This window comes from Phocoena sinus, chromosome 12 (genome assembly GCF_008692025.1).
Source record: "Phocoena sinus isolate mPhoSin1 chromosome 12, mPhoSin1.pri, whole genome shotgun sequence".
In the NCBI taxonomy this organism is placed as follows: Eukaryota; Metazoa; Chordata; class Mammalia; order Artiodactyla; family Phocoenidae; genus Phocoena; species Phocoena sinus.
This window is the reverse complement of record NC_045774.1, coordinates 48169529-48241253: the sequence shown is the minus strand read 5'-3', so window position 1 is coordinate 48241253 and position 71725 is coordinate 48169529. Positions and strand designations below refer to the sequence as shown.

General features: G+C 44.1%; 1 protein-coding gene across 7 annotated transcripts; it reads right to left on the bottom strand.

Annotated features, from left to right (window-relative positions):
• Positions 1–27786: 27786 nt before the first annotated feature.
• Positions 27787–69136, bottom strand: TRAF3IP2 (TRAF3 interacting protein 2). 7 transcript variants are annotated; one of them, XR_004352454.1, is made up of 13 exons: positions 68623–68826; positions 55919–56752; positions 45155–45347; positions 41702–41880; positions 39569–39657; positions 35792–35860; positions 34597–34713; positions 31177–31343; positions 30814–31070; positions 30008–30113; positions 28827–28883; positions 28252–28383; positions 27792–28030 (listed from the first exon to the last, which is right to left on the bottom strand). XR_004352454.1 is itself a non-coding variant. In XM_032650686.1 (10 exons), exons 2-9 carry the CDS (start codon positions 56742–56744, stop codon positions 28857–28859), a joined length of 1575 nt encoding a protein of 524 aa, XP_032506577.1. In that variant the 5' UTR covers positions 56745–56752; positions 68623–68856; the 3' UTR covers positions 28331–28383; positions 28827–28856. The 7 variants fall into 7 exon arrangements, 5 of the variants coding, with proteins under 5 accessions (XP_032506575.1, XP_032506579.1, XP_032506576.1 ...); XR_004352455.1 differs by lacking the exons at positions 27792–28030; positions 28827–28883; positions 30008–30113 and having other exon boundaries at positions 28320–28383; positions 30814–30888; positions 68623–69087; XM_032650686.1 differs by lacking the exons at positions 27792–28030; positions 30008–30113; positions 31177–31343 and having other exon boundaries at positions 28331–28383; positions 30814–30888; positions 68623–68856.
• Positions 69137–71725: the final 2589 nt, after the last annotated feature.

Sequence of the window (71725 nt, the reverse complement as noted above, 5' to 3'; positions counted from 1 at the left end):
TTACTGCTGCTCAGGATTTTAGAGGCCACTGCTGACTGGAGTTAAAGGCAAGCTGACTGGAGTTAAAGGCACACTCACTGGAGAAAACTTGGGTGTTGAGATGGGCCTTGAAAAATGGTGTAGGATTTGCTTGGGTGAGGGGAAGTGAAGGCATGTTAGAGGATTCAGTAGCAGCTGGGGCACAAAGGCAGGAGTGAGGGAGCCATGTGGGAACAACAAAGAGACCTCGTCTCTGGAACGGACAGATTTAGGGGAGTCATGTGAGGTACTTTAGGATTAGACAGAGTGGGGTCAGATGATGAATATGGCTCAAGCTGGAGGTCAGAATAATTCTGTTAGTTGAATTGCTCATTGCAATCATCTCAGTTCTCTAAACATGTTGGTAAGAACATGTCTCAATAGAACTAAGTGCTTTGCCACTACTATATATAAAAGGATAACTAGTAAGAACCTACTGTACAGCACAGGGAACTCTAGTCAGTACTGTATAATGACCTATATGGAAAAGGATCTAAAAAGGAGTGGACATATGTATATGTATAATTGATTCACTTTGCTGTACCACAGAAACTAACAACATTGTAAATCAACTATACTCCAATAAAAAAAAAAAAAACTAAGTGCTTTGCATTCAGTGGCATGTTTGTTATCCTTAAGGCTGCTCAGACTACAACATACACTGTGGACCGCTGGCCCATCAGATTTGTGTCGTGCCTAATTGAGCTGGGGGATCATGCACCTGTTAGCCGTAGGCCTCCATAGACTCAGGCCTGGCGGGAGGCCTTGGAGCAAACTCACGTGGTTTCTAAGTGCCCTGCTGGAGTTGGGAGGAGGGTGCCACTGCCCCGCAAAGGCATATAGCCTCAGAAATGACTTCAACTTTTTTGAATCAATGAAATACACATTCTCTCTCTGCATTTTATAACCCTTCAGAAGGGAGAGCTCTAGGGATCTCTGGGACGCGCCACCCGCTCACCGCCGCGCCATGCTGTCTTGTGGTAGAAAGTTTTAGAGTCTCACAGACCTTTGACTTCTGACCCTCCTGTGTGATGTTACACAAGTTTACTAAAGTTTTTGAGCCTGTTATATTTTTTAAATCTGTAAAACAGACCAGTAACTATGCAGTTACGGTTCACTCTCTTCCTCCTCTTTTGTGACTTCTCTCAGTTGCTGACATTTTTGAAGAACACCTTTTTCTAATCATAAATGCCCTCTGCTACCAAGGAGGCGAAAACCTTACCATTTAGGAGGCCTATGGCTCCTGAAGGAAATATGGGGGTGGGTAGAGTTGGCCTGCCCCTCCCCCCCTCCCCAATCATGTATTTATCTCCTCAGGCTGGGATTTCAAGTCTACCAGAGCCACTCCTCAGGATAGCACAGAGCTCAATAGGGTCCAGAGTTCTTGGAAATCATGTCAGAGTAGAGGGATCAACTACCCTTATTCATATTGCGTTTAAAAGAAGAATGGCTTAAAGCCAGTATGTGGCCTAAAGCATATAAAAATTAAGGTTACATGCGACAAAGCATTTTACGAGTTCAGAAACAGTTGGGCAAGGCCATAAACTATCATATTACTAAATTGCTACCATTTCTAATGTTCAAGGCTCCAACTACAAGTTTGTCCTTAGAAATTGCAATGTGTTCTCAGTAACTTGGCGCAACCCAGTTGTGCTTCCAGCTAAGAAGCACATAGGGTTTGCTGGTTCGTATTTTGCCTATATTTGAATCCTAAAAATAACCACCTCATGAGAACAAGATGAGCTTTGTGAAGACTGTATTCCAGTTGGTTAGAAATGGAAGATACATTTTTCCCATGGCCTCTTGCCTTTGATTTCTAAACACATTTGTCTCTACTCTGAAGCAGAGGAGACTATTAGAGCAGCTGCAGTGAGCAGCTGTAGAATCTTCTGTCATCTGCTCTCTGGCTTTGCAGACTTTGTCCCATCCTCTGCTCCCAGTTGTCCTTTTCTTTCTCTTTAAAATCACCTGCCCTCCTCAGGTCCTGGCTCTATCCTTGCAGTGATTTTAGGGGATTTTGCCTGGTGTCTGCCCCCCCCTACTTTTACCATTCTTTACAGTAAACAAACAAACAAAAAATCAATAGGGAAAACATTTTTATCTTATGAGCAACAGCTGGAAGGGGGAAAAAGTCTATCAGCCAATATAGAGCTGCTTGCTGCTGCCCCTGCAAGTTCTGTTTGTCATTTTTGGTGGTGCTCTTTTCCATGTGCTGCCATTTCAGTACAACAGAATGCTCTCCTTTTACATTTGCATGCAGAGGCCAGATGATTACGACTCTTTAAGGGGAGGCCCGCCACAGATTACCTTGAGAGAAATGATTTATTCATCCTGTGCACAGTCAACAGCTCTCCCAGAAGCCGTAACACACAACTTCGCACCGAGTGCTTAGGGACTGTCTGAGCCACTCCCAGCATCCCTCTCAGTGCACAATAAGCTGTTACGAACCAGCAGCTGTGGAACGCTTTTTTTTCCTAATGTGTAGTTGAGCATAAACCTCTCTCTAAGGCAGCTTATGGGAGCTAGTGCAGGACAAGTTCCTTTGTAGAGTATGTTAAAGTAATTTATGTTCCATGGCTTTTAGGGAACAGCCAGCTCATTTTGACAGGTCCTTTTAATGTTGTTTGATTTTGAACACTTAGAAAATAAGCTTGCATTCTTTTTCTCCTTTTGAAAAGCTATTATGTGGTTTTGAAACATACATATTTTAGATCCCACATAATATATTATCCAAATACTAATTTAAAACAAAGTATTATTTAATATATCTGATTTATAACACATTACACGCACCAAGCATAGAAATCAGGTAAAAACATATTATAAGTCTTATTCTACTATGTTGGCAACAGAGAATTCTGCCTTAAAAAAACAATATAAATCATCTTTTGCCACTGCTCTCTGAAAATAATTTGTGGTTAACAAAATCAAAATTGCACCTGCAAGAACTGCCAGTAATAGCTTCAATTTTCACTGACTGCACTCTCCCTTCTCTCCCGCCGCATCTTTAGACTCAGAGAACAGCAGCACAGTGTCCACAATAAAAAACAAAAGTGACAGAAAGGAAAGGAAGAGTTTGTAAAATTTCTTTGGGTGTGAAAGAGGATGGATCCTAGCATGAACAGCATATAAGTACACAGACAAAGCATACCTAAAATAAGGCAGTACACACACACCAGACTACATATGTGGATATGTGTGCACGTGTGCGTGTGCCACTGCCCATTTTCTCACAGAAGTATAGCAGCTCCACTACCTAGAGGTAAATACCGATATATCAATGCTATATGTGAAAAAGAAAACCCAACACTAAATTGCCTTTTTAAATATTACAAAAAAACAGTGAGTATCTTTGCTTAAAAATGTAAAAATAATGTGCTTGCAAATGCTAATTAGAACTGAGAGTAAATACTTTGTGAAGAGTAGATAAGAAACTAGAACAGTTAGACCTCAGTTGGCCTGGGCCAAGTGTGAAAATGTAGAATCACAGAAGCTTGGAGCCAGAAGGATTTGATTAGGCTTCTATAAATCACATCTTAGAGGCATGAGTCCCCTTGGTAACATGCCAGTCAAGTGGTCATTCTGCCCTGGTTTTAAATAGTTCTTCTGTAAAGATACTCATTACTTCCAATGCAACCAGCCTCAAGTTCTTATTTAGGGAAAATAAACTTATCTGTACCTATGTACATCCATTTGGTTCTTCTTCCCCTTCAACCCACAAAGACTAGATCTAACCCCTCCTTCAACCCTTCAAATATTTGAAATCAACCATGATGCCTTATAACTGTCCTGTAACTGAGCTGTCACTAACCTGGATTTTCTCCTAAACCAGTCAGCCAGGCTCTTTATCCATCCACACCACTCAGCAGCTGAAAGATCTTCATTCCTGGAGTAGACTGGTGGTGGTGCTTCTCAGGTGATGGGCCTGTGATGTGACTGTACTGTGTTGATGAGTTACTGCTGAAGACACTGGAGCCAGAGAGGGGAGATCCTAAACCGAGAGAGCCCAGGGAAGAGCTTGCGTCTTAAGGTGATGGCAACAAAGGCAGGCACTGTGATGTTTCACCTGTGCCGAAAAAACAAAAACAAAAACTATTACTTCATGTCACTGACATTCAACCAAGCCTGTAACTTTGGAGTTAGCACCTTGAGCTCTAGTTGTACCACCAGTTCTGTCATTGGCCAGTTGCATGCCCTGGGGAAATATTCCCCACCTTTCCAGAGTTGCCTCTGTGATATTCAAAGGTATATGCTGCTTTTCTGCCTAGAAATGTGGCCCCTCTCCCGGTTGGTCTCAGTTTAGATGTCATCTCCAGGAACCCTTTCCTGACTCCCACCCCTACCTCACCTTGAGACTGGCCTCTGTCTTCCATTGCACCCTATGTTCACCTCTATTGTAGCCTCGCTCCATTGTGTTTTAATCACCTGTTCACTTGTCTGTGTCCACTGTACTAGAAGTTCTTTAAGGCTAAGAACTCAGTTTTGGTCTCCAGCCCTTAGCTCAGTGCCTGATGTATACCAGAACTCAGAAAATATTTGTTGAAAAAAGAAGAAAGGAAAGAAAAGACTAAGAGGGAGAAGATAAGATGAGGAAGTTGGGGCATATTATGTATCTAGCTTCTTACAGCTAAAACTCTGCAATTCCTTGTTCTTAAGTTCCATCTTTAATGTCAACCACAGACTTTTAGAAATCCAGATTTTTCTCCAGTAAGAAGATAAGTTTCAAGTGGTTACACCAATTAGAAAAGCTATAAATATTTATACATGTAATACAATTTTAGGACTGAGATTTAGATTTCATTTAGCATGCTCAAAGTTTTATTTTATATATAAGGAAGCTGAGGCAAAAAGAGATTTATTTGCCCAAACCCACCTGGTTAGCGGGAAAACCAGGTTTCAGACACTGATCTCTTTGTCCCTGTTGGGCTGTACCCTCCAGCCCGTCAAGCTCTGCAGTTGCCCAGCCTCTTCAGAGACTGAAGAGTCCGGAGATAGCAACAGAACCATCAATGGTTTATTGGATAGGGGGAGCTTACACAAAGGATCCTGGAGGGAAACCCCACCATGTGTGGCAGACAACGGGCAAGACGTGACAGCAGTCTTCACTACTGGGGCGGCGGAGAAGGAGGCTACCATTTACAGGGGGAAGCCAGGTCAGGTGGGCTCATCAGTTACCAGGGACTAATTAAGCCCTATAATTAAGAGGATTGGATAGTCACGTGAGTGAAGCAGGCACTGGTCAAGCAGGGGATGTATAGAGAGCAAGGAAACAGCCATCTTGAATGGCCTAACCATACAGCCCCCAAACCAGGATAGCTGGTCTCTAGTCCTCCTTTTTGAAAGAGCTGCTACAAACACGGCTACAAATGAAAGTGACAGATGTTTCTCCTTTTATGTGATGGTTATATCAATCCACAAGTTTCTGGCTGTAAATTAAACTTTGATAAACACCCTTCTCTGCTCCTAGAGAAACTAATGAAAATTCTCTTTTCTCCCAGAAACGTGGGAGGGTGGTACCATGCTTCACCAGGTGGCTTCCATAAGTTGTTTGCTAAACAGAGTTGCAGTCATATGAATTGCTTTCAGCCAGGTTCGCTATCAAGGCTCAGTGTTCTGGTATTAAGCCATAGGGTGGTGCTGCCATGAGACCAACTTCTTGGCGAGTAGCCCTGAGGTGCAGCTGTAAGGTGACCCTGTGCAGGCTTGAGGCCAGAGCCCAGTGCTCAGTGCCAGAAACCTGAGCCAAACACTGGAACTCAGTCCCAGGGCACTGAATTGGTCTAAAGTAAAATTTTAGATGAAAAGATTTTTTTGTTTACTCTGAAGAACGACTTCATTTTTTTAAGCTCATAGGAAAGTTCGATGTTTTGCCATTATACTTGAAATATTTTCCAGAGGCCAAACCTTTAAAAAAGAAGACAAGGAAGAAGAAGAGGAGGAGAATAAGAGGCTTTAGATTATTCAAGAAGTCATGAAAATATTTCCTGAAAGCAACATCTTTCATAAGATATGCTAACTGGAGAACCTTTATTTCTCTGTCTTGGAATATGCTGTGAAAGTTGTAAGGTGGTATTGGGGTGGAAGTGGTAGAGTACTGGTCAAGGTGATGGTAATGACTGAACCAAACTGTGAACCCACACAGATTTGAATTCAGCACACAGCCCCACCACTTCCTAGCAGCTGACCTTGGGTAGTATGCTTAAGCATGGAGACTATGTTATATATAGGGGTTTTCAACCTGGCTGTGGTAGAATCACCTGGATGCTTTCAAAAAGCATCCTTGCCTGGGCCCCAGCCCAGACCAATTAAGTCAGACTCTCCGGGGTGAGACCCAGACAAGGATAGTTTTAGAATGCTTTCTGGTGATTCTCATGTTGCAGACCAATGGCATAGTGATCATAACTTTGGTGCTTGGAGTCAAATTGCTTGGGCTCACATGACAGATATGCCCTTTCATGATATTTGACCTTGGCCAATTAACCTCTGTGACCTTCAATGTTCTCACCTGTAAAAATGGGTTAATAGGAGTTTAGAGTTGTTAGAGGATTAAGCTAAGTAAGTCATGTAAAATCACAGTGTTGTGCTTGTGTAAAAGCATGTGTTGTAAGCACAGTGCTTACAACATAGTAAGTATTCGATCATAGCTGCTATTGTAATATTTATTAGCCATAATTTCTTTAATTCACATTGGGTGTAAAGCCCAGTTGGATCCTGTTCACAGTCCTGCAGAGAACACTGAAAAAAGAAAGATAGCTTACTAATGAACATGAAAATAAGTGGAAAATTTTTATAGGGATAAATATTTGTGTGCAACCTTCTTGTTAGATTTTGAGTGAAAGGATAAAGTTAAGTGAAAGGAGTCTGCACTGACTCAAGCACCCATGGGAACTTCATTTTATCATTTCTCTACCTCATGGTCTCATTTTTAAAACCATGAAAATATGTAAACACAGAGGGAATCAAGGGGATACTTTTTGGAAGGAGGGAAATAGAGGCTGGAGGCCTCTAGGTAGGAAGATATTTCTTAGTTCAACAGTGCATCTCAGTAGTTCTCAAACTTTAATAAACATCAGAGAATCATCTGGGTGCTTGTGAAAACACAGATTGTTGGGCTGTGCCCCTCTCCAGGGAGTCGGTCTGGAATGGGACCTAAGAATTTGCATTTCTGACAAGTTCCTAGGTGATGCTGATACTGCTACTTTAGGAACCACACTTTGAGAACCACTAGTGGCTAGACATGGAGCACTTGGTAATCTGAATGTTCTTAGACCCTGTTGGCTGTTCAGGTTGCTTTCCCATCTGTGCCCATACAGAGTTGGTAGGCACCCCCAAAATCTCTCTCTCTTCTGATGACTTAGGTACTGCCATCGAACAGTGTTGGTTTTCTATTCATTGGTCTTTTCTCAGCCTGGAGTCTCAAACTGCACTTGAAGTTTCCTTATTGTACAGTCTTAAGTTCCAACAGTAGAGTCTCATAGTTCATTCCAGAGAATGGTTGGGTATTCATTTTTGCCCACTGACCAAGCATACACCACCTTATTCCCAATTCCGCCAGGGTTGTTGTATAACAAGACAGAGCCCAGAACCAGCAGTGTCCTTCCACAGAGGCCTCATACTCCTACCTAGCATAGTTCAAACTCAAGAACCTGGGATTTTTGGTACAGTCTCAACTTCTTTGTTTAAAGGACATCAGGGCACATAGGCAAATCCAGACTACCGTTCCCCAAATCCAAGACCAAACTCTGTAACAATCCTGGGCCACACATGTTATTAGAAACTAGGGATGATAAAGGACTATAACTCAATACACCCATACTGAATCTTACTTGAAGATCATCTTATCCTTCCAACTTCACAGTTTCTGTTAACATCACTTTTCTCATAGCTACCCAGACTCAAAACTTAGGCATAATGATCCCTACTATTAATACTCACAACAGTATGAATGGATGTTATTCTTTCCATTTTATGCATGAGGATACTGAGACTTAGCAAGGTTAAGACATAGCTGGAACCCAGAATCTTTGTCAATTTTATTCTCTGATATAGCCCAATTGCCTAGAGCAATGTCTGGCCCATACTGGTGTTCAATATATATTCATTGAATGAAGGGAAGATACATACAACAAACACATGGAAACTGGGATTTGAAACCAGACCTGTGTTAACCACTATGCCACACTTGCTCTTGCTTCAGCTTTGGCTCTCTTTTTGTAATCCCATAAACTCATTCCCCCACATCAGTTGTGAGTCCTAGCAAGTATATTATCATGATATTTCTTGAATTTGGCCCTTCCCCTCCCCATTTCTGCTGCCACCAACCTCGTTAAAGTGCTTGCTATTTAGTTCCTGAACTATTGCTAATTTTTTTTCCCCAACATGCAGTCTTTGCAGACCCCTGTGTTACCTGCACGACTTTTACCAGATGGTTTTTCACAAAGCACATTCAATACGCATCATAACTCTCCTCAAAGACAAGGGCAGTCACGTGGTATAATGAAATATTAAGGAAACAAGGATAAGAAAACCAGGGTTCTGGTCTCAATTCTGTGACCTTGGACAAGTTGTGTGTCCTTCTTAGGCTTCAGTGGCCCATTAATAACATTAGGAAGTAGGACTGGGTGATCTCTTCCCACCCCAGCATTGTCTGGTGGTTAGATGTACCCTGCCTGTAGAATCCTACCTGGAATCCTACCTTGTGACTCCAAGGGGTTTAGAGTGAGACGAATACATACATTTTTATCAAACAAGGCAGAGCAGTGTAAGTGCCCTCAAAGAAGTAAAGTGAGGAGCTATGGCTGTTGGGGAAGGGAGAGATCTCATCTGGTTACTAACGGGGAGTATGGATGGGGCACAGATGCTGCTCTTCCTCTCATGTCAGCCCATCCCTAGCGTGCAGGTCCTTACCTCACTGATGAGAAGAGAAGCTGCTGAGATCCCAATAGTTTTAAGCCACCAGCTTTAAGCTGTGGCAGAAATCCATCATGAGCACTAACTCTCTAATTCAGAAGTTGTTGGCTCAAGACACACAAATTGGTCTAATGCTTAGGAAAGTGCTTATAGGGGCAAAGAGGAAAGAGAAAACAAAAGTGGTTGACATGTTCCTGATAACTGCTCCGTGTCTTGCTCTGCCACTTAATAGTCAGGCGGCCTTGGACAGGCCACTTATCCTCTCCGAGCCTTGGTCTCACCTCAGTTCCCCATCTAGAGATTGGGGATGATAATATCAACCATGCAGGATGGTTGTGAGGAGATGTAGTATGTGAAGCCACGCTGGGAACACAGTAGATGTTCAGGGACTTTTATCCTCCATGTTACCTCCTACCCCCTGTAACGTGTCCGTGTTTAGAAACGCCCTTTAAATAACCCCTGGGGGCAGAGAGAGAGAGAGAGAGAGAGAGAGAGAGAGAGAGAGAGAGGTCCTCCCACATTGGTAACTCAGTAGTATTCTATATACTCTGTCCTTGCATACATTCAGGTATTGGAAATCATGTGCCATATTTACTTAAGAAGCTTCCCTACCCCTTTGTAGGTATTAAAAGAACAGGGTAGCAAGGGAAAATCAGAAGTTGTCCCTGATTTATCTGTGGCTGAAGAAGGAACTAGGGAGGTGAAGCAAGCAGCATTATTTCTTCCTCCAGGTGAACTAATGAAGGCTTAGAAGAAACAGCTGCATCACGGCCAGGGCGGCCTAACCTTGTACTTTCACTTTCATGATATGCTTATCTGGCCTTCATGGAGCTGTTGTTGCTGTATCAATGGTTGACAGTCATCACTGCAACCAAGGAAAATGTATGTGACAAAAATCTACATTTCATTAAACTTTGGATTGAGGAGGTATATGTATAGGATATAATTATTATTTTTTAGAAATTAAGGAAAATCATCCACTCATTCAGCCTTCAAATATTTATTGACAGCTACTGTTGTAACAAACACCATTCTGGGCACTGAGGATACAACAGCAACTAAAACAAAAATCCCTGCCTTTTGCAATTTCTATTCTAGTGGAAGATGTAGACAGTAAAAAAGATAAATTAGTAAGATATATAGTATGTTAGGAAGTAGTTAGTGCTAAGGGGAAAAATAAGGTAGAAAAGGGGACTGTAAAATATCAAGAGGTATATTAGATGGTGATCCAGGGAAAGTCTCATTGATAAGGTGCTTTTGAAGTAAAGACCTGATGGAAGTGACAAGCCAGCCTTGAGGATGTCTGAGGGACAGCTTTCAAGACAAGGGGTCCTGAGATGAGAGGGTGCCTGGTGTGTCTGAGGAGCAGCCTGGAGGTCAGCGTGTGAGCTGAGCATGGAGGGAAAGCAGTCTGAGATCTGGTCAGAAAGAAAACAGGCCAGTTGTATGGAGCCTTAGAGGACATGATAAGGATGTCGGCTTTCACTGGTAGTAAGAGGAAAAGCTCCAGGGAGTTTGGGCAGAGGAAAGATATTATACAACCATTTTTATTGAGTGCTTGCTCTGTTAGATTCTATTTTTTTTTTTTTTTTTTTTTTTTTTGCGGTACACGGGCCTCTCACTGTTGTGGCCTCTCCCATTGCAGAGCACATGCTCCGGACGCGCAGTCTTAGCGGCCACGGCTCACGGGCCCAGCCGCTCTGTGGCATGTGGGATCTTCCCGGACCAGGGCACGAACCCGTGTCCCCTGCATCAGCAGGCGGACTCTCAACCACTGCGCCACCAGGGAAGCCCTGTTAGATTCTATTTTAAATGCTTTATTTGTAATCCTCACAATTACCTTATGAGGTAGGACCCACTATCTTCTCCATTTTACAGCCGAGGAAACAAAGGCCCAGAGAGGTTAAGTAATAACTTGCATGAGGTCACACAGCTGACAGGGACATGGTGAAAATTTAGACCCTGGCCAACACTTAACCACCTTGTTGTCCTGACCCCAAATGCTTAAGAGATTGAGACTGAGGGTTTTTTTTTCTTTCTTGATATCTGTATTTCCAGAGCACACTTACAATGAAATCATTTCATACTCATTCATAAATACAGAACTTCTTTGCTTAAACTGATAAATATTCCAAGTATTCTGCTTTATGATTTCAAGTTTTTTTTTTTTTAAAAAAAAGCCCTCAGGGACTTCCCTGGTGGTACAGTGGTTAAGAATCCACCTGTCAATGCAAGGGACATGGGTTCGATCCCTGTTCCAGGAGGATCTCACATGCCGCGGAGCAACTAAGCCTGTGCGCCACAGCTACTGAGCCCATGTGCTGCAACTACTGAAGCCCATGTGCCTAGAGCCGTTGCTCTGCAACAAGAGAAGCCACTGCAGTGAGAAGCCCACGCACTGCAACGAAGAGTAGCCCCTGCTCGCCACAACTAAAGAAAAGCCCTCGAGCAGCTGTGAAGATGCAGGCAGCCAAAAAAAAAAAAAAGCCCTCAGATTAGCATATTAACAAGCATCTTGACATGTCTCGCTTTAATTATGCAGACAGCAATTTCTTTTTTGCTTCTAATGTAGAGGTTGATTGGGAAATTTTTTATTTTATTGCTTACAATCTTACCCTAGCTACCTAAATCACTACTTTAAGATTTGACATCTATAATTTATCATTTTCCTCTGCTATTAGATAAAATGCCCTTTAAAACATTCCACAGCAAGGTGAACACAAGTCAAGCTTGCAAAGTTCTAGAAAAAAGAATTGCAAAGAATCATTAAAGAATAATGAACGTTGACTTATGTAGCATATGATATCAGGGCTGCCCAGTTTAACAAATATAATTATTCCAACTCATTTTCAGAAGGCCTCTAAATTTCAGCACCTAATTTTCATCATCTTTCAAGGAATAACAACAAAAATACCTTACTTTTATAAAGACTCTAAAAGCGAACTCTTTAATTCATTTCTCTGGATTTCACTAAAGCGAAGCATGAAACAATAGACAACTTAAAATACAGGAAACCCAGATTCCTTTTACTATTGTGTGGCTTTAACATTTTACTGCTATAGCCAAGAGTCCTTGGTTTCTGCGGCCAACAGCCTTTTGCATGCTGATTTTGCAGAGAGAATCTCTCAGGAGTTATTACTTTTGAGTACTATCTACGATGACTCCAGTCTCTGCAGGAAGTGGGAGGTAGCAGAGTTTGGGAATGAAAACACTGAGGGAAAAATCTTTCCAGATAGAATTGTCAACTCAATCTAATTTTAGGTTTCGGGCAGAACACATAGCTGTACCTTCAGCTACCTGCAAACATTTGCCTCTCAGGTGCCCATAATTGAAGGACTACAACCAGGACAAACAAAAATAATGAAGTTTTCTATCATAATATTTTTTAGTAAAATAGGTGATGTGTCAGAGTATGTGTGTGTATGCACGCACACGGGCAAACCATATGTGTGTACCCCTACGTTCAAGGTTTCATAGCGTTCAGAGTAAAGGAGATGGTCCAAAAGGGTTTCTTTCTATTTTTCATAAACTCTATTTAATTTTTCCTTCCAGTCCCTCACAACCAAAAGGACTAATAGTCCCAGGCGCAAGACCTCAGAAACATATTACTGAGTTATGTGAAACAGGAATAGGAGACATTTTTAGTAATACTTTTTATGTGGTAGTTATTTTGGTATTGAAACAACTAAATCAAATCTAACAAAGGTCTTTTGAGAGGAAATGGTTAAAAGGGCATGTCTTTCCTTTTCTAAAAGGAAAACCACAGCAAAGTATTCCGATCAGGAATAAATTAAAGAGCACTGCACTTTTCTGCAAGGGTCAGGAAGTCAAGCTCTTGGCCTTGGGCTGCTTCTCAGCCCCACCCCAGCTGACCCTGGGAACAAGGCACTCCCCATCTCTGTGTGAACTCAACAGTTGCTGTCAAGTCCTGCCATTCCTCTGTAGAAAAGAGCCAGGGATTTTCTGGCTCTTGCCAGAAATCAGAGTCGGAAGGAGGTAGCTAAGGTGCCGGGGGCTTTCTATAGTGTCCCAGTGCCAGCTTTCTGTCGCCAAAGGAAAATTCCCTAAACTCACTAAAGCCAAATCTCACATTTTGAAAAGTCTCCAAAAGAAGTTTCATAAGCTGTTTTGCTGCTAGAAGATTAAGCTCTCATTTCCCAGATTACATTTTTTAAATGTAATTTCCTTAAATTCAGCAGCAATTTTAATCCATGACACTCGCTGGTAGACAAGAAAAACAATTCTGCTGTCTTCACAATCGATTTAAAGCTTACAGATGTGACATCTCAGTACTTCATGTTGTGGTTAATTGCCTTATACTAACATCTGATGAAAAAAATATATATATATATTTAATGTTCTTATATAACCTGTGCAGCTGACATGTGATTAGTTGGGAAATAGGGGCTGTGAGGTGTCCCAAACAGCTGAACTTGATCAAGATGTCATGCACTCCCGACCTCTTTAATAGACTATTTTGCTCTTTTGACAGCATTCAAAAATCTACTTGTCCTTCAAGGTCTAGCTCAGTTCCTGCCTCCAGCCCAAATCTGTGCCTGGCCATTTAAGTTCTCACTGAGATCTTCCCCCTGGCACCACCTTAAGGCCCTATTGCCTGTGCTATTGTGGCATTTGGATATGTCAGCGTACACCATATTTTATTCACTAACTTTCAAGGGCCGTGTGCTTTCTCTTTGGCTCCCCATAGTGCCTAGTCTGGTGCTGAGCACATGTGGATGCTCCATGGTAGAAGTGAATCAAATTGACTTACCTCCTTTTTCATCATTTTCCCTATGATCATATCTAGGGCTAAAATTTGCATTATTGCTTTTTATTTCTCCAGTCATTGTTCCTTAGTGACCCAGGAGCATTTAGAATGAGATGCAAGTTAGATCACTCCTGGAATAGGTTGGTCACCTGTGGTTTTTGGCTTGGATGTCACTGTCTGTACCACCCATGGAACTGGGAGACAAGTTACATCCCTTATGACTGTAGTCATTAGGGAATTACCAATGAATATAAAGAGAAAAAATAAGCTAATGGAACAGAGAAAGAAAATAAAGAAAAGGATGAGGGGAAAAGAGAATGAAAGAGGCAAAAAAAAAAAAAAAGCTCCCACAATCCTACTTTCTGATGTACATACGTTTCCTTTTTAAATGACAAAACATAAAGACTCCTCGCAGGTATATTTAATGGATGGTTACTTGCACATCTTAATAGTGTTTGCTCTCTGGGGAATCATATACAGAAACAACTGCCTTTCCAGTTTGAATTAGGAATAAAGTGGAAAGGCAGTTACTTTGGGAGGAAGTAAAAGCAAAGCCTAGTAACACTGGTGCATTGTATGAGGCAGTGAGAAATGACAGTTCACAATGAGGCAGACTTCTCTCTTCAGTGATCAGCCTGCTCGGCCCTCAATGAGTCCGTGAGATTCCGCATTTTATAGGTTGAGCTTCCCACTGGCAGCAACTGAAGCAGTTTATTATGCACATCTGTCACGTGATCCACTTCATCAACCAAATGGAACTGGGAGAATAAGCCACCCTAACAAGATCCTCAGTACACTCTTAAGAACTACTTACAGATGTACTCTTCCTCCGAGGGGATACAATGCGTTTCCTTGTACAGTGCCACATGATACAGGAAGTGCATTATCCCCATCCAAATTCAGGCATACTAGGAGGAAGCCCATGAAAAGAAAGCAGCTCAGAAAAGCACACATGGCTTTTGCAAAAGTCCTGAGAGGGGCTCCTACACCAATTTGTGATAACGGCAGATAAAATCCCAGGCCTCTGAAGCTCAGTTCATTACAAATGCTAATGTCCACACAGGGAAGGAAACCACATCAGCAGTCAGCATCGACACAGATGTCGCCAATGCTTTTTATTTACGGTTGTCACTGAGTCCCCTCAGCAGTATGCCACATCTCCATTTGTGTTGTAACTTTAACTATGTTATGTGCTTTCACAGTTCGCTAGGTTATGTACCCATAGGTGATTTGTGCTTTCAGCCTGTGTCTGGTGAGATGAGCGGGCGCACTTCTAATCTTGAATCTGGAACCATTTTGTTCCCATTCAGATAAGATCGAAGGAATGCTTTTGTAGATGCATCCAGGAACAGTAACACCTGCCATTGTTAAATCTTCCTGTTTCAGCTGGGGTGATCAATTTATCATTCAGTCAGTCAGTCAACAGCTGTTTATTGAATACCTGCCACGTGCCAGGCACTGTTCCAGGCATTGGAGATATAACAGTGAATAGAGTCCTACCATCAAAAAGATTACATTCTAGACCAGGGGGAGGGGGAGACAGCAAACAAGTATGGAATATGGCAGAGTGTGTCCATCAGGATAGGCTAGTTACTTTGTGGTAATAACAACCCAATCTCAGTGGATTAAAACAACCAAGTTTATCTCTGACTTACAACTGGGTGTTCATTGCAGGTCAGCTGGGGGCTCAGCTCTGTGCAGCTTCACTCTGGGACCCAGGCTGCCCGGAGAATCCCCATCTGGAGCATGGCCAGTCTCTGTGGGAGAGGGAGAAGATAGAGTGGTGAACTGCACACTGGCTTATGGCCGAGAGTGACACACGACCCTTCTCCTCACGTGGCACTGGACAAAGTAAGTCAGGTGGCTGCACCCAACTTCAAAAGGTAGGAAGTGCAATCATATCATATGTTAGGAAAATCAGACATACTTGGTGGGCAGAACCTGTCACAATGATGATGATTGCTATGAAGAAAAAAAAGCAAGGTAAAGGAGATGGTGTCTGGGGAGCTGGTTTCCACTTACAGAGATGGTCAGGAAAGGTCTCTCTGATATGGTGACGTTTGAGGAGAGATCCCAAGGGAGAGAGAGAGGGCCGTTTGGATGGGGTGGGGACAGCATCCTGCAGAGGATACAGCAAGGGCATAGTTTTGTCTGGCATGTTTGAGGAACAGCAAGGAAGCCAAGAATGGCTAGAGGGGAGCGAGCAAGGGGAGAGCTGTAGAAAAGTAGGTCAGAGACATAAGAGAGAGTTGTGGGACCCAAGTGGGGCACCTTATTATAAGGGCTATGGCCATTGCAGATGTTTGGGTGAAGACATGATCTGAGTTAGGTTTTAAAAGAATCCTGTAGCTGCTGTGAGGAAAATATACCAGGGGGCCAAGGGCTGAAGCAAGGAATAGTTGAGAGGCTCTTGCAATAATCCAAGTAAGATAAGAGAGTGGGTAGTAGTCAGACTCTGGAGAGAGTCTGAAGGTAGAACAAACAGAATTTGCCCATGTATTGCTATAAGAGAAAGAAAGGATTCAAGGATGACCAGAAAGGTTTGTTTCTTCTAGTAATCCCTGGATACACATAAGGACTACTTAATGTGACTTTTGAGAATCTTCAAATTTGGCAAAATCACATAGCACATAACCTCCCTCCAAAGTGAGTTGAGTTGAAGAGCCAAGTGGAGAGATGGATGCTGGGTGGTCAGCTTGATTCATGGACCATCTAAGGGACATCTCTCCCACACTGGCCTAATATCCAGTCTCTCTTAGGGTTTTGATCCATGTTACTTTATAAAACCAGAAAAATGAGCTTCATAATTACAAGCAAAACGGGAGCTTCTGACTGAGTCATCCCAACCTCATCCCACTCCTCTGTGAACCTCAGGTATCACTACCAAGAAACTTAGCTATACAACACAAGACCTGTCCTCAGTATATGCTGGTATAGTGGTGTGTCACCAATTCTCCTAAAAGTAGGTTGAATAGAAATCTTAATAAATACAATAAAATAACATTATGGTGTTCTTCTGAATAGTTTCCCCTCTTTCTGCTCACCCTGTCTTCCCATCACATGGTTCTCCCCATTCACCACGACCCATTAAATGGCCACTAGAGCGCCCTACTACACCTGGGCCTTCTCTTATGTCTTCTCCAGCTTAGGAAAGCACAGGTTGAATGCACAGTTTGCCAACTACCGTAATGGAATGAATAAATAAAGGTCATTGCTGTTTTTGTTTTGTTTTGTTTTTTTCCTTGGCCGCACTGTACAGCTTGCGGGATCTCAGTTCCCCGATCAGGGATTGGACCGGGCCCACTGCACATGAAAGCCCAGAATCCTAACCACCAGGCCACTGGGGAACTCCTTATTGCTGTTTTTAAAAAACTGTATATTTTTGGTTATTTGTAATCAAAGCATTCCGTTCATTCAAAAACATCTTCTTGAACTCCTACCATGTGCCACTTCCTCTTCTAGAGCACCGGAGACACAGCCATGAATAGAATGTGGAAGTAATACATATTGTTGAAAACTGGGAGAGCATAGAAAAAGTATTAAGAAAAGATAAACTTTCCACTAACTCACCACTGAAACATAACTGCTAGTAACATCTTGGTGCCCTGTCTTTTTCCAAGCATACATATGTTCCTCCTTGCTCTTTTGAATAAAATTACAACTCTGGACTTATACAGTACATTTTTTTCTTTAAAAATTATTTCTTCTTATAAAAATAAATCATAGCAGATGCTCAGTAAGTATTTGTTGAATGAATAAATTAATTATAGAAAACAGTAAATTACAGAGAAGCAAAAAATTAAAAATGAAAGTCATCAATAATATCACTAAGAGATAGTATCACTAGTAATAGTTTGGGTTGTTCAGTGTGTTTTGAATATCAACATATTTTACAACTTCGCTCCACAATGATTATTTTGTAAATGACAACTTTCTCTTTTTTTCTAATTACAAAGCAACATGCCATTGTAGATACTTTGGAAAATATTGAAAACTACAAAAGGAACAAACCAAAAGTTATTTGTAGTCCCACTGCCCTGAGACTACTGCTATTAATATTCTCCAATTGGGCTTCCCTGGTGGCGCAGTGGTTGAGAGTCCGCCAGCCAATGCAGGGGACACGGGTTCGTGCCCCTCCCGATCCGGAGGATCCTACATGCCGCGGGAGCGGCTGGGCCCGTGAGCCATGGTCGCTGAGCCTGCGCGTCCTGAGCCTGTGCTCCGCAACGGGAGAGGCCCGCGTACCGCAAGAAAAAAAAAAAAAAATCTCCAATCTTTTTGGAAATTTTTTTCCAATCGTTTTTTCTTGAGCAGTACTAGTAGGTTCGTTAAGAGCCCGGGCAAGTTACTCAGCCTCTCTGAGCCTCAGATTTTTCATCTGTAAAATGATACTAGTAGTACCCACTTTGTAAGATTGGTGTGAAATTTAAATAAGATAAGATACACAAACTGTTTTAGTTTAACATCTGACTGACCCATTATAAGTGCTTAATATGGGAACTCTTAACCACTTTGCAAGACATTTCTACATAGTTGGTCAGACTTTATACATGAATTTTTTGTCCTCTTTTTTTAAAGAAAGAAACAACATTCCTCAATCTCATTAAATTTAAAATTCTGAGACGATCTCAAATTTTCAGAAAAATTACAAGCAAAGTACAAAGATCTTTTCTCCCTTGAAATATCTGAAAGGAAGTTGTCAATCCAATTCCTCCATTACCCCTGAATATCATAGCTCACATTCTACAACTCAAACAGAGTCATAGCTCAAACAGAGACATTCCCCTACAACTCCAGTGCAAACAGCAAAATTGAGAAATTAACATTGGTACACTGGGGTCTAATCCTCAGACTCCAGTCAAATTTCTCCATACATACCTTATAACAAAAGGATTCCAGTTCCAAACCACACCATGTAATTATTCCCCATGTCTCTCCAGTCTCCTTCAATCTGGAATAGTTCCTCCGTCTTTCCTAGACTTTAATATCCTTGACACTTTGAAAGAATATGGGCCATTTTGTAGAATGTCCCTCATATGATGTTTTCTCATGATTAAGTTATGCATATGTCTTTGTCAGGAATACCACAGAAGTGATGCTGTGTTCTTATTGTATCTTATTAGGTAACATACCTGTTTTGGCTATAACAACCTGTGCTGGACCACCTTCCTACACAGATACGCCTCTCACCCCACCTGGGCTCTGAAATATCCTCTTCACCCTGCCTCGACGCCAACATCTCGCACTAGGCTATGCCTTTGCAGGAACACTCCCCTCACCCCACGTGGGCTCTGAAACCTCCTGCCGGGCTGCCCCTCCCACCCTCAATCCTCAGCCCACCTGGGCCACCCTGCACTGAGCCATCCTCTCAGCCTGCTTTGGCTCTGACACTGAGCTAAGCTGACCCTCTGCAGGGGTGGCTCTCTTGAGCTGCTTGGGCACTGGTACCAGGTATCCCACTCATGGGATGCCCTCCTCACTCCACTTTTGCGGTGTTCTAATTCTTTAAAGATTTCTATTATCTATGTATATAGTATCAGTTTTTCCTGAAACTAGAGGTCTGTGTATGTATTATTGATGATCCATCAGTAATAATGTGTTTTCATGTCAATGATGATCTAAAAAAACCTTACATTATAAAATATAAGCATATCTGGGGTGTTCGTTTTATAACCACATATTTTTAGTGTTGGGTGCTTTGTGTTTAAAATTGGGTTGGTACCACGTGATTGTTAATGTGTCAATATTAACTTTTAAATTGGTGGGTAGTTTTAGATTGGCATTCCTGGCATCAAATACAAAAACCATCTGATTTCTGTTCAGTAAAAATTATGTTGCGTTTTCTTACCAACTATAAATCTAAAACTGCTCAGTGATGAGATTTATGTCTTTATTAATAAATTAATTTTGACTTTCCATCATAAAAATAACCATGCTACTTTGTCACAGGCTGATGAAAAAAGAACTGAGCTGGCTGGACTTGATACAGAAATGATGCACTCATGCAAAGTGGAGGCCAAATGAATCATGGCACTGGTATAAGTGAAGCTTTACAATAGTTCAAATAGAGGAAAGTAGAGAGAAAACTGAGTCATTACAGGTCTCTTGGTATCATAGGTTGAACTCAAAAGAAGCTAGGTAAAGCAGTCACTTTTTTCAGATTATTGACAGATGTGTTTGTGTGTGTGTGTTTATATGGCATACCAGCTTGCAAATATTCTCCATGAAGGACTTTTGTTAGGAGCTTTTTAAAAAAATAATTATCAATATTATATTTTGGAGAAAACCATTTTTAGATGAGTTGGACCAATTAAAATAATCAACTGATGGTTTCAAATGAGTAACCTGATGGAAGGAAAAATTATGGTTATGATAATGATTGCGAATCAGAGGACTGTCCATCATGCTCATAATCAAATATTTAGGTCAACAATTGAGACATAAAATGCATAAAAGCATCTTATTACGCTTTTATAATTACATGTATAAATTGTAATTAGGGGCTTCCCTGGTGGCGCAGTGGTTGAGAGTCTGCCTGCCGATGCAGGGGACACGGGTTCATGCCCCGGCCCGGGAAGATCCCACATGCCGCGCAGCGGCTGGGCCCGTGAGCCATGGCCTCTGAGCCTGCGCGTCCGGAGCCTGTTGCTCCGCAACGGGAGAGGCCACAACAGTGAGAAGCCCGCGTACCGTTAAAAAAAAAAAAAAAAAATTGTAATTAAATCCAACATTGGCTACTTAGTTTCAGCAGAACTTTACCACTTTTACACTAAATTATGTTTCTTATTTGAATTTATCTGGTGATCTTGTTTTTATCTAGCTTGTTAAATTTGATTTCTTCTTATGGTTTATTTTAATTGTGGTAAAGCAAACACATAACCTAAAACTTACTGTGTTAACCATTTTAAGTGTACAGCTTGGTAGTATTGAGTATATTCACCACTGTGTGCAACAGATGTCTAGAACTTTTTCCATTTTGTGTACTTATAGTTTTTAATGAGCTATAAGTATAAAGCATTTATACCTAATTATACATTGGCACGTATTTAAGGAACAAGATGATGAAAATTATTTAAGTCAACATAAAAGGTGGTCTCAAGAGAACTTTTTCCTTTTGGGGAAAAAAGGAAGAGGTTTAAGAAACACTAATCAATATGGTAATTAACTTCCAATCTAAATGTTTGCTTAGGCCCACCCCCACTTTTCTCCCTGGCTGGACGGTTCACAGTGGACTGGGAGGAAAAGGCAGTGATACCTCATTTCTTGGAAAAGCAGAGCCAGGGGAGAGCATAGCAGTTTTCCCAACCTGAATTCAAAACTTCCTTTTAAGTAATAGGTATAATATGAAACACAATACTGCCTTTCAAATTACTTTTCAAAATAGTTTCAAATCCGGTATCCTAATTTTGAGGCCCCGTTGTGAATCTCTAAAGTTAGTTTCCTTTAAAGTCAAACCTCATTGCCAAGTTTGATATGTTATAACCTCTAATCATCCAAGCCAGTGCTGCTGGAGTTTTGCTAGAGGGAAGAAGGCTGTCTCCAGATGCTGTGATTGTTCCGAGTCTGCTACGGCTCTTGTAGGCCTTATTAAGAAAACAAACTGTGCTGATAGTTTCTCTGAAAAACTAGACGGAAGTTTTCAGCTTAAAAGCTCATAGGCTGACCTCTCTTAAGGCTTCATTTTTAAAACGAAAGTTTGTTTGTTGTTGTTAGGATTTGCTATTTGACTTTTTAGAAATAAGAAATATCCAAAGTTCCCATAAATAACCATTAATTATGAGGTGGAAAGCAAGAAGGAAAGGGCAAGAAAGGAAGGGAAAATTTATTATTTACTATGTGCCAGGCACTATTCTAGAAGCTTTATATCACCCGTCTTACCTGTCCTGACAACCTCCCTAGGAGTTGGTTCTGTTGTCCCCATTTCAATGGCTGAGACTCTGAGAGGTAAAGTAACTTGCCAAAGATCACGCAGCTTGTAAGCGAACAGGTTGATTCAAACTCGGGTTGTCTGATTACCACTCACTCAAGTACGAAACACGTCAAGACACATCACAGATCAGCTTGGTCAGTTTTCTGCCACAGATTTTGTCTGGGGAAACTGGACCATGCCGACACTCATTCATGGAGAAAGTCTCTCTGCCCTTCCAGCACATTACCATTCTCTGCTCTCTCGCTCAGTTACTTGTATATTTAGCTGACAGACTCAACTTCGAACACTCCCCAGACCCTACCCAACAGAGTGCAGAAATCCCTTTGCCTCTCTCGCAGCTGATCCCAGCACCGGCTACGTTTCTGCTCCCCCAGATGTGGAGGCTGCAGTGTAAAAAGCACTTCTCACCTTGCAACTACAGGATTGTCTGGTGCTTCTTGAGGCACAGGTCTAAGCTGCTGTCTAGAGAGGCCTGATGTATGCCCTGTGGGCTGCACTGTCATTTACTGGTTTAATATGCACACTCTGTGATGCATTTTTATACTTTCCCATTTCTTAAATTCTGTCTCCTAACTCAGATCTCATTTACATGGTGATTTATAGGGCCTGAATATTATAATCTAAAAGGTGTATGTGGAGAGGAGGAGTGAGCACATCTTCTATTTATTAGGAAAAGTCTCCAATCATCTGCTTCTTTGAAAATCTGACCTTGAAACTGCATAATGAGAGCTCAGTCCCCAATCATAGTGAGGAATAGGGAAAAGGGACCAGCTGGTCTGTTTGCTTAGCGTCTGCTGTACGCTGCCTTGGGTAATCTCTTTCACATGGACGGCCTCTCTCCCCAGTTAGATTTTAAATAATTGGACGGCAAGAGCATGTATCACTGACCTTTGTGCCAAGCATAAGCCCCTTGCACATAGTAGGCATTTAGTAAATAACTGGATGTCGGTTGCTGATCTGTGACTGACTGCTGCTTAAACCTCCCCATTCCCCACCATACCCCCGACCTTTCTGGTTTAGCTTTTACGTGACAGTTTCATTAGAAATGGTAGCAGGATGGAACCAGAACTTTCACGCACACACTGGGATATCAGAGACTTCTGCTTCATGTGTCTTTTCAAAGAATGAGTATAGGCTAGTATCCAAAGACCTAGTTTAGAATCTTGAATTTTAAAAACGTGACTGTGGGAAAGCCCTGCCCACTCACTTAGGAATGCCCCCGCCGCCTCTTAAGCATACTACACAGCATGGTTTAGTGCCTGGACTTGGTGATACCACTTTGCCTGGGAGGGCCAGTGCATGAAACCCTTTCCACACTGACACCACAGCTTAAATTCATTTTTCAGGCAGCCATTGTTTTTTCTTATTAGGGTCAAAGATAAGGTGATGTGTGGAGGGGCAGCCGGGGCATCGTCTGGGGGGACAGGACTCTACCAGAGGAGCAGGAGCTGATGCTGGGCATCTCGTTGGAGGAAAGAAGGAGCCCATACAGAAGCAGGGGATGGGGTTTAGGTGCTGTGGAGCATTAACTGCTGGCCCTGACTGCACACTTCTCCTCAGGCTGGCTGTTTTGCCCAAACCTAGTTTAGAATTGTCCATGTTCTAGGAGCCTCTTATGAATGAGCATCTTGCTTTGAAAATCAATTTGAAGCCAGAGTGGAAGTTTTCTTTTAGTCACAAAGTGAGAGCAATGAAAATAGGACTACCCTGCTGTATTATTTTTGGCCTTGTAACAGTGCAAAGTCAACCTTTCTTTCTGACTCAGGAGCGTTTTATAAAATCTCCACATTTTGTGTGCATTTCAGACCCGATAATCTGCCACCCCAGACCCCATTTGAGAGGGACGATTTAAAGTTCAGGGGAACAGCAGCTCTCTGCAAGGTTCTGAGTAACTGAACTTTGTTATAACAACAGATTGGAAGATAGATTCTGTTAATCTCTAAACTCAGGGAACCCTTGACCCCTATCCCGGATAACACAGGATGCTGAAAATTGGTCGGGTCCCTGACTCACCTTCTCACATTTCTCCTCTCCCTGGAAGAATGCAGCTTTTGACCACCGTGCCAGCTTGAGAGCAGGGCCTCCCTGTCACGCCTCAGTGAATGTGTGACCAGGTGGATTTCTGTGCCGGGCGTCGCCTGGAAGGTGGCAAAAGCCAGACAGGTACCTGTGGCCCAGCTGCTGCTCAGCTACGAGGCTAGCAGCCAAGCCGAGCGGCAGCTTTTCAAAAGCAGCCCTTTTGATAACACCGATTACATTTCCCTCACTAGAGCCTTGGGCTGATTGAGCAACAGCCAGCTTCTCTGGGTAACAAAGAGGAGGGGAAAGTAATCCAAACACAGGTTTTATTATAAAAACCTGGGACTGAGAGAAGTATATTTATTCTGTAAGATAACACACCTGCTCAGTGCCCAGGAGGCTCATTTCCATCAGTTGCCATGGCAAACTCGTTATACTTCAAGGCCATGTGGCTTTGTTTCCTTTTGAGATCTGGTCCTTGTCCTACCTTTCCTAACAACTGCAACACAATGACATGGAGGCCTGCGACAGCATAATTGATTTCTCCTTCCCTCTATCAACGGTTCACATTTGTTCGGCACAGGACTGAGCCTGCCTCTTCCTTTGAACTCCTGGCTAACCATGAAGGCATGCTTCAGAGAGCCGTCCTCATTAACATTCCAGGTCTCCCTTCCCCGTCAGCGATAAACAAGCCCCGCATCAACGGCCTCCTTCCTTCCAGCTTTACAAATGAGTGGCTCAGTTCCATCTTTCGCTGCCGATCCAGGTGCCCAGGCGCACAATGCGGGGCTAAGAAGCACGCTGGAGAGACTAAAAATAGAACAGCAGTTTTGGACGCATACCAGAGCAGCTACTTCATCTCAACTTGCTTTGCACACTAAGCCTAATGGGATCCATCAGGCATGAGTTCTCTCCCTCTCGCCCTCCCTCTCCCTCACCCTCCCCGCCGCGCCGCCTCCCCTCCCCCCCATCTACCGTCAGCACCTTCCTGGTGAAGGGAGCAAAGGAGGTCAGGCCAGGGACAAGAAGTGTGTGCCCTCCTGGTCTTAGTTTACCGAGTGAGTCCTGGGAGATCTGGGGGCTGCAATTACTCCTTCCGTACAAGCGTTTCTAGAAAAGAGCAGGTAGGTCCAGAACATGGTCACCTTTGCCCAGGTACACTTCGCTCCTCCAAGACTTTCATTGTTCAGCAAAGGCTCAACTATCACTTCCTACACACCCCAGTAAGCGTGACCTAACCCCAGACTCAGAAGCTTCTTGGGCAGTTAAATAGAGAACTACACTATAGTGTTCCTCTTACAGGTCCCACCTGCTTGGCTTCAGGCTAAAGATTTGGGAGCAAATGCACCATCACAGATGGAGGGGCTGTAGCTCACGTGGGTGGGTGCGCAGCACGTGACTGCCCAGGGTCTGCGAAAGCCTCCCACCAGTGATTCTATCTGAAAGCCTTTTGCAATAGAAAATGGAACAAATCAGTATGAAGTTAGGAACATGCTGTCCTGCCTGGGCACCAGGCCTCCCCAGTGCCAGCTGTATTGAATGAGCGAGGCTCCTCTGTGTTGTTGATGTGTCTCCCTTCTTGCAGCTTCCCTCCACCCAAAGGAGAGTTAGCCAGACCCACACATTTCTCATGAAGGGTAATGCAGGTGTTCCAAACAGCTAAGTATTACTCCAACGAGTACCACTCGTGTAGAATTAGGAGAGGGAGGGAGAAAAAACAGAAAAGGAGAGGGAAAGATGACTATCACAGTATTGAAAAATAAAAGCCTTTTCATTGTTGTTGTTTTGGAGATTGGCCAGATACAACGAAAAGAAATCGATCTACTGGTGGGTTTTGTCTGTAAGCTTCTGGAAGGTGTCAAGATCTTTTCAATTGTGCCTTGGTTTCATAGAATAGCAGGATAAAATAAACATGCCAAAACTACTTCAAGAAAAGTCACCCTCCGTACAGCAATAATTAACCCCCCAAAGAATTTCCCACAGAACAAGTTGCAACATGATCGTTTAATCCTCCAGCCACCAGAGGACAGAGGTGCATCTTCCCTCAGCCTTCTCCTATGTTCATGAGGCTCAGTTTACCTCCAGGAGATACTGGGTCATTTGTTGAATAAATCTACCATCAAAACCCAGAAAGTTTTCTAGGTTCACCGAATAAATGTCTGTAGACTGGAAGCCAGGGTGTTCTAGCCCAAGGGTGAGCTTAGCAGAGCCACGGGTGCTCTGCATCTCACTTTTCTCATGCCTGAAACAAAACTGCAGAGGTGCGTGATTTCTAGGGTCCTTTCCAGACTGAAGATTCCCTGGCAGAAATAAATGATATGGGAATTAAATTTTCGTTGGTGAGTTCATTCATCCTTTCTCATTTTGGTGGTGGTTTATTTGGTTTGTGGGCCCTTACAGAACGATATACCTTGAAAAATATTGCATAATTCTTCAGGGTGAGAGGCATTTCTTCTTTGTGGCATTTTCCCACAGTCTAACTTTCCTTCTCTTTCATTTGCCACTAGGAGGTGGGTCTCATTGATTCTTCTTGGTTCATTAAGAAGAAACAGAAAGATCGCGTGTTTTGAGAGACTCTTTCTGGATCATTTCCCAGTGGTCACAGGACTTTGCAATTCATTTGGCAAAGGTGATGGTGACAATGGGGCATTTGGCAAAGTGGCTGAGGTGGCTGATGAAGTGACTGAGGTTGAGAAGGCTCCTGGCAAAACATCATGAAACAGGGTCTGGAATGTTCGAAACGGAGGGCCTGCCTCCCTCGCAGACACGGCTCCGAGAAGAGCTCAGTCTTTAAACAGGTGATTTGTTTAACAGGAAGCAAAGAAAAACGGTATCAACAACAATTCTGGGGGGCACTGAGCTGAGAAAGAGCTAGTCTAATACTTCGATTGTAGCCATGAACTGAGATACCTTTGAATAATACAGAAATTGAACTAACCAGGCAGATATTCTGAAACCAGTCACTGAAATTAAAAATCACGTTGTAAGTTTTCAGTTAGTCACTAAATATCAGACAAGACTCTAGCCTTGCACTCTGCACACGTCACCCCTAACATCAGTTTAGGTCTGAATAAAGCTTTGAGGCTAAGAGGTTATTTTTACTGAGTCAGCCCTAGGCCACTTCCATCCCCTGCAAACCCGCAGATGAATGCATGAGGACCAGGGTAACTTCCCTCATCATTCACCTCGGGGAGGAATAGTGGCTGAGGGCTCAGGACAGGCCTCCGAAGTGAGGAAGGGGTAATAACATCACATTATTAAACCTCCACAAACTAGAAACATTTCAGAGTAATCATTGCTGATGCCACTTTTGTACAACTCTGTGTAGAATCTTTAATGATGGTATCACCTCCGAAAAAGACAATAAAAAGAGAGGAGGAAGCCTTGATGTTTGTGTCTGGGCTGTGTTCCAGGCACTTGGAGTTAACTAAACAAGCACGTCAGTTTTACCAGGTCCCAAATGCTATGACACTAAAGGTACTCGTCATAAAGTCCTACAAATGAGGACTTCGGGTATACTAGCTTTTCTTTTCTCTTCCTAGTTTTAAAAACAAAGACATTGGGCTTCCCTGGTGGCGCAGTGGTTGAGGGTCTGCCTGCCGATGCAGGGGACGCGGGTTCGTGCCCCTGTCCGGGAAGATCCCACATGCCGCGGAGCGGCTGGGCCCGTGAGCCATGGCCACTGAGCCTGTGCGTCTGGAGCCTGTGCTCCGCAACGGGAGAGGCCACAACAGGGAGAGGCCCGCGTATCGCAAAAAAACAAAAATAAACAAAGACATTCACTGTACCCAGTAGACATCTAGGTTATAATGTAAAGAAAACTAGTGTTCTTTGCAATTCATCAGCAAGGATTCTTATTTATAGTTGATAAGTACTCATCTTCCTAAGAACTATGATTTTATTTAGAATCATGGTTGTGTATGGTACAAAGTTGTTTTGTTCAAAAAATTCACTGCAGGAATAAAGCTTTCAAGATTAAGTTAAAAGGGATTGTTTAACTCTCTGGCCTTAATCCTTTAATACAAAGTAGTCTGTTACATTTGTCTAATATTCTATTTAAGCAGCTTTATTGATGTCCCTGGAAGCACCTGCCTAGATAAATTAATGTATATCTATGTCCTCTGAGATAAGTGAAACACAATTTTACAAAAGAGTAAATATTTTATTATTTGTACATGAATCAGTGTGGTCTAAAGACACACAGCATCTGGCTAACTCGGAAAAGTAGCCCAGAGTGATGGGAGAGTGTGGTCGCTGACATTTATCGCAATGTCACTTGTACTGTCTACTTGCTAAGTGCTGAGAGCCCATTCTGGACACGTCACACGCTTGGGAGGAGCCTGCAGTGGGCTTAAGATGAAGGGAATGCAGAGCATCCATGGCCTCTGTTTCAAAGACAAGGTCCTTTGAGGTCTGGGGTGGCCGGGAGGAAGAGGACCCTGCAGAACAGGTTTTCTGGGGTGGGAGGGCCCCTCAGGGAGGGACTGAAAACAACAGCCCTGAATGCTGCCACGCAGCCTCAGCCAGAAGAGCGCTCGTCAGAACAGGGGCCCAAACGTGGCATGGCCCCCAGATCTGGGGATGGAGGGAGTCACAGGGGAACCACCTGAAGTGTGGGCAGAGGCCCTCGGGGGGGGGCCACATACTCCTCCTCTCTGAGCAGCCGCAGGAGGATGTTTTTTTTATTCTTCGGCCAGCTGTAGACGTGAGTGTTCTGAAGCCAGGTGGGTACATGTTCCTAGGGGAGAGAGAGTGGCAGAAGCAAAAGCCGTTAGAGAAAAACCTGGACTCTAGATCCCAGATTCAGTTCCCAATTTTTCCCTCATGGGCGTCTCCTACTAAATTCTTCTGGGAGTTGTACTGTTTTGCTTTCGGAAGGGGTTCGAGTGTGAAATGGCTCTGGGTGCAAGCTGTGTAGCTTGTTATGGAAAGCACACGTGTCCAGCATCTTCCTTCAGTCTCCCAGGCTACCTGCCCTTTGCATCTCAGTGTGCTTTTCACCACGATCCCATAAAAGGGGTAGGACGGAAGTCATGCAGAGTGATGTGAACTCCTCTGTGGCTTCCGCAGAAGGGTGCCAAGGCTTTGGGCTTAATCTAATTCATTATCCTTTCACTCCAGCGACAGGGCTGGCTCACAGAAGCAGCCCACCAGATCCCAGTTATCAGGCAAAAGCAGAACCTGTAAGCCAGGGATCGTGAGGGTGCAGTTTCAGAGTGCCCTCGGGGAGTGGACATTCTGTTGGGGAAAGAAAGACAATGAATAAGTAAAATATATAGTGGGTTCAACGGTAATGCAGGCTGTGGAGAAAAATAAAACAGAGAAAAGGGGTAGCGAGTGCTGGGCAGGGATGAAAGATTTGCAGTTTTAAATAGGGTGTGAGGGAGAGGTGTTACTGAGAAAACAAGCAAAGACGTGACAGAGCAGTGAGCAAGCTTTGTGGATGTCTGGGTCCAGGCAACTAGGAGAGCCAGTGCAAAGGCCCTGTGGTGGAAGCATGTTTGCCAGTGCGGCCAGAGAAGCATGAATGAAAGAGAGTAGGGGAGGGGTTTTGGAAGTAGAGGGGGCTGTATCAGATAGGGCCTCAGAGATTTTTCACTGAGTAGATAGGACTCCTTTGGGGATTACAGGATGAGCTTAGACGGAGCACCTGCTGTAGGTCAGGCACCATGCTGGGTATTGATGATGCCCAAATGAAAAAGACACAATTACTGCCTTGAGGAGTTCATAGTCTTATGATGGAGTCAAAATGTAACTATTTTCTAGGCCATAACATGCCAAGTGGCCGGGGCAGCGGAGGGGGCGGGGGTGTAGTCTGCCCTGAGAGCGGGTAAACAAGGGGACTATTTGAAGAAGTTTAAAAAACATTAACAAAACCAACTAAAAGCTGGTCTGCTTTTTTCTATCACCATAACGCTCCAGTAATTCTAAACAATTACTCCCAACAGCCCCAGCCACGCACCACTGACTCAAGGTACAATAATTAGGAGCTCTCAAGAGAGGGACTATTCAGTACATCGGCACAGGGGAGGAGAGGCTAGAGGGATTGGGTGCTACGGGGATAAGCAAGAGTTCGCCGGACACACAACCAAGGAAGGGCACGGCAGAGCAGTGGGAGCACAAGTACAAAGGCACAGAAACATGAAAGAGTGGGGCGTGTGTGAGGGCAAGCTGAAACAGGCCACCGTGCCCAGGACGTAGTGTCATCTGTGCGCACGGTGGCGAGAGGGAAGGCCAGGCAGGCGGCACAGCCCTCTTCTGAAGGGCCAAGCTCGCCACACTAAGGAAGACCGATGTGATCTTGTAGTCAGTAGGAAACCACCACAGAATTTCTAAGCTGGACAGAGACAGATCAGATCTACATTTCGGATGTTCTTCTTTGATGGCAGCACAGGGGATGGCTTGTACAGGGTCAAAGCGGACACAGGGAGACCAGGAAGGACAGGTTGCAGTGAGAGCAGTCAGAGCCTGGGCGAGGGATGGAAAGCACACTGTTGGCAGGCTGTGAACTGCGCAACCCCAGGGGTCCCGTTCCCATAAATGGAACCCTCCCTCGCCCAGGGCAGAAGTCTCAGTGCAGTCCTGACATCTAGGGATCCTCCAGGGTGGGGCTGGGCCTGAGCTCAGGGTGCCGTGGTGTGGCTCCCAAGATGTTTACTACACTGTTGCCTTCGCTTCTCCAAGCCTGGCGTGGGACCTCAGATGTTTTTGCCCCCGTTCTCCAAATCTGCTGGCCTGCCCTTCCAGTGAAAAAAACCCTCATATGACCCAACAGCAAAGTTCCCTTCAGTAACTGTGTAGGTTTAATTCCCATATTCTACAGCTTTGAGAGCTGAACTATGTGCAACCAAACATTTCCGTGGAACAGCCTGCAAAAAGTGCACACATCTCGACTTTCATGTGCAAGAGATACGAAGTATCAGATGAACAGTCTCTTTTCGTCTCATGAGTTACAACACAAACTACTTCTTTGTGTGTGGTGGCTGCTTGAACAATTAGGATGGTCTATCAGGTAAAGCTCTGAAACCTTCCCGATTCATGCTACTCAACTGAGTGCTACAACCTGTTGATCTTTCTGGCAACACTGCTATCTCGAAGGATGGATAAAGGGCTGACAAGCTTTTCCACTTAAAATCCCAGATGACAAACAAACCATTTGTTTGTTTACCTTCTTAGCATTTGGGAAGAGCACAGGGATGAATCTGAAATTCATACTTCCTTGTTTTATGAACTCAATCTGCATCTGGAAGAGAACACACTTGAAGGATTAATTTCAGGAATGAGGATGAGTCAATGGTACTCACGATCATGCAAGCCCGCACGGGATTCTTATTCTGATTTCCTTCAGTGCCACACACTCATAACTTCAAACTCTCCATCACACATGTATGCCATTTGCTCATTCATCGGTCATGTATCGAAGGCCTATTGAAAGTCATGCTCTGTGGTCAGGGGGCCCGGCCGGCACCACCACCTTCTCCCCCATGCTGTGAAGGCAGGCCCCGCACCCCAGTGCCCGGGTCATGCTCACACTGGACTCTCCATCTTGTGCATATCTTTAACAATAGCTTCTGTCTCTCCCCAGTCTTCTAAAGACACTCACTTTATCTTCTCATGCCATGGGTCCCTTTGACAGTCTGGTAAGGACCCCTTCTTAAAATACGTAAGAAAATAAAACACCTAAGAGAACGAGAAAATCTAGGAAAATAAAGGAACTATTGTTACTGTTATTGAAAACCACTTGTCAAATATTTTTAAAATATGTAAAAAATAAAAGACCTATTTGAGATTAAAAAAAAAAAAAAGTCATGCTCTGTGCTGGACTTGGGGTTTCAAGGACTAGGATACTTTACAGGGTTTGCTGAGTTGCCTCATAGCAGTTCACAGAAGCCACTCGTGTGCATCTCTTCCCAATTCTGTGTTCAGTGACTTCACATTGGTAGGTTGAAATCGGCCATGTGAGAGTATTTGAGAACCAGTTTACCAGACACCATGGATATAATTCCTATCCTCACAAAGCCAGCAGTTTAATGAGCAGGCAGGAAGGAAAACTACCGACCACAGTGCAGTGTGAAAGGTATGAACAAATCACTGTGGAAGCCCAGTGGGGGCCAACCTTTTCTACACCAGTGGTTTGAAGGAGTTACAAGGGAGTTGTCATTTGGATACTAAAAGAAAATAGGAATTTGGTCAGACAGGGAAAATGGGGGGGAGGGGAAGAACATTCTCAGCAGAGGAAACAGCATGAGCAAATGTCTGGAGGTGTGAAGAAATGTTTGTGGGGTTGGGGCCAGCTAGTCATGCGTTGAGGCCAGAGCACAGGAGGGCAAGGGAGGCCGAGGGAGGCCGAGGGAGGTGAGGCTAGGAGGTCAGTGAGGAAAGCTCCGTCTGCCAAGCTTTAGGTTTCCCACACCACTTCCAATTTGCTCTGACACTGTGGTGGCCCTGCAAGATTTAGCTGCCAAGAACTCTATCAAAACCAGAATTTTCAACGTGAGAGGAGTTAGAGCCTTTCAAATCCTGTAACCAGCACAAAGCTTTCAGTCATCTGATGACAAAGGAGATGAGGAATTATGTGTTCCCAACTATGTCATCTTCCAACTGATTTTTGTAACTGAGAAGTCTTCACCATGCATGGGAATAAAAACAGAACAGAGAAGAAAGTGACAGTGGTGATGACTGAAATCACCATAGAAACAGCCTCATAAACACTCACTCTTACACTCACACACACACACACACACACACACACACACACACACCCAGTCACAACACACACAAATCTTCCATGAGGTGTTTTCTCAGTGCCATCTCACATTAAAAATCAGAAGACGACACCAAAGGCATATTTTAAAATGACCCGAGTGAGGTGCAACTAAAAGCACCAACCACACGAGCACAAACAAGTGAGAGGAAGGGTGTAGGGCCTGTAAGTTAAAAGTGAAGAACTGAATTTAGTCCCTGACTTCCAGGACACTGCATACTGTACAATTTTGCTTGTCCACTAGGCTACCCCGGCGGTGGTGCGTTTTTATCATCTCTTATGTTTCCAGAGATGGGCCTTCTGGGAGCCGTTGGCTCTATGATGCAGTTACTCATGGGTACCTCCTCGCTCCCTCTGTCCTGGAGTTTCCTGCTGCTTGGAGGGGACCAGCAAGCCAGCCAGGTGGGCAGGAAGGCACTTCTGCAGCTGGCCTCTTCGACCCCTCCAGTGATGAGGAAGGGCCCGAGACATCGTTGCCCCAAGAAACCAAGTTTTGGGGACAATCCGGTTCATGGTTGGGCACCGTCAGAAAAGCCCTGAGGTCCAGCTGCCCATTACTGCCTGGCGTCACCACACACCAGCAGAGCTTGACAGGACCTGGAGCCCTTCACACACAAGAGCTGTCGGCTCCAGGACTGGCAGTTCCTAGACACAAGTGCTTCGAGACCATGCAGACAGCCGAGGGGTAGCAGCACCCAGAGCCAGCCATGACCTTTTAGGGCAGAAAGGGTGGCTTTCCTGGGCCCCACCAGGGTCTGCCAGGCTGGGTAACAATGGAATAGGAGGGATACTTATCTCCTGACTCCTTGGCCTCACTCTCTGACCTCCCTACCTTGCCTCGGCTTTTGCTTTACGTTGGTTCTGAGCTCAAGTAAGTGGTCGGCACTTGGTAGAAGAGGAGCCAGAGACTCTGAAGACCCAGATGGGGAACACCCACCCAGCCAGCCTGCCTTTTTCCGGTACTCCCGACCCACAGGACAGACCTGGATTTCAGTCAGCCTCCCCTGAGGTGAAGCTGCATGTCCCTGACCGCCTGACTGCCTCCTGCCTGGTGCTGCTTACTTATTCCATCTGGGCCATGTCTGCTTCCTGCCCCATCTTCCTGTCTTAATCAGTGACCTTTTATGCCCATTCCAGGTGCCTTCCCCCCGTGTGGAATGCTCGAGCTGAAATGGAGCTTACAAGTTCTAGACCAGTGAGTTTCAAGCCTTTTTAAGTCTCAGAATCCTTGGTAAACCAGCCTGAGAAATGCAGACAGCTCTGGGTGGGGTGGGAGGCCCAGGGCCCCCAGCACATATGGGCATAAAGGGACTCTACAGGAGAGTGTGACAGTCACAAGTCTAGCCCAGCATCCTAGTCAAACAGGCACCGCCTCCACAGGCTCTATACGGTCATGAAAAGCAGGGAGGCTGCTTGCCCTATATAACACAGCCAGTTCCAAAGCTGGTGATACTTTCAGCCAGAATGTTCTGTCAGATGCTAAGTCGAACTTCCTATAAATGTCTCCCCCTGGTTTTAGTTTGACCAGGCCCCCATAGTTCAGGTGTTGCTCATATATCATGAGCTAGAACCATCCCTTCCCTTGACAGAGCATCTGATCTGTGCCATATGCTCCACAGATATTATTTCATCCAATCTTCACAACAACACAGTGTTAGTGACCCATTTTCTGAATAGGCACATGGAGGCACAAAGAGGTTTAAGCCTTTGGCCGGTGGTCACACAGCCTGTGCAGGAGGGAGCTAGATTTGAACAGTCTCTTTGACACAACAGGCGGTGTCCTTTTGGCTGCGCTACTCTGGCTCTCTGAAAAGGCAGGGGACAGAACAGGACACAGATGCAGGAGCCCACTCCCCTCACGGCCCTGTCTCCCCCCACCCCACCGCAACCCCCAGGTTTCACATTTGTTGATAAACAACCAAGCCAGCAAAGCACTGCTTTCCAGAATCTTGGAACTTAGAGATCACACATTAATCTCCCTGTTACTGAGAGGTACACTGAGTCCCAGAGGTGTGGGGACTTGCCCCAGGTCCCGAAGGTAGGCAGAGCGAGAACCAACACCCGCCTCTCCTGCGGGGGTTCTTCACCCATCAGCCGGCTGGTCTCTGGTGAAGGACAGGCCTTCACAGAAGAAAGTGCCCGACTCCGAGGGCCCAGGGCCGGCGAGGTGCTGGTTTCCTCACTCACCATTCGATGAATGTACTTAGTATGTAAGCCATGCTCATCCTCGTCCAGCTGCGACTCAGCACCTTCCACATCCTGTTTGTATTTGGGGCTGATTGCTACAATTATCATCACTGTCTTCTGTTAATGAGAGGGAGAAAGTATGTTTATGGAAGTGTGGAGCGTGGTCCATTTGGTGAAGGCAGGCTGGAAACCGGCCAGCAGGACTGTGAGCCTTCTCTGATACACTGCAGGATGGAGGGCCGGCCTCCATCCGCAGAAAGCAAAAGGCATGGCCCCAGCCCAGGCAGACTCCCGCCTCCCCTCCTCCCCTGTCTCCCTCCCCAGCTCCCTTCAAACACCAAGAGCGAATGGCTCCGGCTCTCCTAGATGGACATGGTTCTGCCCACCGATTTCTACAGCCATCGCTAATAAACGTCTAATGAAAACCGGAATCACTAAGTGACTCTGCATTGTGGCAAAATGGGTCTGCAACGACAGCGATGAAAACCCCCTCCCTCGGGCAGCAGGATCTAAGCTGTCAGTTAGTGCACCCTTGACTGCCCTGCTTGCCGAGGAGCAGACCCTTCAGCACAAAGCAAACATCAGGCTGCAGACAAAAGGAAAAGCCTCAAAACCCCAGCCTGCTGAGACTGTCCCCCACCGCTCCCTCCGAAAGAGGCGGCCTACACGGACAGGATGGCAGCAATCAATTTCTATCTTGTTAAAGCACAAAGTGTCCCAGTGGTCGGTATAGATTCTGTCAGTGGAAAACAAATCACAAGGCTGTGAGGGGGCGTCGGGGGCTGGGGGGCTGTGGGCAATGTGCTGCACGGCCTGTGAGGCTGCCCTGGAAACCTCTTCAGCCTGATCCCACAAAACATTTGGGGTGGCCTCAGATTCAATTGAATTCTGCCGCTCCCTCCGCACTCCTCGCCTTCATTTCCTCCTTTCCTATTCTGGTCAAAAAATTGTTTGCTCTGATTGTTATCAACCACCTGTGTCTGGTTCGACAGTTACTTCCTGCCTGTGCATGTCCAGGAGGGTGACCCCATCCTTCCTTTCCAAGTCTTTGCACGGCTGCCAACAAGGGAAGCTTTGTTGGGACTTTGTCTGCTTTGCCCTTGGTGGGTATGCCAGTGCTTCTTTGATAAAATAACTCCCCAAGCTAATTGTCTTACTCACAAGAAAAAAGTTCAGAATTTTGGAATGTACTTACATCCCTAAGGTAGCGTTCCATCCACTTAATGATATCAATGCCTCGGATTCTATCCTCAAATATGTCAATCTACAAGAAAAAGATGTGGAAAGTGACTCTTAATGAGAAGCTCTGTCCAGATGCAAAGCAAGAGAAAGCAGCACAAGAGGCCATATATATTTAAGACTGAAAAAGTCACTAATGCTTTTTGCAAGGAGGAGCCGGTAAATGTAAAAATCAAGATACAATTTTCTTAAAATGTTTCCTATTTCAAGATTAGTAGGCATTTGAGTATTTAGTATTTGTAATTATGTTTTAAAAATCTGAGAGACATAGTAGACCACCAGGTGCACGTAAGCCAGCAACATACACACATATATATATATGTCTGTAATTTGGAAGGCAAACATGATTCTGGAGCATTTTAATGGATGCGTAGTATGCGTGTACTGAGATATGATATGGTCCTTTGCTTGCATTAGCCAGGTCATTATTATGGTATTATGTCCAGTTTCGATCTATATGTTTCAAAAGGATTGCATGAAACTTGAAACAAGTCCAAGAAACAGTCACAAAAACAATTACTGAGATGCTGGGGAAAAGGTTTATGATGAAAGTCAAGTAGTAGAACTCCTGGGCCTTGAAAAAACTGGTATTAAATATCAAGCCTTCGAAGGGGAGAAAAACCAGTTATTTTCTGTTTTACAGAAGACTAAATAAGAAGGCCTTTCTTGGGCTCAGCCTTGCTCTGCAGCCAGAGAGTAGTGTGTTTGTGCACAAGGTGCTCATGATTGGAAGAGGGATTATATACGGAAATGGGTAATACAAGGAGAGTGTCCTTGAAGAGGGGTTATTTGATTCAGTCACACTGCTCCCAGATCAATGGTCCTACATGTTATGCCACCATTTAGGGCCCATCAAGTCAAATCCCAGCCACGCAGCAAGCTTCTGTGCCACCCATGAGCCAGGCTTGCCTCTCTTTTCCACGCATGTCCTGTCTACTTTACTCCCCACACTGGTGTCCCCTGCACCCTAAAGCACAGTGCAAGCCCCCCTGCTCTGTGAATCCTCCTCACACACTGACTTCCTTCTCCTCACCTTAATGAACTCTACCCCTTTGTGACCACTGGTGGTGCTGGACAATGAACACATTATTATAGCATTCTTTCATTTACTGAATGTCTTATTGATGTCTGCCTTATCTCTTCAACCTGGTTCTAAGCTTCCTATGGAACAAGATCCTGCCTTGTGTACACCAAACTCAGATACATATAGTACAAATATGAGTTCAGAATGTCCTTCTTTTTAACTGATGGAACATCAAAAATGGAACGGCTTTCCTTTTGGTTTGGACGATTCCTGCTTTAAAATGTCCAATGGCCAGTGACTACATTAGGTAATCTTGAGAGAGCTTCTGCAGCTCTCCGAGGTTGTACCAATTATCCATTTCTGTTCTACGAGAGACAAGCAATGTGATGTCAGGGCTGGGAAGAGACAGGCAGCTTGGCTTTCCTCTTGGCTCCTGCCCTTCCCACTTGCGTGACTTGGGAAACATTCCTGAAACTCTCTAAGTCTTAATATTTTCATTTGTAATATGTGGTTAATAAACCTGCTTCCTAGGGTGGCTGTGAGGATTAAAATGAGTTAGTGTGGAAAAGGCATATCAAAATGCCAGACATGAAGTAAGTACTCAATAAATGGTCATTCTTATTATTACCCCAGCACCTAAATCCTTCCTTGCTATGGACGTGGACATTCTGGGTGGCACAATGTGCTGGAGATCTTCCATTAGTCTCTCCAGATCTCTACTAAAATCCACAGCTCCTGTCAGGCCAACTTTTCCACCCAGCCACTATTATGAGCTGAATCGCGTCCCTCCAAATTCATATGTCTCAACATATGTCTTAACCCCCAGTGCCTCAGACTGTGACTGTATTTGGAGATTGGGCCTTTGAAAAGGTGATTAAAGTAAAACGGGGTCTTATGGGTGGGCCCTGATCCAATATGACTGGTGTCCTTATAAGAGGAGATTATAAAGAAAGACCAGAGGAAAGACCAGGTGAAGACACAGGGAGAAGATGGCCATCTACAATCCAAGGAAAACACCTCAGAATGAAAGCAACCCTGCTGACACCTTGATCTTACACTACTAGCCTCCACAACTGTGGGGAAATAACCGTCTGTTGTTTAAGCTCCCCCACCTGTGGTATTCTGTGGCGGCCCTGGCAAGCCAATACAGCACCCCCTTTAGGTTGCAGGCGTCACTGTTCCCTTGCCTCTTTAGACCTCCTGCTTTTGCTAGTCCTGGGATATTGAACTATTTATTCCCTGTGGATTCCCTAAAACTCACCTAGAACTTTGAAAATTGTCCCTTTATTAAATTACCCATTAAGTTTATTTTTCTCCACTAAGGGGATCTTGATGTATCAATATAGTAACTGAGCTGTCCAGGATGGGGCTATGGGATTCTACCACAGGCTTCAGAGTGATAAGGATCAAGGACAAATTTAAACTTGGCCTAAGCAGCCCCTGATTGTTAAGGTCACAAAAACCTGTCCTCTTCTCCAGAGACAATCAGTATGCTTATTTGGAAAGGACCCAAAGTAAGATCTTTTCTGAAATGTTGACCTTATGTCTTGTAATTTGATTTTATATCATGGTTGCCACAGTGTTTCTTATCCCAGAAATGAGAAACTGAAATGTTGGTCTCTATACAGTCTTGTATTTATATAGTCATGAAGTTGGAGTGTATAAAGTATATACTTTTAACAACTTGCATGTACTTCCATTTAAAAATAATTGTAGACTGAAGAAAAAATTTGAATAAAACTCGTGTCAGAAATGCTAAATAATCTTTAAAATTGACATTTAGCTACTAAATGTCAACATTTATCCTTTATCCTTCAACATTCCTATTTGTAGATATTTCCCTTAATTTTTCACCACTCTTTAGAATTGACCGTCTCTAAATACCCAGAGGAGGTCTCTGGGAAGGAAGAGAAGAGATCTCAGCGTTTGAGGAAAGCCAGTCCTCCAAGTAGCCTCCTGTGGTTCTCTATTTGTCCTAAGGAAAACTTACATGGGTTTAAGCTGAGCTTTTTCAAAGCACTGCAGGGGACTTGAAGAGCATGTGCTTCCTGAGATTTCTTAGGCTAAGATCACAGTGAACAGCAGGGCTGGGGCGTCTACCTTCCTGAACTAGCCTAGACCAGCCGAGAACCTGGCCAGGTACCTCCCTGTCCAGAAGCATTGCTGCTGCAGCGAGGTGTGGATGGACCAGCAGCTTCGCACAGCGGGGCCCCCAGGCTGCAGGGGCCTCCACTGCAAACCTCACGACCCAGTGCAGAACAAAAGGACCTTGTAAGAGGAGTAGGTGAAAAAAAAAAAAAAAAAAAAAAGATGAGTAGGTGACCTGGTGAAGCCTGCAGCCTCCTGTACCACAGGAAGCATAAACAAAGCAGGCATGATTGGTGAGGGGGCAAAGATGCCAAGTGCAGCGAGAGTCTGGCGTTTTCCTCAGGCTGGGCACCAGCTGCATACGTGCTCAGCGTTTACGCCGTTCTGGCTGTACGGAGGCACTCGGGGTCCCTCAAAAGGCATGCAGGAAAAACATGCTGGAGACTTTGGAGAGTTTAAACTCTAGAAAATAATTACCTAAATCCATAAGCATTTAGTTCATAATCACGTAAATCAAATAACATAGCTTAAAACATCAACAGCTCTTTATAATTTTTCTTGTTTTTCTTTTCATTATACTCACTTTAACAGTTCAGTCTTCTCTTTGGATAAAATACTTACTGCAGTTTGGAAGCCATTTACCAACAAAAAGTTCACAAATTTCACCACCTCCATGGCCGTGTCCATAGAATAAGTGATAAAGACTTTCCCTAAGAGAGATTTTTCACATTTATTAGAAAATAGTCAAATTATTCTATTCTAAACCACACTTGAAAAGTGTATGCAATGTCTTTTGTCCTTCTAGAATAATGAAGGGAAGCCTCAGGATGGGAGTGGTCTAAGGGCTATGGCTACAGCAGGGTGAACTGCTGTCCTCAGGACATAGATCTGCAGGCCCAAAGGGGCAGGGGGTTCTGTCCAAGGGAATGCAGACCGCTCAGGGTGCATGGAAAGGAGAGAGAGTTCTGGCAGGCTGAGACAAGCAGAGGAGGTCTTCTGAAAAACCACATGATGCGTTAACAAAAAAATCCATCACCCAGAACCTGCGGGGCCTTAAGATCAGGCCACCCCTGGTGTATTAGAGACACTTGGCTCTGTGCCCAAAAAATACTCTCACAGCGGGCCAGGAAGTTGAGCCCTGCTAAGGGGCCACCCAGCAGTGTCCTCTTTTGATCTCATGATGCTCTCCACTGCCCTGAACTTGACAAGAGCAAGAGAGGAGGGGGAGAAAATGGTTCTCCTCCCCCTTCTCCCCTCACTGGTGGGGGAAAGGCCAGGAAGTTGGAGTAGACTAAAGCACAGCTCAGAAATGTTACTAAGAACTTCAGCAGCTTGAAGGAGAGAGCCCGCCTCTGGCAGGTCCAGCATCATTGACTCCCTTGCTTCTCCCTGAGTCAGCCTAGAGCAGCAGATGGGATTGTGCCCATAAGCCTAATCCAGTCAGGGTGAGAACCAGTGTTTTCCCAGGCTAAAGTCTTGGGTAATTATCTGGCTAGCGTGTTAATGTGGTGGATGAATAATCTCTCTGTATTGGCTTTTAGTCTGGAATCAACTGGCTACATCTCAGGAAGCCCTGGGGCAGAGGGTGGAGAAGAAAGCGGGGGGGGGGGGGGGGGGGGGGGGGGGGGTTGGAGAGAACCTACTTATCTACGCTTAGGCTCTTGTTTTTTGAAGCACACCTCTCAAATGGAAGTATGTTCAACGGTCATGTTGACTCATTTAAGCAGCCAGGCATATTGATGGCACTCTATTTTCTTCTCGACACCTAATATTCAACCAATTCCTCTGTAAGAATTTTAGGACTCCCTTTATAGGTTATGGTAAGATAAATATGGTCTATAAACAGACACCCAGACTATATCCCAACATCTTCCATTCTCCAGAAATGCTCGAAATTTAAATGTCTAAGATTTTAAGAAGATTAAAACAAATTAAAAAAAAAAAAAAACAACAATGGATCATTGTCATAGAAATCTTTCAGAGCCTTAAATGACCAAAGAGCATCGATTCCCCCAGTTGGAATTAACAAATGCAAACGGCTTAATTTTAAGTTGGCTCAAAGCAGTGCCTAGATTTGGAAAGGGCTTATTAGAATTCCAGCAAGCACAACAGAATATAACAATTTCACAAGTAGTGACTGTTTCCTTAAGATTTCTGGAACTTACTGTCCTGACAGACCTTAATATGAGAACATTTTGGTGATATTTCAAAGTGGCTCTGGCTGCAAAATGTGGAAAAAGCATCATCACCTGACACTTAGTCGAATGTTTCTTTAAATAAAAGGCTTAGTTTGCATTTGGTTGTAAAGCAGTATGGAGAATGTGAGACTGCTTTTTCCAAACAAGATTGCTTATTCCTACAGGAAATGACCTCGTTCTTGAAGGCTGCTGCTAATTTATGGTGAGACGCTAGATCCCTGGCCAATACCACATGGACATCTAATCAATCTATCCAGGGACAAGTCCACTTAAGAGCATCATTTAGAAGAGGGAAAAAGCGTGGGGGCCATTTGTTGTTGGAGGACATGTTGAAGAAAAAGCTAGTCGCTAAGCACTTTGTGAGTACTGCAGGTAGTGTCAGAATCACTACAAACAGTCCTACAAAATGCTGGTTACTTTTTTAACAAAAAGGAAATTTCATTTCACTGTGTAGTATGTGAGAGATATCCAAGATTATGGATGAATAATCATCAAGTACTCTTAAAGTATAAGACCTGACAAGAAGAAGGAAAAAACAACATCGCAAACAACTTACGCAGTTCTTCTGGCAAATTGCTTGTTTTCAGAGTTCCTCTGGCTGGAGGGTTACTTGGGGGTCTAGGGATAGCAGCTGGGGATGGAGTCTGGGGACCCTCCGGTCTCAACTCTGCAGGACACTCCAAGGACCCCTCAGGAGCACCAGCTCTATGAGGTGGCTGGTTATAAAGCCGGCCCCTGGAAAGGAATACATTCACAGTAAATGTTCATGTTTTATAAACACAAACCTAGGGGGACAGAAAGCCTTTAATGACTATGGGAAATACCAGTGAGCTATCTCTCTCCTCTGCCTCCATTTCTTTCCTGACCCAGAAGGACAGAGTTTTTTTCTGCAGAGATTTTGGTCAATGAGCAATTTGGATGGCTGCCATTTATAAGGGCCTGTGCTAGGGGTCAAAGAGGGAAGCAGGATTTGATTTCTCAATTTAAGGACTGTCTAATGGGGAAGATAAGTCTCAGGTACAGTTCAGACAAGATCACCAAGAAAACAAAGTAATACAACGGGTGACATACAAGGTTTGGTGTTTAGGCATTCTGATAAGAAGACAACTTTCAGCTCACAATAGATAACATTTAATTATATCTCAAAAGATAGAAAAGACCATGTAGGTTTAAAAGTATCCATGTTAATATATGAATGAAAATCTGATTTTGAAGACCCTTTAAAGAGGTTTGTACCATATTATTATATGGCATCTTTGTTATTATTTTGGTCACCAAAATATTCCCATGAACGGTCTGCTGAGAGGAACAACCAGATGCACTCATGTGAGATTTGGAAGGTAGACGGAAATGGAGGCCATGCTTCTGCCACTTCTGTGGTTTCTGTTGTTAAGGGCTGTCTGTCATGAGGTGCCGAGTTCATCAGGAGGCATCCCAGTGTCCCGTTACAGCTTCACAGTGTCAAGGGCAGGGCATGGGCATCCGTTTTTTTGCCAGTGCAGACCTAGCAGGAACAAAATGTTTCCAGTAGCTGAGGTGGTGGCAGCTTCCGGATTCTGGAGTGTGCTGTGGCAGCATGGCCTTGAATGGAGGGCTCCGCGGTGGCTTTCTGACCCTCCGCCTCTCTGACTATGCCAGAGGAAGCAGCCTCTCTGGTCTCCTGTTCTGTGACTTTGCTCTGGGATCATTCCTGGAAGCCCAGCCTAAAACTCATTCCTCCAACCTCCAACAATGTCGTAAGTACCCAATTCCCTATATTAAATCCCTTCTGTTTACAATAGCTAGAGTTGTTTCTGTTTTCTGTAACTGAATTCTAATTGATATGGAGACTTCAAAAAAATATGAAGTAAATGTGGCATTGTTAACATTTTAAAAAACCTAGGTAGTGGGAACAGGAATGTTTGTTATTTGTTATGTTTGAAATTGTTTTATATTCTAAATCTTACAAAAGTTTTGAATATAAAATCTGTGTGTATATGCCTAGATTGTTGCTTATGATTTCATATTTTTACCCAAAAGAGTATTAAAAAAATTCTGAAAGTCCTATGTAACAAGATTTAAAATAAAATTATACAGAATCTCAACTACATTATATTTCTAATTGTGAATGCTTGAGGAAGTTATTTTTATTTTATATTAATATAGAAAAAAATTTTTTACGAAATATGCCTTCATCTAATGGGGATCCAGTTCCATATTCTTTTTGCATTAAATGCCTTTGTACCCAAAGTTGCTTAGTTGTTATAAAAGACGGTTGCTCACTTGACAAAGCAAAGGCCTTGATAATATTCAAAAACTTTCATATAAAACAATATCATGGAGAGTAATGACAGAGTAAATTTTCTGTATTAAGGTTCTCTTTCAAAAGACCAGTAAGAGGAGAATTAGCTTCATTACCTGTACTTATTTTTCATTATCTTAAAATGATAAAATAAATCCAAGGAGACCATAGCAGGCTTAAATTGATGTTACAAAAGCGGTTACTCTGTACTACATTTGCTATTCTTCTGCATATCTAAAATTATTTCAAAATAAAAGTTTAATTTAAAAATTACTATTGCCTCTCCTATTCAACAGTAAACATAAAGATGCTTAAATTTTGTTTGTTTTCTTGGAATTTTAGATATTTTTTCTGCAAGAGTGCTTATCTGGCTGTAAATCATTACTTAATTCCATTATATAAATTCCATGCAATTTTGTTTTTAAAAAAATAAGGCATCTCTCTGCAAAGAAAATCTGAGGGCTTGTTGGCTTTTGAGTGAAGAGGAAAGGCAGATGTGCCTTATCTGCCATTGTAAATAGAGTGGGCTTTTTTCTTTCAATAAACTTTTTGATCTGATTGCCGATTTCTGAAAAAAACTGCTTTAATAGGACCTTCATATCTCATTCCGTTCTCAAAACAGAATATAGATTTACTCTGAGTGGTATATAAAAGTCGTGCTTGAGCAAGAGCAAACATTTTATCTACTCTCTTTCCAATTTTGTCATCAGTTAGGAAGCTCCATTTACACGAGTTGTTCCTATATGTTTTAGATCTATAAATTAAGAGAAAAGGAAAACTTGAAGAGTCAAAAGAAAACAATGGGGCTTCCCTGGTGGTGCAGTGGTTAAGAATCTGCCTGCCAATGCAGGGGACAGGGGTTTGAGCCCTGGTTGGGAAGATCCCACATCCCGCGGAGCAACTAAGCCCAGTGCCACAACTACTGAGCCTGCGCTCTAGAACCCACGAGCCACAACTACTGAGCCTGCGCGCCTAGAGCCCTTCTCCACGACAAGAGAAGTCACTGCAATGAGAAGCCCGAGCACCGCAATGAAGAGTAGCCCCCGCTCGCCACAACTAGAGAAAGCCCGCACGCAGCAACGAAGACCCATCACACCCAAAAATAAATAAATAAATAAATTTACAAAAAAAAAAAGAACAATGAAGAGAAATATGATTAAAGGATTAGACAATTAAACAATTAAAGTCAAGAAAAACCAAAATTGTTTTTCTGGAAGAAGTATCGGAAAGACCTAATAATGGTGTTCAACATGTGTGAATTCTTTTATTACAAAAGAAAATAACAGGTTATTTTAAATTTCTATTAAGAACGAATTGAATTTAAAATTTCAAAGTAAGAAATGGTCTTAAACAGGTGTAGAAACTAAGGATATAAAAAAGAACTTCATAGCTTTGGAAGTCAGCCATAGTAAAAATAAAAAACTATTTCATGGGCTAAAAGGCCAGGGGATCTGAAAGTAAAAGAAGCAGGTGTGACTTAGCATCTTAAGAGCCTTTCCTTCAAGAGCATTTTGACTAGTCACCAGTGGCTTTATGTGTCTGGTAAAGAGATTCTTAACCAGTTTCCCTTTCCTCCTGACCTGAAAAGTCTATGTGGGGCGTTCCAGTGTGGGACTTGGTCAGCAGCCTGGGTAGCAAACCAACAGAGAGTTTAGATACATTTTGATTGCATTGGCATCATTCTTTTTCATGTTAGAACTGTTTGAAATTTGGCCCCATCGTACTTACTGATACCTCAGGAGCCCTAGGGAGGAGCAGTCTCTTTGTGGAGGCCTCTCCTCTTGGTCCCAGGGGCTGGGATAGTTCAGGACGACCTTCTGCACAGGGTGCAGGCCTCTCACACTGGCTCCAGGTGGGGCCTGCCCAGGTAGAGCCGGCTGGATCACTTGCTGGTAGGCTGTTCGAGGGTAGTCGTGGCCATCTGCAGGTAAAGACAGCAAAGAAAACAGGGAAGGCTGACCCTAGCTCCTTTGTGTGAAAGGAGAGGTAAGCTCAGTGCAAACTTTTGTCTTGATACCAACTGAGGGTTCCAGATAACGTGTACCACCTCTAAGATGTTTGCCATATTTCTGTACTACTATTTACTTGATTGCTTTCATGAAATTGAGTCATTGTTTTTATTTTTTTCCTAAATAAAAACATCTGTGAAATCATGAGTTTGGTGTTCTAATTGGAAAGTACAAAGCTCCACATAGGCCCCTATTTAAATAAGATGCTTTAAATAATCCAAACTGAGCCTATTCCAGCTGCCTGGCTGATAAAGACCAGGACTTGGAGGGCATCTCTAAGAATGGGGAGGTAGGACCACAGAGACCCCTTTGGTCTAGGACAAGATATACTGCCCAGGTTTTGCTGTTATAGCTTTCCTGGGGCAGGTGAGATACATCCCAAGGGACCCAGATCACCACTATTCCTACCATAATTCCCCAAGTTTTTAGAACCGACGGCTAGGAGAAATTATCCTCAGGATAGATACAGAAGCACTACTTGCTCTTTTCCTTCCCTGGACACACACACACACACACACACACACACACCAATCCCTCAAGAAGAAGTAAATGAATGAAAACTTGGCTCATACCTCTGGGAAGTAACCAACCAGTTGGCAACACCTCCCAACTTTCTCAGTCCTCTGTTGCTAAAGGCTATGTGCACCTGGGGCCAGGGCAGTTAGAGGAGGGCAGTCTCAGAGCAAAGCCAGGCCTGGCAGTGATTTATATGAATTTGTAACCTAGGAGAAAGTTGGTCCCAGCCAGGCCCAGGAGTAGCAGAGTCCCAAAGGAAGAAGGGCAACCTGCCTGACCAGGTGAGAGAAGAGAAGTGAAGGTCAGAGGAGGGATGCAAGGGAACCCAGGAAGGGTGGGAGAGGAAGGCTCTGGGGGAACTGTCTGGGCCCAAAGGGGCTCAGGTGTGGGAAATCTGAGAGCTCTGATATATCTTAGGGGTGGGCCTAGCTTGGAGAGGGACTGGAGAGAGCCAAGTGGATAACCCTGCAAAATGAACCATGAGCACGTCCTGGTAATCCAAGCATTGCCACCTCTGCCCAAGTAAGAACTTGGATGATGGAGGAGGCATAGCTAGTTAGGGCAAGAAAGAACCTTGGTTTTCAAAAGATATTTATTGGTCTTTATTCTTTCTCTGATTATATAAATAATAACCAATTTGCCTGCCGTGTAGGTAGGATACATGCCGGGATGTAAAGTGAAATAAAACTAGGAAGTGAGCAAGAAAGTAACAGATAAAGAAGGTTGGAACCAGAATGTGGTTAAGAACTTTATGCCTAGTTTGGTAAGTAGTCAGGAACCACTGAAGTTTTCATGGGAACATCTAGGGGACTATTGGCCTCAAGTACAGAAGACAAATAATATGTGTATTCACTTCACTAGTGTGGCCCCACTGTCTGGACTCAGGAAACTTGGCTGAGTGACCCTGGAAATGTGCCCAAGCCAGTCTCTCAAGCATGGTCAGAATCCCTGGATTTAGTCTATTGTCTGCTCTGACCTGTGACATCAGCTAGGTCCTTCCTGTCCTGCTTCCTTTGGCAAAAATGACCACACCCCTCTTAACCCAGGTTGTCTCCTGGTCCTGACCGTGACCCTTGCCCTGCTATTGCTTAGGCCTGCCTATGATATTAGGGGCTTAAGGAAAGGGAGGAGGATAAAAGGATCTGACTGGGTCTATCCCAGCCCCTTGGCTGATAAAGACCAGGACATGGAAGGCATCTCTAAGAATGGGGAGACAGGACCACAGAGCCCCCTATGGTCTAGAATAAAATAGACAACTGAGGTTTTGTCTTTACAGCCTTCCTGGGGCAGGTCAGACACATTCCAAGGGGTCCAGCTCACCAGTTGGAATTCCAGGGCTACAGGGCTGGTCTCTCCTGCTGCTCTTTTCCCTAGCTGGAACAGGGTTAAAAAGTGCCACTGCTATCAGGTCACTAGGCCAGCCATGTTTTTAGGTGAGTCTTGTATGAGTGGACCATTTACAAAACCAGCTATAGGTACAACCCTCCAGAGATTACCCACTGCATTTAAAATCCACCTTGCATGATTGGGTCTCTGCCCTTCTTGATTTTACCTCCTACTATACTCTGCTCACCAAGCCCCAGCTATCCTGGCTGTCTTTCTTCTTCTTGAACGCCCCAAGCTATTACCCCACCTCTGGGACCCTGAGTCTGCCATCCGCTCTGCCCAGACTGTTTTGCTCCGTGTCTTTACAGATCAACATCTCGACATTCAGGGCTCAGCTCAGATATCACCTGTTCACCAGTGAATTCACCTGTTCAAATCCCATCTCCCTATTTTATTTTCTTCCTAATGCTCATCATGTTTGTATAAGTAAGCATGACTCTTGTCAACTTCTTACCTGCCTTCCCTACGAGACTCTAAGCTCTGTGAAAGCACGAACTGTGTCTGTCTGCCACCACATCTCCAGGCACAGAGCCGACACCCAGGGGATGCTCAATAAATGAATGAATGAAGACCGAAGAGTTACAAAGCCAACTTCACACACGCACACAAGCGAAGCCATGGAGCACTGCACAGTCTGCCTGCTAGGTCTTGGGTCTTCTAGACTGTCTATGTCTCATCTGCTCTCCATCTGCGGTATTTCTCAGTGTCTCCTCTGGAAGTAGGAAGAAGGAAGACAAGAAGAGGAGCAACGTTGCCAGTGGCCTTGAAAGTTTTTAATGCTTAGAGCCATTCTTGTTTCCCATATCCATTAAAAAGTGGCTAATAAGGTTTTATTTGCTTTAAAATGACTGCCAAGCTCTAATCATAGGGTTTATTTCTTTTCCAGAAGGTGGATGTTAGTGCTGTTAATCAAAAGCCTTTGAATCAAGGACATATGATTTCTAACAGATTATTCCTCACACAACAGGTTTCTGTCTCATAGCAACTAATCATATCATTAAAATCACTAAGGCATGTGGGCTAAGTGTTTGATTAGCTGTAACTCTCATTTCTGAAATGGCCACCTGTGATAAAAACTTACACTGCTTTGTGTGAGCAGATGAAAATGATCCACCTCATCTATTTTTGAAATTAGGGTACTGACAATATAGTTCTCTATGCTGTCCTTTGATTGTTAAAGCAAAGAAATATTGAATATCAGAGGGTCAATCAAAAATAAGATTTCCTTTTTTTTAAAATAAATTTATTTATTTACTTTTGGCTGCATTGGATCTTTGTTGCTGTGCGTGGGCTTTCTCTAGTTGCAGCGAGTGGGACTACTCTTCGATGCGGTGCGTGGGCTTCTCATTGCGGTGGCTTCTCTTGTTGCGGAGCATGGGCTCTAGGCTTGCGGGCTTCTGTAGTTGTGGCACGAGGGCTCAGTAGTTGTGGTGCACGGGCTTAGTTGCTCCACGGGATGTGGGATCCTCCTGGACCAGGGCTTGAACCTGTGTCCCCTGCATTGGCAGGCGTATTCTTAACCACTGTGCCACCAGGGAAACCCAAGGTTTCCTTTTTGTAAGTGGAACTTGACTGGTTTTGTCTGGAATTTGGCTGGTTGTGTGGAAAAGTTGTGAAATAAAATCTGTATTTGTTGGGTAAATGAATGTCTTTTCATCGTTCAGATTTTGATAGTTTTGTTCCACTATTTTGACCAAGGCTTGCTAGTTTAGCTGGGTACTATATATATAATGGCTAACATTTATCGAGTACTTGTTACATGCCAAGTACTGTTCTAAGTTCCTTATTCAGGATTATAGAGTTCAATCTTTTGTTTTCCTAAAGAAGTTTAACTTAGAAAAAAATCCAAATTCCTTACCACAGTCCTTGCCTCCTTCATTTTCTAGCATATCATTCTCTCCCTGCTCACCCTGCTCTAGCCCCACTCACTTGCTTTTGGTACATTAACTACACCAAACTCCTTGCTTCCTGGACCTTCTTTTCCTTTAGATTTCAGCTCACATGTGTCCTACTCAAAGAGGCCTCCTCTCACCATCCTGTCTATTAATGTCTGTTCTAACACCTGGCTATTTCCTTTATAACACATACACTTTGTTATTTTGTTTGCCAATTTCTTCTTATCTATACACTTATCTCCAGTAGACTGTGAACTCTGAAAAGACAGGACCATGTGTGTTGTATTTACCCCTGCACACCCAGTGCCTAGCAGAGAACTGGGCAAATATTTGTTGAATAAGCTGATAAATGAATGAACAAGGTCTGTTTCCAAATCTCATTGACCTCCTTTCTTTCCTCTGCTCTCCCATTAGACAAGTAAAGATGGCCTTTCCAAGGCTTGATATCACAAAGTCTCTACTCATGATTAGGGAATCACTCCTTTTCCCAGGAAGTAGGGAACAGATTTCTTTTTGTTCATTCAACAAGTATTATTGAACCTCTATGGCTAGGCAGGCGGTGAATAGAAATAAATAGGTTATAGTTCTCCTTAGTAGCTCAAAACAAATGGAGAGAGAAAGAGGAAATCTGTGTGTCTATGGATGTTTGTTTGGATACACAAACCCACACTCAGTGCGTAAGAGAGGTGTGCAAGCCAGCAGCCAGCTACGTGGTAGACTTAAGAATCACTGCCTAAAATATCTCCCCCAATGACTTGTCCTCATGCCTAAAATTCCATCAAGAGAGTGCACTCTGTAGAATGTGATAGACAAGTAATTAGTTAGCACAGTAACTCCTAGATTCTGACGCAGTGTTAATCACAAAACAAAAATACAAATCTTGCACATCATGAATAGGTGCCCAGAACTGTATGTTACTTGTCAATCTTACGATCCTCTTGGCCTGAGTACACATGGTCTTCGTGTTACTGGGCTTTGACCGCTTGGAATTTGTAAACCAAATCCTAAACGAGGCTTTCCACTTCTCAGTCAAAACATTCAACATTTTTCTTCCTTATTAAGAATGGTATTAAAAGAATTTATGAGAGAGAAAATAAAATCTGATTTTCAAGTTGTCAAAAGACATGATGATATAACGCAATCACTTTAGCCAGGAAAACAAAATGGCCTGCATAAACTGTTACAGGAACTCTCACAGCTGTAAACAGCTGTAGTTCCTGAAAGGCAACACCTTTCTTTCTCATCTCTTCCACTTGGTTTGCTTTTTCCTTTCTTTTAATTGTGCATGCATTCTAGCATACAAACAATCACTCTTTGGGGTCCATATGAGCAATAGGAGGCACGTGCCCACAGGTTTATTTTATTCAGTCTCCTTGGTAGAGAAAGCAAGAATTTTACAGTAAAATGAGTCTTTTAGACTTAATACATTCTTTTCTCCCAATTTATTTGCGTCATGGGTTTTATTTGATTGCATAGCCATGATCTCCAGTCTGGTGACCTTCAGGGGAAGGATTTTGAGGCAGTAAGAGGCTGACTTCTCCCGCGGGTGGGGGGGAGGAAAGAAACAGTCTTTTCCCACTGCTTGTTTCCACCTGCTTTGATAACTTTTTTTTTTTTTTGACATGAAAGGGGTGACCAGTAACCAGTTTTGCTTTAACTTGCAAAGGCTAAGGTATGCCATTTGCATGGTGATCATTATTTATTTATATTTTCATTAACGGATGAGGAAGTAATACTCTTCTAAAGCCGAGTAGAACCACGTAGCCATGGTTTCCAACTGCACGAGCATCACTTAGATGAACAGCTCTTTTGAAGTGGTTTTGTTGGCAATTAAATGCAGTTACAGTCCTGACATGAAACTAAGCATTTATACACCTGCTTTGAATGCTTAAAATCTGTGCCAGTGAGAGGGATCTAGAAGTAGAGGAGTACTTTACAGGGCTGGCTACAGGATCCATTTAGATAATAACAATAATAACTAAGAGCTGCTAGTTATTGAGGGCTTACTACAAGCCAGCCACTTTCCTAGTGTCTTTAATACATTATCTCATTTAATCCTCACAGCAACCTTCCTGGGAGCCATTGCTATTGGAGGCTTCATAAATATTTTGGGCTTGCAGTGCCCTGAAGAGAAACTGTAAGCACTGAATTTCCCTGACAAACCCAGCCCGACCCTGACCCTCTTCCCTGTGATTAAATGCCCCTGGGAACCAGGACCAAGGTACATGCAGGGTGGATTAGGCTGAGCCCACCTGTACACTCTCATTTCCCCTTACTTTTCTTTTTTCTTTTTAACTTTTACTTATTTTTAAAAATTATTTATTTATGGCTGTGTTGGGTCTTCGTTGCTGCACACTGGCTTTCTCTAGTTGCAGCTAGCGGGGCTACTCTTCGTAGCGGTGTGTGGGCTTCTCATTGCAGTGGCTTCTCTTGTTGTGGAGCATGGGCTCTAGGCTCGTAGGCTTCAGTAGTTGTGGCTCGTGGGCTCAGTAGTTGTGGCTCATGGGCTTAGCTGCCCCACGGCATGTGGGATCTTCCCGGACCAGGGCTCAAACCCGTGTCCCCTGCATTGGCAGGCAGATTCTTTTTTTTTTTTTTTTTTTTTTTAGCAGGCAGATTCTTAACCACTGTACCACCAGGGAAGTCCCTTTACTTATTTTTTAAATTATAAAAGTAATGCCTGTCTGCTCTAACAAATTCAACAAAAATATGTAGAGTTAGAAGAAAAATCTCCCTATCTCTTCCTAATTCCTTGTTCCCCTTCCCCCATGATCACAGTTAACAGTTGGGGCCATCTTACACACTTTTTAATGGAGTCTTTAACATATATAATTAAAAAAAAATAACATGTATGGGATCAACACTTCATGCTTCTCCCTTAATCTTTTTTATGTCAGAGTGTGTATTTTAGTCTATGTAACAGGGGCCTAGTAGTCTATGGTATAAATAAATCACAATTTATTTATAATAATGTATATTCTTTATAACATAATTTGATAATTATTTATAATTTACTAATTTATAATTATTTACTATACTCTGTCCCCTTATTGATAGGCATTTTACTGTTTTTATTCTTACTCTAATACAATGCTTTAATAAACATCCTCATTCAGGTATTTCTTTATGTTCATTTAATGTGTCTATAGGACAGATTCCTACAAGTGAGACTGCTGGACCAAAGAGGACACATTTAAAATTTTGATAGTGAAATTGTCTCTTGGAAGACTGTACCAGTTTATACTCCTATCAAGAGTAGATGGGGAAGTTCATTTCCCCATAAACCCACTAATACTAGATGTTGTCCCAGGGTTTTTTTGTTTTTGTGCACCTGATTGGGAAAAATACATCTTTAAAAATTTTGCATTTCTCAAATTCAGTAATATTAAGCTTGGTTTCATATGCTTATTGGCTGCTCATACGTGTTCTGTGAATTATTCCCTTCTCCTGTCCAAGTTCTCTACTCTCTGCCTTTCATCACTTATCTTCACTCCCAGGATCCTAGGCTCCCCTTCCTCCCCCAGTTCAAGAGAAGGAAATAATATAGAGAGCAAGGGGAGGGGATCTGATGAGAGAAAGCAAGTGTTAAGAGACTAAAAGTATTCCCAGTGGGAGTGTTTGCATTTTAACAGAGCCTGCCCAAAGAGGGCAATGCTTACTTCCAAAGACTAGATTGCTAACAATGCCATTTCAGGGTTCAACAGGAAAACTATTTTCAAGTGAGAAGATCTTCCTGGAACTCTCAAATTGTGAGTCCATGTTTTCTCTGTCTATCACAATGGGGCTTTCTCCTGTTAGTGGTTAAAGGCAACTGCTTGGGACTTAGTATCACAAAGTCCTTGATGAAGTATTCACACTTCTACATATTAATCTAAGAAACTAATCAGAAATGCAGGTAAAAACTTATGTACATGATGTATCATATCATTGCTTTTTGGATCAGAAATTGGAAACTACTTAAAATGTCCAACAACAGAGAATAACTTTAAAACAACTTGATAGATCCATCTGATGAAATAATATGCAGCATTTTTAGGTGATGCTGGAAGAATTACACTGAAATTATTTTAGTTTTATATTAAATATATATGCAAAGAAAAAGCCCAGTAAATATGTCAAACCCCAATAAGGAATTATTTTTGGGTGATGGAAACATGGCTTTTGAGCATATTTCAACTTTGAGAGTGAACAAACATCAGTATTATGATCAGAAAAATTATCTTTAAATGCAGATAGTAGAATGTTAAAAAGAAGTATCTTGTGGTATTATTCCCACAAAATCATTCCTTTTTAACCTAGAAATCGTTGAGAAAAAAATGCAAATCCTGACCCTGCCAAGGTTCAGTTTTCAGTGAGTGATTCATGCTCAAGGAACTCTGCCACCACACCCATCCTATCCCTGGGTGCTCAAAGTACAAGTGAGGTCCTTGCTTCCCAATCAGCTGACTTCCCAGCATCCCACACCAACACCAGAGTCCCAGTTGTAGACCTCAGGGGCTCTTTCTCCCGAAGCTCCGTTGCTTCCTCATCTCTTAGCCTCACTCCTTTTTTTTTTTTTAACAAATACTTACTGAGCACTTGGCACATGCAGATAGATATATATATATATATATATATATATATATATGTTTACTTTTGGCTGCGTTGGGTCTTCGTTGCTGGGTACGGGCTTTCTCTAGTTGTGGCGAGCGGGGGCTACTCTTTGTTGTGGTGTACGGGCTTCTCATTGCAGTGGCTTCTCTTGTTGTGGAGCACGGGCTCTAGGCACGCGGGCTTCAGTAGTTGTGGCTCTCGGGCTCTAGAGCGCAGGCTCAGTAGTTGTGGCGCACGGGCTTAGTTGCTCTGCGGCATGTGGGATCTTCCCAGACCAGAGCTTGAATCTGTGTCCCCTGCATTGGTAGGCGGATTCTTAACCACTGTGCCACCAGGGAAGCCCCTCTTAGCCTCACTCTTAACTCACATTCATTATTGCCTGCTTTCTTCCAAGCATCTTCTAAGTTAAATTCCTTTACCTCACTTTTTTTTTTTAAATTATGAATTACTGTTGCTCCATTTGCTTTAGGAAGCTTTATTAAGCTTCCTAAAGCTATATTAAATGCACATGTATAAATACATAAATTGTGATTGATTATAGGATGTGTAATTATTTCTATAATTTATTTTAAAGCTAGGCACCAGATTTGGTCAGACTCTTTGGTCAGACCATTTGAACTGCTTTCGATACGGTGTTTTATTTTGCTAAGAAAAATATTGCACCTCCCAGCCCCATGTTTCACCTGTAAAGCCCTATTGTTATTTTCCGGCAGCGTCTTAGAGAGCTGACATCAAGAATTATGATGAACCTTTTATCTCAGTCTAAGACTTTATCACTTTCAGAGATGCTTACTGTACTGATACATATTATTTATTCATTCATTCATTCAGAAATAATTTATTAAGAATCTAGTATATGCTGGTCACTGTGCTAAATACCGGAGAATTATGGATTGAAAATACACCTTTTGGGCTTCCCTGGTGGCGCAGTTGTTGAGAGTCCGCCTGCCAATGCAGGGGACACGGGTTCGTGTCCCGGTCTGGGAAGATCCCACGTGCTGCGGAGCGGCTAGGCCCGTGAGCCATGGCCGCTGAGCCTGCGCTCCGCAACGGGAGAGGCTACAGCAGTGAGAGGCCCACGTACCGCAAAAAAAAAAAAAAAAAGAAAGAAAAAAGAAAAAAAAGAAAATACACCTTTGCTGAATGTGCAAAAACTTACAGTCTGGAAGGAGAAGTAAACAAGTCCACAAGTAAATGCCATACTGGCATTAGGTGCCCCAACAGGCAGAGTATAAGGAAACAGAGAGCCCAAAGGAGGGACTGATCTGGGGAGACTGCCAGAGGGACACTTGAGCTAAGTCTTAAAAGAGGTATATAGTGATGGTTGTATAACTCTAAATTGAATTGTATACCTAAATGGGGGCAGGGTGAACTTCACAGTGTATAAATTAGATCTCAAAAAAGCAGTTAAAGAAAAAAAGGTATAGAACTGGTTCAAATGTACACGAAGGGGAAAAACATCTTGGGTAGAGAGAAGAGTGTGGGCAAATGCAGGGGGGTGTGAAACAGCTCGACAAATTAGGGGGACTGCCAGTCCTCAAGTGTGGCTAGGTGGTAGGGTAGATGTTGATGGTTCAACCTCCAAAGGCCTTTTAGCAATGGGATCACAGGAGCGACTGGATCTTCATGTAATGCATGAAATCAGTCTCAATGACGTTCTGGGCACCTTCTGATGTTTTTGACAGAAGTCCCCTTTCTCTGAAAAATCTAAGGTGGAGAAGAAGCATGTAAAGAAGGAAAAACCCAGATGCCCAAGAATTTGGATAGCAACCAAGTTTTCTAGAAGTTATTTGAGTCGTCTCCCTGCCTCTCAGCAAGTTTCACTTAAAACTACCCTAGAGAGGCATCTGTTTTATACTTAAAGTTTCCTAGAGAAGCAGGTTCCAAGCGGAACGGGCTCTGGGCCAAGATAAAGCATTATTCTAAAGCCCCTTGCAAATCCAATCACATGCGGAAGGCCCCACAGGAAGCAAGATGTCCTCCCTGCCCTCTGATCTGTCTGTGCTGGTCTAACGATGCAAGACATTGACGTGAGATTCCCATTTACTCAGTTACCCAGCCCAGAATGTCCAGAGGAGGTAAAGCTCACTTACATGGCACCAGGTGATCGGGGCCTCCAGGACAATAGTAGCGATAGTTCCACTGAGCCTGTGGGGAAGGGTTGGGAGGCAGCATCTGTGCACATGCTGGATACCTCTGAGGTTCAAGCTGATGGAACTCCCTGGATCTGAGAGGCCTGGGGAGGTCCTGGGGGTAACACACGGAGGTGAGGGTCAGGGGCCTTTCCAGCTGCCTGATGCCCAGGACGTCCTGGGGCTGTGAATCATATCCCGTGTCTATCGTACGCAGGTCTGGGGCTGCTCGGTTCCTGTGGATCCGGGCCCGTGGCACCATCTCTTGGCTACTGCCCGGGGGGTCTGCTGAGGCATTAGGTAAACTTTGGTCTGATTTGTCTGAGTCATGGCCAGTGTCAGGAGAAGCTGCTGAAAGCTGAGATCCCAGCCATTGATTACGTTTTTCCATAAGTGAAAACTGATGCTCCGGGGTGAGGGCTCCAACCACAGACTCAGCCTCAGGCTCGCTGGCTGCAGAGCAGCCCAAGGGAAAATCTTTGCCGGGGTCTGGGTGTCTCCTCCAGAAGCTGTCTTCACTCTCTGCCCGGACTTTAGTGCGCAGGCAGGTGACCTGCTGGGACACAGGCTGCTGGTTTGAAAGCTTCAGGGTTGGGTGAGCGTGAGAAAAGTCTCCTGAGGAAGAGTGAAGGGTTTGAGGTGCAGACAAGTTGTTGGGTGCCACGTTCCTTGTATCTGGAGCAGGTAGCTCGGATTCTTCTTCCAGGGAATATTCTGAGAGAGGTTTCAGCAACTGACTTGGGTATGGTTCTGATTCATCAACCTCCACAGGAATGCTTCGGATCATCCTAGTTTCTGGAACAAGAGAAAACATGCCACAGCCTCAGAAGTCAGATCATTTCTTGGAGTCCCCTGCTTTATGACCTTAAGGGACCTCATTCAAGATGTGGTTTAAATTAACAGTAGAGTGACACCAATGCACTGGCAGAGCCCTGATCACGTAAAATTGTTCACTTATCCTCCAGGCAAAGGCACTAAGGCTTATTAAGATATTTTTATCTGGAAGGCGATTCAAAGAATGTGACTGGACCATTATGTGGTAGAAGTCATATACCAGCAAGGGAAAGACACAGATGAAAATCAACAGCCAAGTTTTGAGGGAGGAGAAATAATCGGAATGTGGGTTGTTTCATGTGTATTTGGAATCCATGATGAAAGAAATCTCAGTAGCGAATGTGGAATGATCTCTAAAATATACTGTTAAGTGATTAAAGAAAAGCAAGGTGCAGACCAATGTGTATACGATGCTGTTATTTTGTGTGAAAAAATAAAGAGAGGGGAATGTGTGTGTGTGTGAGCACAACTGCTTGCACACGTATAAAACATGGATGGAGGACACACAAGACATTGGTGCACTGGTTGCCTTTGAGAATGGAGCTAAGCTGAGGGGGGGGAGGGGGAGAGTTTTTACCTGCTGAAGTTTTAAACTTTTGCCCCCTGTGACTATTGCCCAATTTAAGAAAAAGATTTTTAAAGCCTGAGTTTAAAAAGCACTGGAAAAAAGGTCATAGTGACATTTTCCACTTACAACTATAGGTTATTTGGAGGGCTTAATTCCCTCTTGCACGATGCCTGCATGACCATCTGGCCTGTGATGTAGTAGCTGCACGGACAAGGCTCGCTAAACTAGCCTTTAGCCCACAGAGCAGTTAGCCCACAGTCCAGGTAATATTGGTTTTACCTATAAAAACAGAACTCTCAATCAACATAACAGAATGAGAAAGAAAATTCGTCTCCCCTTATCAGAAGATTGGTTGAGATGATGTCCCAGGATGCTTAGGCTCCAGAGGAAGCAAGGAGGCAGGTCATGGAAAAAGATGTCACAGGGTGATGACGGGAGGCCTGCAGAAGGCTCCAGAGCAGGGATAGTGGGAGTGAGGAAGTGAAAAGAACAATCCTGGCCATCTATTCCGTACAGGCCTCGTACATAGCATACCTCAAGTGCCATACAGGGAGAAGGGGTGGTGTGGGGCGGGGGTGTGTGGATTTTTAAATTCCTATTTTATCCATGTATTATTTCAACCACAAACACTCACTGAGGGCTTACTGTGCCCAAAGGCACGATGCCCATCAGTTATTGTGCTAAGACAAGTTGGAAAATTATGAATTCCCCTTCTCTTGTGCCCAGTACCCAACCCAATGGCAAGAAGACAGCACACATTTTAAAATGCTGCCCCAGGGCTTCCCTGGTGGTGCAGTGGTTGAGGGTCCGCCTGCCGATGCAGGGGATGCGGGTTCGTGCCCCGGTCCGGGAAGATCCCACATGCCGCAGAGCGGCTAGGCCCGTGAGCCATGGCTGCTGGGCCTGCGCGTCCGGGGCCTGTGCTCCGCTATGGGAGAGGCCACAACAGTGAGAGGCCCGCATACCGCAAAAAAAAAAAAAAGAAAAGAAAAATGCTGCCCCAAAGAGCAGAAGTGGGATCAGTAGTTTCCCACCAAATTTATCTTCCTGGCTTATAGAAAGAGACCTCAATCTGCCCTGCACTCCCTGCCAAATGAATGCCCTCTAACACTTCTCTGACTTACTTGGTATCAGACTTACCCATCTGCTGCAAACAACCTTTGTACCATTTTCTGGCACAACAGAAAATTCCCTCAGGCTCCAAGTCCCTGCGGGCCCTCCCTCCTTGCCTTGGTGTCCCCTGCCCCGGGCTGGCTCTTTTCTAGGCTGCTGTCTAGGCTGGGTGTACTTCCTCCCCCTTGACTCTGCAGAGGATAGACCTCATCACCTAAATTGCTTAGACCCTGTAAAAACACACAAATTTCAACCGATTTCAATTGATGAGACCTACCCAAAACACACATATTTCAACTACTGAGTATTTAAAAATGTTCACTATTGTTTTCCTTTCTTTCTTACAATTTGTCTATAGCTATGAAATTGGATATGCCATACAACATGCTCTTCAGCCGGTCAGGAAACAGAAGTATTTTCCGAAGGGCTGGCTGAGTGTTGCGTAATCTCCTGCAAGCATCTGTGGGCCCACAGCTGAATGGGGGGGGGTGGGGGGGGTGTGGTCGGGGTAAGAGTGGCAGCCAGTGAACCAGCCAGCAAGAGAACTAAATGCTGTTAGCTATTTCTTGATATGCAATTCATATTCATTTTCCACACTTCAGGTACAATTGTTTATATTCTCCCTGGGTCTTCAAATGTGAATACCTTAGAAGTGCTTCCCTAAAAAAATTAAATTAAATTTAAAAAGTTGCAAATTCTCTTCTAGCCGAGGAACCTTCAAGGACTTGGAGGAAGCTAATAAAAAGGGTGACAAATGTGGTCATCTCCGGAGTGCGGTCGGTGACTGGGAATCTGAGGTCCACCCTAGGGTGGGAATTCTAGCGTTGAAATTGGTCTGAAAATGAACAGACGGTGCCTCAGATGATAGTGAATAAACCCGGCATGGCAGTGAACAACCTTTCAGGAAAGCTATGGGATTAGTAATCTTTAAAAAACAAAATGAACTCTGATGTTTCAAATTTGTACAAATATTCAAACAGCAAATGATTACTGAACCTTACTATGTGTCCAACTCTGTGCTGTGTACCCCCTCTTCTGAGGCATAAGCTCAGTTAAAATTTTTTTACAAATGGTAATACCTACAAGTGACAAAAAACTCAAAAGGTACAAGAGGGTATATTGTGAAAGGTAAACAAAATTATTTCTTAAGACATAAAACATTATTCCTGCCTTCAAGTTGCTTGTGATCCAGCTCAAGGAAGACAACTAATACAGGAAATCAAAGGCCCTACCTCAGGGCCTTTGCACTTGCTGTGCCTTCTTCTTGGAACACTCTTCCCCCTACATATCTGCATGGCTTGATTCCTTTCTTTTTTAGGTCTTTACTCAGCTCTTGCTTTCTCAGTGAGGGCTCCCTGGTCACCCTCTAAAATTCTTACATGCTTCTTGCATTCTCTGTCTCCCTTCCCTGCTTTATCATTCTCTGTAGCAGTTATCACCACTATATATACTATAAAATGTATGTTATAAATACAAATATCTAGTACATTCCTTGTTTATTGTCTCCCCACTTCCCCAGAATGTAAATTTCATGAGGGTGTGATTTTTGACTCTTCTGTTCACAGCTGTATACCCAGCATCTAGAACTATACCTGGTACATAGTAGGTGCTCAATAAATATTTGTTGAATGAATGAATGATTGATGCCTGTTTCAGAGAGGAGACAGATCCATGTAGCTGGAAGGATCCTTGACAGTGAGGATCTCAGGCTCATGAAATGTGGCAGGGAGGATTTCAGAGTTCTTGAAATTATACCCTTCCCTCTTCCTCTCTTCCTCTCAAATATGTATTAAGTTCCACTAAGTGTCAGGCCCCGAGGCGGGCCTGGGCCATGCCTGAAGAGGTCCCACCCCCCAACGGCAGGGCTGACCTGAACCCTCACTGGCAGAATAACAGTGAGTCCACCACCCAGCGTGCTGGGACATCTGTTCTGCTTCAGACGCGAAAGCAGCTGGTCTCCTCCTGCATTCTCAGAGCTTCGTGAAGAACAGCAGAGGGTGGGGCAGGCCTGCAGTCACCACGAGGGCCCCTCCAGCCCTAGACCCCGGCCAGAACTGACAGAAAAACCCTGCCACCCTCCTAAGGGTGTCACAGAGAAAAACTACACACCGATGCCACATCAGAGGGCCTTGGGCAGATCAGTGGCTTGGGTCGGAAATGACAGTTATACTTTTTGGTCTTTTTTTTTTTTTTTTTTTTTTTTGGTGTACGCGGGCCTCTCACTGTTGTGGCCTCTCCCGTTGCGGAGCACAGGCTCCAGACGTGCAGGCTCAGCGGCCATGGCTCACGGGCCCAGCCGCTCCGCGGCACGCAGGATCCTCCCGGACCGGGGCACGATCCCGCATCCCCTACGTTGGCAGGCGGACTCTCAACCACTGCACCACCAGGGAAGCCTTACTTTTTGGTCTTTAATGTCAATATTGTAAAAAAAAATAATAATGCACGTTGAAAAAAGTTAACTCAGTATCTCATCGCTCCTAACCATTTCTAATTTCCCTGTTTTATTCCAGACCTGTCTCTATATGATGTCCAGGCAGTTGTAACCCTGGCACAGCCTGTGCTCCCATCCTTAACAGCGGGTGGCAATTGGATTTAAGTGGAAAAGCCCTGTTTTCTAGCCATGACCTAGAGGAGAAGTCTATGACCCCTGAGGGGGACAGAAGACCTGCCAGCCAGGCCCTGGTGAGCCCCAGGGCTGGCGGTGCTCTAGACAGGATGACGCTGGAAGGAATCAAGCCATGCAGATATGAAGGGAAGAGTGTTCCAAGCCGGAAGCCGGGGAGAGGCTGGAGCACGACAGCCACGTCTAGCTCATCGCTTCAAACCCCTGGGGGAAGGGAGAGGCTGGCTGGCCAGGGACCACAGGAGAGTTTCTGCTTCAGAAGCGCTTTCTGAGGCTCACAATACAGATTTCCAGGCCTCACACCTAGAGATTCTGAGGCGGGGCCAGGGCTCCCTTTTTTTGCTGTTTAAGTCCCACAGGTAAATAGGTTCTCTCATATTTTGCCAAGGGGTGTAATCTGTACAATTTGGCCATAACTATCAGAATTTTAAGATCTTATGTCCTTTGACCTAGTAATTTCATTTCCAAGAATTTCCTCTACAGAGATATGCACATATTATTTAAAACGAAGAGGCTATGAGGATAGGCAATGCAGCAATGTTTGTAACAGCAGAGACTACAAACAACCCACGCGTCCAAAAAGGTTCTGCTTTTTAAAACCTTACAATGAACACTGCATCTTTTTGACAAGACTGAGGAAGTGCTGTGTGAACTGATGTGGAACCATCTCCAAGATTTACTGTGAAGTTAAAAAAGGAAAGAGCAGAACAGTGTGTAGAGTACACCACCCTTTGTACGAGCTGAGATTGTATATGCCCACACCATCACATCCGAAAGCTGGAACAGAGGATGCCTCTGGGAAGGGAACTGGGTGACTGGGAACAGGGGCAGGAGAGGGACTTGCCTTTCAGAGCATTTTTTACCTTTTAAGTTTTGTACCAAGTGCCTGTATATCTACTTAAAAGATAAAAAAGGAAAAGGAGAAGCTCCCCCAGTGATTCTGATGTTCACAAAGATTAAGAATCAATGTGAGCGAGGCACTGCTGAGACCACCCAGGAGAGAGTGAACCGTCCCATAAAATACAAAAGACCGTTCAGCAGAGGATGGGGACATTTGTCCACGGTAGGAGTGGGTGGGACTGGGGTGGCGCAAGCTAGGAATGGAGGGCTAGTCCCAGGGCCACACAACCAGGTGAAACCGTGGTGTATGTGAGCCTGGTTCTTACTCTGATCTGACCCAAGAGACAGCAGTTTTCTTTCTCTGGAATCTCACTGCCCTTTGGACTGTGAGCTGTGGTTCCAGCTCTTAGATTCTGACCAGCATCTTTCTTCAAATCTCTCTGTCAGTTTTTCTGTCCCAGCCTCTCTCGCTTCCTTTCTGCCCTCTACCCTTCCTGCGTAGCCTGGCTTTGCAGATAAGACCTTATCCAGACATCTGTAGTTTTGACATCCCCTGTGACAATGCTCCCTGGTGTCCCATTCACAGAATTTCCTATTCATTCTCTTTCTCTCTCTTTTGCTGCCTCCAAGTCTTTGCTCATGTCTGTTCCCAGCAACCTTTCTCTCCTCCAGCACATTCTGCCTTAAATTATTAGTTTCTCAAAACAGAGCCTATCAGTCTTCGCAGCACTACCTTTCTTATCTCATCGCTCATCCCAAAGCTTCTTTTCCTCCCATCACGCCCGCCTCGCTTTCTGCAGGTCTCTTAGACCCCATCCTGGTGTGCATAGGGCACATATTCACAGATATGATGTCCACGTTCACAGTTAACTGGGGCTTCTGCCATCCAGACAGGCTTACCCTGAATAAATACATATTTCTAGGATGTGGAAAATATGCAGGACTTAAATGCACAGGCTCTAGATTCAATCTCCCCATGATTAAATTCTTTCTCTGCTAGCTGCACGATTAGACGTGTGACCTTGAGAAAATTACTTAACTTCTCTGGGCCTCATTTTTCTCATCTGTAAAGTGGGGAAAATGGGGAGGGTAAAAGAAGAAGGTGTAAATAAAGTGCTGACTGTGGGGCCTGGCCCATATCAAGCTCTCCCAAAACAATGGCTATTTTGTTATTTTTACAACAACAAGTGATTTGGCTTTAGAACTGTTTTTCTAGACAATGTTCACTTGTTTTATACCGGGACGCTAAACCTATTATATGAACCTAATGTATGGAGACCATATCTTTTTAACCAACATGTGTATTTCTGGCAGATTCGATATACGCCATCTCATCTGGTCCTTAAAACAGCTGGGTCCCAGGCGAGGTACGTGGTTTCACTTCACCATTCCTATTGTACAGAGCCGTGGGCACGTTAAATAGCTTCTCCAAAGTCACCGCCAATTCTAGCCTATAGATCTCCTACCTCTTTCCATTAAACCACATAGATCAGGCACTGGCAAACCTTTTCTGTAAAGAACCAGATAGTAAATAGTTCACATTTGTGGACCACATACCGTCTCTGTCTCATACCCTGCTTTTCAGTTAGTTTGTTTGTTCTTAAACAGCCCTTTAAAAATATAAATTCTTAGCAATAGGCAGGTACAGAAACAGACCATAGGCCACCTTTGGCTCGACAGTTGTAGTTTATCAAGTTCTGATATAGATTATGCTGAGAAATCAATATAAACCTAATGAAATGGATATACTTAAGAAACCTTACCCTTTGTTAACAATAATTGTTAATATTTGTTAAATGTTTACTATGTGTCAAATACTGTTCCAAGTGTTTTACATGTATTAACTTATCCTCTCAGCCACCCTATTTGTAGGTACTGTTGTCAGCCCCGTTTTAGGAATGGGGAAACTGAACACAGGGAGGGTAAGTAACTTTCCCAACGCCACAGGGCCAGTAAGTAGCCTAGCTAGTGTTCAAATCCAAGCAGTTCAAGCACCAGAGCCTGGGCACTGAACCCACTTGATTCTCAGCTGGGGGCACTGACTTGTACAGCTATGTGAGGGAGGGGAGAAAGGGGATGGCAGGAGCTGAGTAAACCCTAGAAGCTCCTGGAATAGATAGGTTTCAGAACCATTCACCCTGAAGCTAAGGAGGCGTGGATACATGCCACCTGTGTTTTATGAAGAATGGCCAGGCTGGAAACCTGTGATGGCTTTCCTTCACGCCATGGATGAGACTGCAGAGGCATCTTGATTTGAGAAAAGCGCTTGATTGGATCTCATTAAATTTTAATCATAAACTGAATTCTAAGTAAATTGAAAACTTGTTGACAGGGCACAAACAAAGGGTGAGGATAACTGGCGATGCATCTAGAGAGGGGATATCTCCCAGGGGACGCCTCTGAGGCAAGGATGGATGGGATTTAATGAAGGTGTTATGTCCCTGGAAGAAGACAAATAGCAGAGCAAGAAACAGAGGAAGGGCAGGAGTGAGCAGCCTGAGTAATTAATAAACCACATTACCAGCTCCTAAATGATCAAGGCTTGCTGTTACCAACTGCTTGGATTTTTAAAAAAAAGCATTCTTTGGGTCAACAATAGGGTTGAAGGGTCCTAGAGACACACAGCATGAATATTTCAGGTGGACATATTAATAAATATATAAATTTACAGCTAGGAAGATCCTCAGATGCACTTTGGACCAGGTCCTTGCAGTCAACAGATTCTCAAGGTCTTACTTCATTCTCCAGGGAGTAATTTTTTTCATAACTGTCCAAAAATTTGGGATTTAAAAAAAATCTTTAAACTCATTAATGTTCTTTGTTTACTGCCCCAACGCATGCAAACTCTCCCAACATTGGTTTGCTTAGTGGAAGTTGGTTTTGAGTGAACTGTGTGGCTCAGGTTCAAATTCCAGTGAAGAAATATTTCCAAGTTCACTTGCAGAATTTCCCAGACAGAGAAGTTCTTCCATTTGGTTTGCCAGAGGATTGGAAGCAGTGGTGAGCCCTGGAGACAAGGGAACATTTACTGGCTCTTGTTCATACCCTGCACAGTACAGCTCACAGCAGGCTGAAGGTGGTGCAGCGTGACCCGACCTGATGTGCGGAAGTTTGCTCTGCAACTCCTCTGAGCTGCTCAACTCAATGACGGGGCTAACGGGAAAGGACTGACTCCACAACGCTGGAAGCTGGTAAAAACCGTTTAGAGAACAACCTCAAACCAGCCCATGGGTTCTCTTGTTTGTTTGTTTTGTTTCAGATAATGTTTCTCTAAACAAACGTTCGTGATTCTTAATTAGGTTCAGACCCCAGAGTGAGGAAAAGACGGGGCAGAAAGGGAAAAAAATCGGCAGAGGGAGGAGAAGGGATAGAAAGGAAGAAAGGAAAATGGAAGAGAAGCAAGGAGAGTGGGAAACCTTGAAGGAAAAGTTTAAAAAACTTGTCCTTTATTGGTGGAGGAGAGAGGCTTGCTTAAACTGTGATTTTTACATATTGCTTAAACTGTGATTTTTACGTATTATAGTTGGAAGGGAAGGGAAAGAATGAATGCAGGCAAAAGGCAAGAGTGTTACAGGTAAGCTGCTGAGCTGGGAAGAATCTGGGCAGACAGCACAGAGGAGGAGGAAGGGAAATCGGAGGTGGGAGGGAGACCTGGGACCCCGCCTGGGAGTGGAAGAAGGAAAAACACTGGAACCATGAGCGCAGGAAAACAGTGAGGTGGGGAAGGGCCAAGTTTCCATCATCGCTCAGGGAGCTGCCCAGACCCCAGCCAGCCTGCGTCTTCAGGATGAAAGAAGGGGGTCAAGCAGGCTGGGGGCTCCAGTCAGTCCTGAATAGCTTGATCTCAGCTGCTTTATCAGGGAACCACGCCAAACTGGCTCAGCTCTGCGAATCACGAGGGGATGAAAGCCCACCTTCCTCCCTCAGCCAATTTACAACTTCTGGTCCCCAGGAAGGTTTGTGTACACATCTGTACACATACACATGCACACACACACACACACACACACACACACACACACACACACAGAGAGGCACAGGGTGAGCTTAACACTCAGGCATTGAAGCACATGTGGGCGAGTAGGAGGCCTGCTGGGCAAGAGACACAAGGAATGTCAAATGTCCGAGGGAGAAGGACAGCCTGGGTTTCAGGAACTAAAAATATCTCGGTGACAATGCACTAGGAAGAAACAGGAGAGGCCCAAGGGGAGAGCTTCTTGATTCTAATCCTCAGATGCTTTCTCACGGAAGGCCTGCAGGGTTGTTTTGATAAGGAACTGTGATCAAACATTAGGGGTCATTTCGTTGGATCTGAAAGGAACTTAAAGTTTAATATGGCTCCTCTGTGTGCTCTTTTTTGTTTTCCCTGCAGCAGTTGCCTGCAATGCATATGTGTTTTGAAAGGCTAATCTAAATTTTCCTGTAGCAGAAAAATGATTAGAATTCAGGATATTTCCGAGATTTCAATTCTTCTAAACGTAGATTTAATTTAGACAAACTACCCGCATAATCGATCTTTCTGAGTGCCTGCAACTATGATTCTGAATTCGTGCAACTATGACTGCCTTCTTCTCTTATTTTCAGAGCATTTGAAAATCACTAACACCTTAATCTTGAGAGAAGCAGGCTTAAATATTTTCCACCTTTACACCCTCCCAAAGTGAGTACCCCCGAGTTAAAAGCCTGCTCCCCAACATGCTTTCACTCCTAGTCAGCCCACCCCAGGCACGGAGCAGAGCAGGGGCTTCTGTCTAGTGCCACCTCATCACAAATGACACCAGATGAGGAATGACTGTGGGTGGCCTTTCTGGATCAAAGCTAGGCTGGCAGCAAATAACAGCCTGATTTCAGATAGTGGTGCATGTTATTTGAAAAGAAAAATCAGTAACTCATCACAGGTGAAACATCTTGAAATTCCTGTCCTCCCATCCCAGGGTGATAGAGAGAGCCATTTAAAAGCATGACAGGGGCTATACCAGGGCCTTGATATTCCACAGAAACAGCTGAGCAATACAGAAAGCCGTGAGTCCGTCCATCCCACACAGTGAGGGCCTGTTTGAACTGTATGGAGGGAGAGTAACAGCTCAAAAGAAACAATCAGGATTTTTTTGGAAAAGCTTAAGGATTCTGTGTGTCGGTCATCAAATAATGCGTCTGATCCTAGTCATCACCCTTACGTGGTATCTAGATGTGCTTCACAGCTTCCCTTCACCCCCCATTAAAGGCCCCACACACAGTGACTGGTCTAGCCAAGGAGTGGTTTCCAGCTCCTGCTAAGTCAGTAACGTAGCCTTCTGGAGCCAGGCTCATCTGCCAGCTCTCGGGCCTGCCTTGACTCTGTGGGCAAGTGTACGGACTGGTTCTTCCTGGGTAACCCAAATGGGACATAAACTAATTCAAGAAACCCCCTGCTTTCTCCTATTTAACTAGAGCCAAGAATAACACCTAAATTCCAGGCAGCCTCCTGCAGAGCCACGTGGCAGCCCAGCACACCACGCCCCGCTCTCAGCCTCTGACCCAGGCTATGGCTTCACCTTTTGCCTCGAGAGCAGATAAGTGAAACAAATCAGAGCAGCTTATATGGAAGAAACCCGAGCACCTACAAGGTGCTTGATAGTATACTGAGTGCTAGAGGGTAGAGAAGGATTAAGAAAGGAGTCCTTTTCCTCCAGGGACTAACTATCTCTTAGTAGCAAGAGGTAAGATGAATGTATTTGAGTAATCAGTAAACGAAACGCACTCTTCTAAGACCACCCACTATGGCTACCCCTCTGGGATCCCCATCACCCCAGCCTTATTTCGTCAGACTTTCGACATAATCTTGTTAGTTCACCACCCCACACACATTTTATTGATGAAGAAATCCAGGCCTAGGGAAACCAAAGTAAATTGCATAAGTCACAGAGCCAGCAAGGAGTGGAGGGAGAACTTGAAACCAAGTTTCTTGTCCTCTGCTTTTATTATTTATTTGGTCTCTTTTTTCCCCCGTTCATTAAAAAATATCCCCCTATGCTAAGAAATCATCTTGAACTTGAAAGTCATAGGATGCTCGATTAGCTTCTAAGATCAAATAATAGTACTTCTCCCCTGGTTTTCCTTAAACGCTCAGGCCTACTGTCCGTGCCAGCAAATGTCTGGGTCATTTGGGAGGGTGGAGGGCTGCGGGAGAGGAGCTGACAGGGCGCCACAGCCAGCACAGAGCGGAGATGAACTTCCTGGCCCAAGAACGTGGTGTTGATTTTTCTTCCCCAGAGTGAAAAAGGGATCAAGAAAACTTGGGAGTTCTCCCTCCATCTCTGCCACTGACGTGTCTGAGGCTGGAAGCCAATTCCTTAATCTGTGCCATCCCCGGCTCCCTCCCTGGAGAATGGGGCTTGTCTTCTTAATCAAAACTTGTGGGGACACTAAGTACTCAAACACAGGCGTGTGTGTGTGTGTCTCCACTCCTCAAAGAGTTAATCTTCGCTCGCCCGTCTGAAACACTAAACCACCAGCATTTTCTCACAGCAGAAATGTAGCTGTCATTTTCCCAGCCCAAGCTGGTCTCTCTGTACACAAACAAACGAAAGGTGGGGAGAGGCGGGTGGAGGAAAGTAAGGCAGCACATTTCAGTAAAGGAGAAAACTGTTTTGGGAAACAGGTCAAAAAGAAGTAAGGCGAGGCAGGTGACAACTCTGAACAACTTACCTTAGAGCCACCACGGACAAACAGACCGGGCTACGGGGTGATCGCGCTATCTCCTTCTTGGGTCACTCCACCTTGGGTCGCGCCGGGCCTCCCTCCACCCTCTCCCGGCCCAGGTAAAGCCGGAACAGGCTCCGAAGCAGGAAGTGGAAGTTGTATGCAAATTTCTACCGAGGCTAGGAAGCCTCGGCTCAAAAATCTCCCTGTGGGCAGTGAATCAACAGCCGCTGAGAAGTCACTTTATTTCTTAAAACAGAAACCTCCTTCATTCACTAGAAAAGGCCACTGGCCAATTAGGCTGCATTTTTCTTTTTTAACCACCCAGCTAAGTAACTGCTGAGGAATGTTCCCACTGCCCTGGACCTCAGCGTCGTCGTTGTCCTGGTACCCTGGCCTGAGACGGTGCCTGGGGAGCGGATTGAACTTGGGTGTTAAGATCGGTTATTCATTAGCAGCTCCAGAGGAGGAAACTGGGGGCAGATCATGGGGAGGAGTATGAAGCAGAAACTTCTTACTGTCTCTAACTGCATTTGCTGCTCTTAATCACAAAGGGAGGACTCACTGTCCATCCCCCTACCCACACAAACACGCACAGACGCACACACACAGGCACACACGCACACACACACACCCTGCCCCATCCACAGGCATGAAAAAGTGACTAGTTTTGAGAACCACCCCCCGCCCCTGACACACACACACAGCCCTCCTCTGGCTGCATTTTTCACATACTCAAGTTTATTTCCTCACCTATCCTTCTCCTTGCTTAATCAGTGCCTACAGAGTTTATTGCCAAAGGAGATGCTAGAAACAGGATGACCAGACGGCAGACTGTAATGGAGCTGTGTTGGCCGCAGCTCTGGAGTCAGAGGGACCCGGGTGTGAACTCAGTTGCCCACTGGCCAGCTGGGTGCTGGGCAGGGGCACTGTGCTCCTGGACGCTCTGCGTGCCTGCTGAGTCCCAAGGGTCAGCCCACTCGGCTGGCCACCCCTCTACCCTCGAGCAGGGGACGGGCCCCAGAGCGTCCCTATCCAGACCTCCAGGTTCTGTTCAAGTGAGCCATGTGGAGCAGGTTGCTCTATGTTCTGCAAGCAGAGGGAATGCTGCTTGTTTTTAAAATGACATATACAGGGTGTATACATTTTGGTGTATCCTTACAGTGGAATACTACACAGCTGTTAAAAACCATAAATATTTATTTATGGATATATTTATTTCCACATACAAGGAAAAGTGGCTCTGAGATATTATTCATTGAGAAACATAATCTCATTTTTGCCAATAGATATAACAAATACATGTGTGTGTGTATATATATATATATTTATTTATTTATTTATTTATGTTTATTCACCATTGGTTCCAACACCTATCACTCTGCCCAGAACATAGTTGGCAAGTACTACATATCTGCTAAATGACCAAAAATGACAGAAATGTCTGGAAGAATGCATACCAGTCTGTTAAGTGGTGATCACCTCTGGGGAAAAGGATTGAGGGGAATGGGTCAGAACAGAGGGCTTTTATCCTATTTATAGTATTGATATAAAATATGTATACTATACATATGTGTATGTATAGTATACATATGTTGGATTCCTTTTCCAACAAGTGTGTAGTACTTTCATTCATTAAAAAAAGATTTAAAAATTGTACTTATTAGCTTGGCCTTGAGCTTTCTGCCTCAAAATTATTATTATAATAATCTTTTTTTAGTTTGGGGGAAAATAGCATTTTTTTGCATGCGGAGCAGTTGGTACCAGGATACTTTGAAAAAGCTATCAGTATTAGGAGATGAGAATTAGAAAAGACAAGAAGAATGACAAGAGGAGGAAAAAGAGGGAGATCAAAGAAAGGGCAGGGTGAAGATACTTTTCATTTCTCTTAGATGCCCTTAAATGGATTGGGAAAAGCCTGAAAGATGCTTCTGTCAAGTACTGCCTTTGGAATACAACCCATCAGGAAGAACAAGAGGAATCTTTTTTTCCAATTCTCCCACCAACTGTTTCCCCAGATGTGAGCCTAAGGGCTCTGTGGGGAGATACCAAGTGTTGCAGTGCTGCTTTTAATTGCTGGTAGCTGGGCCTTCCTCCCATCTCAGTTTATCCCGAGCAGAAAGGCAGCACTTGGGGGAAGGAGTTAATGGTTCCTACCTAGGAAGCCCTTGCTGGGGCCCCAACTGAAAGCGGCCCTGAGGATGTAAACTGTTTAGAGAGGGTGTCCTGAACACAAGAAACTTCCATCTGCAATATGGCCTGAGGCAGTTACAGTGAAATATGGATGACAGGGAAAGTGTCAGAGAGCCTAGGAAATGAACACCTCTGGCCCCCAGCAGTACCGCCTGGTGTTCTCAGGCTAATACACACACCCTTTTAGCTGGCATCACAGGAGACGAACTCTTATTTTAAAAAATATTTCTTATTTATTTATTTATTCATTTATTTTGGTTGCACCAGGTCTTAGTCACGGCACGCGGGATCTTCAGTTGCGGTGTGCGTGCAGGATCTAGTTCCCCGACCAGGGATCGAACCCTGGCCCCCTGCATTGGGAGCATGCAGTCTCACCCACTGGACCACCAGGGAAGTCCCAGGAGAGGAACTCTTCACTGAGGACCTACCATATACTACTTGCTAGTGCATTTAATCCTGCAAACAGTCCTGTGAGATGCATTTACTACTGTCATTCCCACTTTACCTTTGAAGAATCTGAGGCTCAAGACTTGGAGTAACCTCACCAGGGTCAGCCAGATAGTCTGTGGAGAAGGATTCCTGAACTGTCTCACTTCTAGGTGGGGACGTTTCCTCCCATTCCTTTGTTGCCCTGCTGTAGTCTGTCCTTCCTTATGTGCTTGGATGGAGCCCACATAACTTGTTTTCTTTGCACAATTCTTGACAACAATGCTTAATGTGGGTGGGGAAAGGTGTAGGCAATAAAAGGGTGGGGCCGAGACTGTGCCAGTTCCCAAAGTGCAGTGTTTACATATGGTGATGGCTGCTGTATGCATAATGGAGTAGTTAAGAGCTGGGCCAGCCCTCTCCCTCTAGTTAAAAGTCTAGGAGGGGAGGATTTGTGTTTGCCAGATTCTAGAGTTGCTCAGTATTCTTG

Coding starts and splice junctions, on each gene's coding strand:
- TRAF3IP2 (XM_032650684.1), bottom strand. CDS start 56,744: ATGATCCGAAGCATTCCTGTGGAGGTTGATGAATCAGAACCATACCCA. Junction 41,881..45,154: donor CTAGGGCTCCTGAGGTATCA/GTAAGTACGATG, acceptor ATTCCTTTCCAG/GGGCCGGCTTTATAACCAGC. Junction 30,889..34,596: donor CTAAGTACATTCATCGAATG/GTGAGTGAGGAA, acceptor GTTCTCTTCCAG/ATGCAGATTGAGTTCATAAA.